Source organism: Rattus rattus, chromosome 9 (genome assembly GCF_011064425.1).
Source record: "Rattus rattus isolate New Zealand chromosome 9, Rrattus_CSIRO_v1, whole genome shotgun sequence".
Lineage (NCBI taxonomy): Eukaryota > Metazoa > Chordata > Mammalia > Rodentia > Muridae > Rattus > Rattus rattus.
The window spans coordinates 61,004,440-61,058,178 of record NC_046162.1 but is presented as its reverse complement, the minus strand read 5'-3'; the positions used below and the strand labels follow the sequence as shown (position 1 = coordinate 61,058,178).

At 45.9% G+C, this 53,739-nt stretch overlaps 1 protein-coding gene and 1 pseudogene across 1 annotated transcript; one reads left to right on the top strand and one right to left on the bottom strand.

The window, feature by feature from the left end:
• Positions 1 to 589: 589 nt before the first annotated feature.
• Positions 590 to 36,017, bottom strand: Dhx8 (DEAH-box helicase 8). Its single transcript, XM_032912360.1, has 23 exons — positions 35,870 to 36,017; positions 30,321 to 30,406; positions 29,480 to 29,552; positions 29,000 to 29,085; positions 27,107 to 27,216; positions 26,348 to 26,749; positions 25,305 to 25,449; positions 25,011 to 25,214; positions 24,336 to 24,423; positions 22,631 to 22,728; positions 20,778 to 20,925; positions 17,647 to 17,828; positions 16,300 to 16,494; positions 15,286 to 15,471; positions 14,987 to 15,197; positions 14,031 to 14,212; positions 12,515 to 12,655; positions 9,736 to 9,891; positions 5,943 to 6,080; positions 4,309 to 4,437; positions 3,957 to 4,153; positions 3,334 to 3,513; positions 590 to 2,030 (listed from the first exon to the last, which is right to left on the bottom strand). Exons 1-23 carry the CDS (start codon positions 36,015 to 36,017, stop codon positions 1,811 to 1,813), a joined length of 3,705 nt encoding a protein of 1,234 aa, XP_032768251.1. The 3' UTR covers positions 590 to 1,810.
• Positions 8,183 to 9,421, top strand: LOC116909056 (annotated as a pseudogene).
• Positions 36,018 to 53,739: the final 17,722 nt, after the last annotated feature.

The following is a 53,739-nucleotide window of genomic DNA, read 5'->3' as shown; positions in this document are numbered from 1 at the left end:
GCCTCTGCAGGTACCAGGCATGGCACATAAGTAGTACATAGACATGTATGCAGGCAAAATACATATAAAATTAAATAAGCATTTTTTTCTAAAGAGACAAAAGCAGCCTGGTGGTATACATTTGTACACCTGAGAGGCAGGAGGACCACCATGAATCCAAAGGTAGCCTTGGGCTATAGAGTGAGAACCAGCTTCAAACATACACACAGGGTGGGGATGGGGTACGAAGGGAAACCAGGGCCAAGGGCCCCATTCTCAGGCCAGTTGTCCCTCCAGATCTCAACAGGACACTTCTTCCCCTTAGAGTAGCCTGGGCTTGTAATTGGTGTGGCTATTCTGATGGGCGGTCACAGGTCAGATCCGGGGGTCATGGCAGAGAAGTGACTCTAGCTCTCAGGTAACAAACGGAAGGAATATCTATAGGTGCAACCATAGCCCAGCAATCCTGAGCTTTCCAGGACCGGAGCTCAGTATAGAGGACACGCATCCCTTCTCCACTGAAGAGGGAGAAGGGAGAGCAGGGGGCAGAAATGCACTGAAAGTGGAGTACAGAGTTAGCAAGGCCCCATGCAAGGATGACACACACTTGTCAACTGTCAAGTGCTCTACTACAGAGACCAGGAGCTGGATCCTGGGATCCTGCTTTGATCTTGTGTAAGTCCACAGGGTAACAGGAAGGAAACATCCTCTCTTTAGGCATTTGGCCTACTATTCAGCACTTAACTTACAGTTACAAGTTACTAATGTGAGGCTGAAGGAGAGATCCCATGGCCCAGGATGAGCCCAAGATCCCCAGGGCACCCAGCATCTCCAGTCTGGCTTGGCAGGATGATGGGTCTCTCATCAGCACAGAACCTCCATAGTTCTTAGAAGGGGGCACTAGGAAAACCACTAGCAGGAGTGAAGGTATGGGTCCCTCCCCAGACCACAAGTCAACTCGAAGCAGCTGAGAGCAGTGCTTGCTTTCTGCTGACAGTGAGGTAACACTGTCACAGTGTTCTTTGCTGTTTTAAAGGAATTAGGACACACTGCTCAACGACAGTGGCAGGAAGGAGACAAAGGATCAAGGTGCCAGACTGACGCACTCTGGCGCAGACTTGGTTAATCTGGAGCTGACAAGGCTGAGCTAGCCCAGCAGTGCTGAAAGACAGACTGGAGGTTTGGCCCATGCATCATGTCTGGACCTAGAGAGGCCTAGGCTGTGGGATCAGGAGGCTCTGCCACGTGCACCACACTGAACTCAGGCCGAGAGCCTAACCTTGCAGCTGCCCCTGCCCAACGAGATAAAGTCATAGTAAACCACTGTTTCCTTAAAAAAATAAATATTTCCAGGAGGTAGAAACCCAAGTACAGAGGCTGGGGAGTGGTAGGGAGTGGGGCCAACATGGTACATGAGAGTCGTGGTTCACTCCTTCAGCACGAGCTGGGGTATGAGGCCCTTGCTGGGCCCGTCAGGCATCACAGTCACGCGTGCCCCTCGCCCATCCCAGGATACACAACTTATCTAATTGTTCTTTTGTGTGTGTGCGATTTTTTTTTTCAAGACAGGGTTTCTCTTGGTAGCCCTGGCTATCCTGGAGCTTGCTCTGTAGACCAGGTTGGCCTCAAACTCAAGAGATCTTCCTGCCTCTGTGTCCCCAGTGCTGGGATTAAAGGCTCTGGCCGAAGTCCTGCTTAGATGTTTCTGTCTTACACTATGGAGAGAGTCAGGCTTGGAAAATGCTCAGTTTAAGATTAAGTCACTACAGGACTAGCTTATTATCAGCCAGAGGAAGCCATGATGCAGGAGAGGCGAGTGGTCAGCTGTCTTTCAGCGCCGCCGGAAAGCACGGGAGATTCTCCAGGCGTTCGGTTCCTCATACCGATTGTACAGAGGCTCCAGGCGCTGCTGCTTCTTCTGCTTGCTTAGCTTGGTTGGGTCAGAGACTTTGAAGAAAGCCGGAGCAAACTCCACAAGCCACCGGGGGTCGATGGTGGTGACCTCACGCATGTACTCCTTTGTGGTCAGCACCAGTTCGTGGTATACCACCCTGTGGGAGACAGACAGGACTCAAGCCTTAGAGTAGACCCCACTCCACAGCCAGTTCAGTCCACGGGGGACCACGGCTGAGCCGGCATTTTATTCTATCACTTCTCCTGCCTGATCCATCAGGAAACTGTCAAAGCCACACTCCAATACTGCAATACAATACAAGACGGCTCGCAGAGAAACAGCTCTAGTCCTGTCTCTGGCATGAACTAATTGAGTGACAGTGAAAATAGCCCTGTCCCTTCTCTAGATTTCAGTTTCCTACTCTGTGAAATAAACCAGTGATTTCTCAGATAGTTTCCATAGAATTCTAAGGCTCTTGAGAGGGACCACAGAGATATCACCAAAGGATGGTGAGGTCCAAGTGGGCAAGGCAGTGCAATAGAGCCAGGTATGGTGGCACACTGTGTGTGTGTGTGTGTGTGTGCGTGTGTGTGCGTGTGTGTGCGTGTGTGTGCGTGTGTGCGTTTTCTCTTCTTCCACCTTTTTGTGGGTTCTGGGGATCAAGCTCAGGCCAAGCACCTTGTACTTGCTGAGTCATCTCAGGTCTGTTTTTGTTCACTTGAGACCGGGTGTCCATGTGAATAATCCAGACTGGTCTCAAACTCAAGGCAATCCTGCTTTAGCCTCCTGAGAGCTGGGATTACAAGCATGAGCTATAAACTTTTTAAAGCAACGCTGGGTGTAGAGGCAGAGGCAGGCAGATCTCTGTGAGTTCCAGGCCACCCAGGTCTGCATAGTGAATTCCAGACCAACCAGAGATACACAGTAAGATCCTATCTTAAAACAAACAAAACAAAAACCCACAAAGCCTTTTTAAGACCATCTCATTAGATGATTTCTAAGCCCTTTCCCTGCTTTTACCCCTATAATTTTACTTCTCTTAAAAGGGCTGTTTATGGGCTGGAAAGACAACTCAGGAGGTAACATGCTTGCCTTTCGAGAGTAAGCTCAATCCTCAGCACCAACAGAGTGCTGGGCAGAGTGCTGGGCATGGAGATGCGCATTTGTGACCTCAATGCCGAGGAGGCAGAGACACGAGGACACCAACCAATCTAGTCTAATTGGTGCGCTCCAGGCAGTAAGATTATCTTAAAAGGAGAACGCCTCCTGAGGCTGTCCTCTGCCCTCCACAGACATGCACAAAGCTACACCTGAATACACACAAATACTATTAAAGAAAAAGGGGAGCTTGTTAGTGTATCTAATTTGGGCTTTTGCTACTCTAGAAATACAAAGTCAAAAGGAGACATGGAGGATGCTGGAGACTCAGAGGCTCTCTCTGTGCAGAGCCTGCCACCTACCATTCGGGCTGTCTGTTGAAGAGAGCACTGGAAGGATGGATATAGACCACCTGCTGGTCAATCAATGTCCGGTAGCCCTCCTGGGGGTCCTTCTTGGCAGCATTCCGGAAGAAGCCACTGCAGATGGCCTTCTGCACTCGCACTGTGGATTTACCACAGGAGACCACATCCAGCTTGTGCCTATCAGGGCAGTAAGAGCAAAGGAGACATGAGCCTGCTCTGTGCGCAGGATGCCAGCTGCTCGGCGTCCCACCTTAGGGTCCTCACAGTGGTCACCAGGGCCTTCCTCCCAGCTCACTACAGAGGTAGCACTGGATATGACAGGCAGAATGAAGGAACTAGAAGCCAGACGCTTGGCTCAGGCAAGAATTCAACTCCAGACTAATGATCCAGAGGCCTGTAAGCAAAGCACTCTTAACTAATTCAGGTATCTTCCTCTTAGGAAGTTTCTGAAGTGCCTCTTAGCCACACCCCTGCCTGGGGAGACAGCCTACAACATGAGATGGACACTGGAGGACAAATGTTCTGTATACAGGTACCTATAACTGCTACATTGGGAGGTGACATAAGACCCAGGGAGACAAGGCACCGAAAACACTAACATCACCACATTCCTGACTGACCTGTCCATTATGCCTAACATCTGCTTTCGAATGTCCTGGGCCCGGCGTAAGGAACGAGCCTGGATGAAGTTCTCATAGCACCATGGGTTGGAGAATTTGTTGTTCTTCCAGGAATTGTACACGGCCAGCAGGGTGAGATGGTCCCCTTCTGTCTGGTGGAATTTGGCCTTCTTCTGATCTGCAAGGGCCTGCTTGTCCTGTCGAGCAATGGGGCAGAGAGTTATTTCTCGCCTAACAGTTACCACGTGAGCAGCTAGCATGTGGAGCCCTGCAGGCCTTGTCCCCAACAAACTTCACAGCACAGGCCGATGTGACTACACCAGTGCTCAGAACCCGGGGCTGAGCACCTTACCTTGGGTCGGTAGAAGACGTTCTGTACAGACAGCATGGACACAATAGTTAGCATCTCTTCGCTGCAGCCCAGATGCACAGACATGATGAGCATTTTGCAGAGCATTGGCTCCAGAGGGAACTCTGCCATCTACAGGAAGAAGAAGAAACCACAGCTGCTTCCCCATAGACAGTGCACATGGACTTGGCTGGTCAATAAATAGAAAACAGATCAGGAATGTCCCCATGATAATCTGGGGCACCTGTCTCTACCACAAATTTTCTCTGCTAAATAACCTCTTGGTGCCTAAGAACATATCTACTGTTGATGTAAATGGGAATGTTGCAAATACTTTCGTTTGTTTTTGAGACTATATAGGGAGCTGGTTCCAGGCTAACCTCGGCTACACACAGAATAACTTGTTTTAAAATAGTAGCATCATAAATATAGTCAAGGTTAGATTCAGTAACATATCCGGAGTAAAATTAACTGCAAATAGTCTTTGCTACTAAAAAGAAAGTGATAATATAAAATTCAAGTTATAAACCCTAACCTGGTAAGATAGCTTACTTAGCAGGAAAGGGTGCTTGTCACATAAGCCTGGTGACCTGAGTTCAATCCCCAGAACCCACGAAAAGGAGGAAGGAGAGAACCAACTCCACGAGCGTGGTACACATGGCCACACCCACCATTCACACACAACAACAACAACAACAACAACAACAACAACAACAACAACTGGGGCTGGAAAGGTGGCTAAGTGGTTAAGAGCACTGGCTGCTCTTCCTGAAAACCTGGCTTCAATTCCCAGCACCCATGTGACAGCTCACAACTGTCTGTAACTCCTGTTGCAGGGGATCCAATTTCATACTTGCAGGCAAAACACCAATGACCATTAAAAAATAATAAATTAAATTAAAATTAAATAAATAAAAAAAGACATTTTACAAAAATAAATAAATAGCCAGGAGTGGTGGCACAAGCCTTAATCCCAGCACTGGAAGGCAGAGGTAGGCAGAGCTCTGAGTTCAAGGTCAGCCTGGTCTACAAAATGATTTCCAGGACAGCCAATGCTACACAGAAAAACCCTGTCTTGAAAAAAAAAAAAAAAGGGCTGGACAGGTGGCTCAGAGGTTAAGAGCACTGACTGCTCTTCCAGAGGTCCTGAGTTCAAATCCCAGCAACCACATGGTGGCTCACAACCATCTGTAATGAGATCTGGTGCCCTCTTCTGGCCTGCAGTCACATATGCAGGCAGAATGCTGTACATAAAATAAATAAATAAATCTTAAAAAAAAAACCCCAAAACATAAATAAATAAATAAATAAATAAATAAATAAATAAATAAGCAAGCCAGCCTTGAGTAGAAATAAACTCTACCCATTCCTTGAAAGAAAATAAAAGGAACACAGGGCCAGGTGTGGTAGTGCCTGCCTGCAATCTCAGCACTTGGGAGGCAGAGGCAGGAAGATCAGGAGTTCATCCTTGGCTACATAAACAGTTCAAGGCCAGCCTGGGCTCACACTCCCCATCCCCCCTCCACCACCTTTCTAAAGAGCATTCCTACTCGAAGCTTCTCCCTGGCCTCAACACAAGGTGGAAGACTGTCCAGGGAGTCCTTCCCAGAGCACCACAAGTTCTCTCGGCCCCTTACCCTGCGGCCAAGGCGAGTGAGCAGGCCCTCATCGTCCAGGGCCCCCAGCGTATACAGTTGCTCCATGGCTGTGATCAGAGTTTCCATCGGCGGCGCATCCATGAAGTCAAAGGACAGCAGGTCATTAATGCCCATGGCCTAGAAGATAAAGCAGCAGGAGGATAAGCCTCACGGTTAAGACGGGCAGGTTGCCCCTGTCACATTCTCTGCTGTTTCTTCAACGCAATCAGGAAGCTCGGTCAGAGCGGCAGTAACTTCCAGATTCTCAGCACACAAAGTTTATACTAACGACCATGTATTTTCTCAGGAAACTTTCTTCCTGTGCCCACTCCCGAGTGCTGGAATTACAGGTGTGCACCGCTTGCCTGGTTTATACAGTGCTAGAGATGGTACCCAAGGCTTCACAATGGTAAGCACGCATTTTGCCCACTGAGCTAAATCCCTACCCTCTTTAGGAGACTTAGGAAACATTCCCTCTGTGTTGGAGAACCGGCTCAGAGGTTAGAGCACTGACTGCTCTTCCAGAGGTCCTGAGTTCAATTTCCAGCAAACACATGGTGGCTCACAACCATCTGTAATGACATCTATTGCCCTCTTGTGGCCTGTAGGGCAATAAGATGTACATGCAGACAGCACACTGTGACAAAATAAATAAATTTTTTTTTTAAAAAAGTTCCTTCCACGGTGAAGAGACAGCTCAGAGGTAAGGAAGGGCACTCGCTGTTCTTCCAGAGTTCGCATCCCAAAACCATCATCTGGCAGCTAACAACCATCTGTAACTCTCACTGCAGCCCATCCAGTGCCCTGCCCTACCCGCACTCCTATGCAAAAACCTACTGTGAGGACACATGCTCTACATAGTTATAAATCGTTAAACAAAACAACAACATTCCCTCAAAATAAACAAACACACACACACAAAATAACAAAAGGACAAATTTTAGCTCAGTTATTAAAATGTACTGGGGCTGCATGTAGTGGTGAATGCCTTTTTCTTTTTTTTTTTTTTTTTTGGTTTTTTTTTTCGGAGCTGGGGACCGAACCCAGGGCCTTGCGCTTCCCTAGGTTCCTAGGTAAGCGCTCTACCACTGAGCTAAATCCCCAGCCCCCCTTTTTCTTTTTTTTTTAAGACATTTATTTATTATATATTAAATACACTGTTGCTGTCTTCAGACACACCAGAAGAGGGCATCAGATCTCATTACAGATGGCTGTGAGCCACCATGTGGTTGTTGGGAACTGAACTCAGGAACTCAGGAAGAGCAATCGGTGCTCTTAACTGCTGAGCCATCTCTCCAGCCCATGGCGAATGCCTTTAATCCCAACACTCAAGAGGGAGGTAGAGGTAGGTGGACCTCTGTGAGCTCAAAGACAGTCCTAGAGTATTCCAGGCCAGCCAGGACTATACAGTAAGACCTGGCCTCAAACCCTGCCTCCTCGAAAACGGGGAAAGGGGTTGGTAAAGTTGGTTCAAGTACAAAGCTGTGACTGGGCCTAATGTGGAGTTAACACTTAAAAGCTGACACTGGCCAAATACAATGTACACATCTATAATTCTGGCACTCTGGAAGTAGAAGCAGAAGGATCACAAGTTTGTGGCCAGCCTGAGCTACATGGTAAGACTCTGCATCAAAATAAAAACAAAAATGACGAAATAAGCCACAATGGCTGTGGTGCAGCTCAGTGGGGGAACGAGAGCTTAGTGTGCTTGGGGTTGAAGATTCAAAGCCCAACACCAGTCACGTGCGGCAGTCCACATCTATGATGCTGGTGCTCAAGGGAGAGGTAGCCAGATCTTTGTGAGATTCAGAGGCTAGCCTGGTCTACAAGGGAGTTTCAGGCCACCCAGGACTATGCACTGAAGTCCATTCCCAAAAAAACAACAAACAAGAAGGAAGGAAGAGAAAGAAGAAGGAAGAGGGGTTGGGGATTTAGAGGAAGAGAAGAAAAAAAAAAAAAAAAAAAAAAAAAAAAAAAGAAGAAGAAGGAAGAGGAGGAGGAAGAAGACAAAAAAAAAAAGTGATGGGTTTTACATCATGCATATTTTATAGTATTGAAGACTGTACAGCACCTCCGCCCTGTCTCCCACATATCTGAGGAGTGCTTCATACCACAGTAGGTGGCAGGGACAAAAAGACAGTGCAAGATGGTTCACAAACACGGTATGACATGTGTATGGCACAAAACAGGGTCTAACATAATACACTCCTCGGCTAATTTGGTGAAGAAATGTCTGAATGATGCTCTATTCAAGTGAGTATGAAGGGCTCGTGCTTCCTACTCCTCATAAAGCGTTTGTGACCATAAGCACAGCAGGTATCCAATCACTGCTTGTTGTGAGTAGTAACGGAAGAGTTATTGGAGCAATCACTACCAAGTGCCTTCTCCCGCATCGCTCCACCCATCACTCCAGCAACAACAGTTCCCTTTCTCTGACAAGATCACAGGACAGAGGGCACAGCTGAGAAACTTGCCCAAAGTCACGTGGCTAAAATCACAGGGCCTCGGAGGCCTCCCTGCCAGCCCTCCAGGGACCACAGTGGGCTCTTCTCTGAAACGCTGCTTTAGCCTCTCTCTCATGAAATGAATAATAAATGCCGAGAGCGCTCTGCACTGGTGAAGCGCCAGGGCTCCAGGGCAGCGTTGGCATCAGGGGAATTGCCATGAGTTGAGAAATGACTCATGTGGCTCCTCCTGCCAAGACACAATGAAGATCCTCGCTGGGGAGCTGAGGAGGAAGAGCAGGATTCTGACTGAAAAGCAGACCCTGCAGGACAGCTGGGACCCGGACAGACTTCTAGTCCCAACCCCCAGTCAGGTTCACAACCACCTGCAATTTTACCTCTGTCCAGCCTCTGAGGGCATCTGCACTCACAGTCACACATCCATATAAACACATGCGTGTGTCCACACATACACATAATTAAAAAATTTAAGTGTTAAAACAAAAGATTTAAAACCCAGAATTCATCTACCGTGGTGACTTTAATCCCAGCACTTAGAGGTAGTGGTAAGTGGATCTCTGAGTTCAAGGCCAACCTAGTTTATACACAAGTTGAACACCTAGTCTGTCTGTTGTTCCCTTGCAAGGGAAGAATAGACTTGGAGCTGAAAGCTAACATGTCTGGGGTTAAATGTATTGGTCTGCAGTTTGGCACTGATTTTATTTGTCTAATTTCTTCTTTGAAAATGCCTCAATGAGAAGCCGCCATAATCATCCCAGTGCACTGCCTCACCCGCAGGAAGATCATCGGTAACAAATGGGAAGCCTTCCTGCGTCTGCCGTGGCAGAGCACACTGAGGGGGATGCCCTGGACGCTCTGGGCCTGAAGCCCTTCTGCTGCCGCTGCCGCATGCTCCTAGCACACGTGGACCTGACTGAGAAACTGCTGAACTATGCACCCCTAGAGAAGTGACTGCTGGAGCCTGCCCTCCTCTGCTGGCCAAGGGCAGTCTGTCATGCTGTATTCAAACTGAGGTGTTGGGGATGTGGCTGTATGGCCTGGCTGTGGCTATGTCCTGCCACCCTGGAAGGAACTGTTTAGTAAAGACCTTTGCAGAACCACCAAACAAAACAAATAAACAAATCCTCATCCCTGAAACCTAGTACATCCAAAAATCCTGCTGGTTGTCACAGTAAGGAACAAATGTGTATTCACGGGAGACTGCACAGGGAGCTGTTACCACACACACCGCATCTCACTCAAAGGGACGATTCCATGAGGTGCTCCAAGTAAGAAGACTGTGGAGTAGATGGCTCCCCAGGCTATTCTCAGGTGACAGTGGTTCTTACCTTGAGGGACAGCACTGTGCTGGCCAGGTTGGTTCTCTGGATTTCCGGCACATTGGTGGTCAGCATTTCATCCCGGTAGGCACGCTCTGTGTACAGCCTGTAACACTTGCCTGGGCCGGTTCTCCCAGCTCTGCCAGCTCTCTGCTTTGCTTGAGCCTAGAGGATGAACATATAAAGTACCAGCTGTAAAACATCACTTGGCAGATCTCTCCAGGAAATCTGTTGGGGAGGGGACTGGCAAATGTTTTGTTTGCTTTTTATGAGGCAGAGCTAGGGCTTAACAAAGATATTTTAATCTAGACTTTAAGCATAAGGGTTAGGAAGAGAGAGGCTCAGAAAGAAAGATCCACCAGAGCTCAGGGCAAGCCTCTCAGAGCCGCCACTTCCTTTAGGCCCACTTCCAACACTACAGAGACTTACCAACTCTCAGTACTTCCAGGAAGTTTGTCTCGGGAGGCACATACAAGGCAGGTAGATGGAAGAGACACAGAGAGCAGCATAGACAATAAAACCGAAGCCCCACAGTTATGACCGAAATTACAAGTAAACTAAGTAAATTAGTATACCAGTGACTTTGCAGCCACTCTACAATCAGGTTTGCAGTGTTCAATGGCAACAGTGACAACTTTCCAGGTGAAAAGTACAAGTGACAGCCAGGCAACAGTGGCACACAGCTTTAGTTCCAGCACTCGGGAGGCAGAGGCCTGCAGATCTCTAAGTTCAAGGCCAGCCTGGTCTACAGAGAGAATTCCAGGACAGCCAGGACTACACAGAGAAACCCTCTCTCAAAAAGAACAACAAAAAATGAAGCATGAAGGACAATGGGCCACACCCACCGAGGCAGCACTCACGCTGTTGGGACTGCACTGCACCCACAGTTGCCGCTCCAAGTCAGCAGAGCCACAAGTAGCCAATGATCTGCTCATCACAAGAGACGCATGTCCTAAGGAGCTGTACAGAGCACACGTGCTGGACCAGGCTCTCTAGACCAAATCCTACCTCTGCCAAGTGTGTGATAGACAGGCAAGTCCTTTACTCCCTCTGTGCCTAACCTTCTGGCTGGAAATGAGGACTGGTGTGAGAGGCTCCGAGCCAGTGCACATGAACCAGCTAGGGCAGTGCCTGGTATTCGGTAAGTACCTTGTGAACGTTAGTCATTATCACTCAAGTATCAGAATGAACAGAGTTTTGTGGGGTTTGCAAACTATAAAAGTCAATGCATGCCTGCTATAAAAGACAAACACAATACTTAAAGGTGTCTAAGGAAAAAAAAAAGCCCATCACCCACATCATCCACAAACAGAGCAATCAATAACACAGCAGCACCCACGAAAAAGCCCTAACTAACTAACATCCTGCCTACAGGCTTCCAGTGCGGGCCGCAGCCATATGCTCACGCAGAAATGCACATCATGTATTTTTTAAACAAAAATTGGATTGTTTTATTTATCATATTTTGTAGCTCCCTTCCTTTAATATGCCAGCTACCCGTTTACAACATTAAATATAAATACACATCAGCAGTTAATTCCACACAATACTCTATGGCATGGTTATACCATACTGGATTAAACTGCTTTCCCTTCTGGCTGATCCAGGACCCATCCTCTCATGAACAGCCATTTTTGTTCCTTGAGCATGTACTCGATCATGTTTCTCTGATATGCCCCCACCCCCCCGCCCCGGAGCTGAGAACCAAACCCAGGACCTTGCGCTTACTAGGCAAGCGCTCTATCACTGAGCTTGCCCCAACCGCTCTCTGATATGTTCTTAGAAACAAACCAGTTAGGTTAACAAAATGAACATTAAAATTATATACATATACATATATGTATAATATTGTATGTGTGTGTGTGTGTGTATGTATGTATGTATGTATGTATGTATGTATGTATGTATGTATTCATGTTCTTGGGGCTGCTTTCCCAGAGGAGCAGAGTCCCACATTAGGCAGCTCATGACCTCCTGCAGCTCCAGCTCTAGAGGAGCTGATGAACGCTTCTGACCTCCACAGTACATGCACGCACAAATGATAAAAATACTCAACATGTGTGAGGCAATCTTAAAAAAAAACAAACTTTGGATTTATGGAGCAATTTTATTTTGAAATCCCACTCTAAAGATTACAAATACAGGGGCTTAGAGTTGGCTCAGGCGTTAAGAGCACTGACTGTTCTTCCTGAGGTCCTCAGTTCAATTCCCAGCAACCACATGGTGGCTCACAACCATCTGTAAAGAGATCCGATGCCCTCTTCTGGTGTGTCTGAAGACAGCGACAGTGTACTCATTTATAATAAGTAAATAAATCTAAATGAAAGAGTGTTTGTCTAACATACATCAGGCCTAAATTTAATCCTGAGAAACACATAAACAGAGTGGCTAGCATACATAGTATGAAGCTTCTCCTAATCCCACTAAGTTCACTTTTGAGGACAAAAGACTAAAAATATAGGACCAAGCACAGTGTGGTGCCATATGCCTATAATCTCATAATGAGACAGAGACAGAGGATTCCACATTTAAGAGCAGCTTAAGCTATACAGCAAGACTTGCCTTTTCCCTTTCCTAAAATGGTCTCTCCGTGAAGCCCTAGCCAATTGAAACTTGCTATGTAGACCAGGCTAAGTCTAGAACTTACAGAGATCCTGGCAAGGCCCTGTCTTGAAACAAACAGGAAAAGAAGAAAGGGAGGGAACGAAGGAGGGAGGGACCATAGCGAATCCCAGAGAGACCAGAATTCACCAGAATTTTGAGAAAAGCTTGATAGACACACCCATACCTGAGAAATAGGTGTCACCACGAGCTGGTCAATCCCTGTTTTAGAATTGTAAACTTTTTGCTTCACAAATCCAGGGTCGACCACATAGTAGATGCCGTCGATGGTCAGAGATGTTTCTGCAATGTTGGTGGCAATCACCACCTGCAGATGAGGAAGACAGTCAGAGTGAGCTGAGTTTAGAAAAGGTCTTACTCTTTCTCAAGGAAGCTGCTATCTCCCTCTAGACCCTTGACATTTAACCCCAGTCCAGGTCCCTGTAGTCAGGGGGAAGGTGCCCGCATCTGAAGGGTTCCTTTGGAAGTGGGTGGGGCCTCAGAGCAATAAAGCAGAAAAGAGCCAACACTGCTCAGAGCCAATCTCATTTGGTATAAATAGCTGTGTACCTCATTGTCTAGAGCAGATGATTACTATAATTTTAATTTTCTAGCTCCCTGGGAAAGCACAGATTTCCTGGCATCACATGTAGCACAGCAAAATGAGATTTTTCTTTTTCCCACAGAGACATCTGGACTACTAAATGGGCTGTTCATATATGTGGAACAAGAAGAGGATTGGATCTTTTCTCCTCATCATAAAATGAACCACGAGGGACAGGAATTTCACGGTTTGTGTGTGCAGCACTATATGTGATCTAGAAGATTATTACTCTCAGCTTGGCTCTGCCACTGGTTTTCACCCAGAGGTTCAGCTCATAAAACACAACTGCTTGGAAAAAAAAATCATTGCTAGGAGGCACTGAAACGTCTCGAATCACACCAGTATCTTACTGGCCCTGAAAGGCATTCACCTGCCTCACAGCCACAAGGGCCCTGCTTAGAAACAAGTCTAACAGACAGAACAGAGAACTCATCACCTATTCCTCCCAAGCTGCTCTTTCTCCCATGTTCAACTCTTAGAACCACGTGCCACCCAGCTATGCAAGTTAGAAGCCTGAGAGTTACGCCTGACTTTCCCTTACCCATCACCCCTCTACCTCCTGACACCCACTGAGTATTTTCCCATCTATCACCACAGTCAAAATATGAGAGAAACAAATGACTGAGAAAAAATGGTAGACAAATGTTCACAGCAGAAGTACTGGGGTATGTCCCAAAGTGGAAATAACCTAATGTCTATCAAGTAATGAACCATATATATTCAGAGTCTAGCAGGATGGCTCAGTGGGTAAACACGAGCCACCAAGCCTGATGACCTCGATGATGGTGGGAGGAAAGAACTGACTCCTGCAGGGGCCTCTGACCCACATACATGCACCATGGTGTGCACATGCCACCATGCCCAGCAGTAAAATAAAATTTTTAAATTTAAAAATGATAAACTGAGGCAGGGGGATAGCTCAATTGGTAAAGTACTTGTCTCAAGTCTGAAAACTGAGTTTAGTGTCCAGATCCCACATAAAAGGCATGGTGGTGTGCGTGTAATCCATCACTGGGGAGGCTGTGACAAGTGGACCCATGACTGCACACCCATTTGACTTTAGGGTATGTGGAACCACTTCATTTCAGCCCCATGTTACCTTTCTGCTGCCAGGAGGAGCTGGATCAAAGATTCGGGTCTGCATCTCACTCGGAAGAGCAGAGTACACTGGGAGGATGATCAACTCTGGGACGTCAGGTCCCAGTGACTTCATTCTTTCATACAGGATCTCACAAGCAGTATCGATCTCTTCCTGACCAGTCAAAAAAACCAAGATGTCACCTAGGAAGAGAGTGGAATGTCATTCACTGTCTGGCTCTCTTGTATCTTTTGTGGCAGGGGAGGTACACGAGTCTTGTGTTGTCTGCCCTGAGCCACATCCCCAGCTCTTCTCACGTTTTAAAAGCTGTGAGACAAGCTCTCACTGCACTGTCCATCTGAACTTGAGCTCTATCTGCCTCAGCACCCCTGCCCTCCAAGTAAATAGCCAGGATTACAGGCCTGCAGCCAGGCTTGGGTCTGTTTCATTTTGACAGAGAGTTCTATCATGTTGTCCAGGCTGGCCCTAAACTTCTAGCTCAAGCAATCGTCCTGCTTTAGCCTCTTGGTAGCTCAAACCACAGGTCCAAATCATGAAACTGTGTGTATGAAAGGAGACAGCAACACTAACAGCAACACACACACACACACACACACACACGTGCGCGCGCACACGCACACGCACGCACACACACACACACGCACGCACGCATGCACACGCACGCACACACACGCACACGCACACGCACACACACGCACACACACACACACACACACACGGGGAGGGGGGAAATACACACACTATGAACTCTAAAAAGCCAAGAGTGCCATAAAGAGACACCCTGTCTTGAAAATCCACAAAAATGAGTAAACCAAGAGGTTATGATCCCTCTACACTTAAATACGGGCATTTAAACATTTCCATTACTATTCTAAACACACATGCCTGAGGCTTACGAGACAACAAATTTAAAGTGTGTTTTCATAAGACTAGCAGAAGACAGACTCCGCCCTCACCTGGCGGCTCTGTCAGGTGGATCTGCATGACTGTGATCAGGCTGGCGTCCAAGTAGTCTGTTTCGGGCTCCTTTGTGTACAGAATCTCCACTGGATAGGTTCGACCAGGGATTGTGAAGATGGGTGCTTCATAGAAGTACTGAGAAAACTTCACTGCATCCAGGGTGGCTGAGGTGACAATCAACTTCATGTCTTGTCGTTTTTGAACTGTCTAAAGGGAAATGCAAGATGGCTTACTAAAAAAGACCAGCAAAACATCACAGCGCACTCAAATCCTATTCCCAGACATCAGTGTTTACCTTTTTCAACAACCCAAAGAGCACATCTGTGTGAATGGTCCTCTCATGTGCCTCGTCCAGCATGATGATGGCGTACTGAGTGAGATCGGGATCAATCAGGCACTCTCTGAGCAGCATGCCGTCTGTCATGTACTTGATGACTGTTTCTGGGCTGGTGCAATCCTCAAATCGAATGGTGTAGCCTACCTACAGCAGGGCAGAAGAAGACCTAAGACATGGGGTCTCTCTGTGACGTTATCAGACTGGCCTTTAGTGACAATTTTAGAACTCTGATTTCTTTAAAAAATTCAGAAATATTGTAAGAATATGTCCTCATTTTAATCCCAGGTGTGGGATATGGGGCTGCTTCAGATTGTCCACAAAAGCTGACAAAAATTTGCCTCGTGCTCTAGCAGGGCCATGATTTTGCCAACTGTAGATCGTTTCTGCAACTGTGTGACGTTTGAAATTCTCGGGACTTTTCAGAGGACATATAAAGGCTAGGGCCCCAGAATGGTGTTGGCTGTTGGTCACAGAGCAGCTTTGTTAAGCAGTCATGCCCAAAACACAAAATAACAAGAAAAAAATTAGATATCCTAACAGCAAAGATCAAACTTACCCCAAGGAACTGGAGGCCCCTAATCAGCAGGAAGTAGTCTAACAATAACATCGCCCCCTTACCAAACCTTGATTTTATTAAGGGATCTCTTTCCTTTCCTTTCTATCCATTTTTCTCTCTTATCTAGTGTTATGGGGTTTAAAGGGTAAAAGAAAGACAATCCCACAAAGAAGCAAAAGTAAGGTACACTGGCCTTCATACTCCTACTAGAGAGGGAATTACAGATCACAGCGGTTTCCTTTAGTAAACTTTGCCCTGCTCTGGACTTAAACCTGAATTATTTGATGACAATGAAAATCTCCCTCCTTTGGGAGGAATCTAAAAAGATGTAATAATATTCTCGTTTTATAGATAAAGTATTTGGGTCGGTCTATTTTTCTTCTGAAATTCACACAGCAACTTCTCCAACCACTTACCTCTTGACCAAGGCAACAACCAAACTCCTCTGATACTCTTTTGGCCACAGACATAGCTGCCACTCTTCTGGGCTGGGTGCACCCAATCTTGCCCCTGGAAGTATAGCCTGCCTCTGCCAGGTACTGGGTGATCTGTGTTGTCTTCCCAGATCCTGTCTCTCCGATTACAATTAGGATCTGATTGTCATGTACAGCCTGAAAGGGGCACAATATAAATGTATTTGTTAAAAATTGCCACAGGAGTTGGAGAGGTGGCTCAGCCAGTAAGAGCACTGGCTGCTCTCATAGTGGACCTGGGTTCAAATCCCAGCATCCACATTGCAGCTCAGTAGTCCAGGTGCCCTCTTCTGACTTCTGCAGGCAACGGGCATGCACATGCTGCAGACATACACACATGCACATGCTGCAGACATACACACAGGCAAACACCACGCAGGAAGGAGGATTTTTTTTTTTTTTTTTTTTAGTTTGAGGCCCTACCTAGGCTACACAGTAGATTTTATGTCAGCCTAGGACATATGAGACTGTCTCGGAAAACCAAAATGAAGGGCTTGGGAAACGTAGCTCAGTTGGCAGCACAGTTTGATTCCTAGCACTGCATGGGTGGTGCACACCCATCATAATCCTAAGCTGAGGCAGGAGCATTAGTAGTTCACGCTCATGAGGCCCATTTCAGAAGGAAGTGTTAAAGGTCGGGTGGTGCTCACACCTGCAGCCACAGTACTGGGAAGGCTGAGGTGAGAGGATGGAGCGCCATTCTCTGAGGCCAGCTGGGATACAGATGAGTTCCCCATCAGCCTACGCTAGCCAGAATGAAGCCATGCCTAAGAAAGATAAAGGAAGGAGCCAGAGAGATGGCTCAATGTCTAAGATGCCTCAGCCCAGGCCTGAGTTTGAACCCACATAAAGATGGGAGACATTCGGGCTGGAGAGATGGCTCAGTGGTTAAGAGCACCCGACTGCTCTTCCAGAGGTCATGAGTTCAATTCCCAGCAACCACATGGTGGCTCACAACCATCTGTAAAGAGTTCCGATGCCCTCTTCTGGTGTTTTTGAAAAAAGCTAAAGTTTACTTAAATAAAAAAAAAAAAAAAATTTTTAAAAAAAAAAAAAAAAAAAAAAGATGGGAGACATTCAACCCACAACACGTCCTCTGACCCCTCACGTGCCCTGGCCCCTAAACCACACACGTACATAGGTAAAAGTACACACAGAAAAATAGGGATAAGTCTGGGGATACAGCTTAGTAGAACAGTGCTTGATCAGATTTGAGTTCCAATACCCCAATACACATCCCAATTAGAAAACATTCTACACCCCATCCCTCACCCCAAAATGGCCTCCCACCTGCACCAGCTGTTCCTTCAGTTTGTAGATAGGCAGGCTCTCTCTCTGCTCAAGGATTGACATCTGGGTCTTCTTCCCGTAAGAAGCTTTGTTGCCCCCAAAGGCATGCTTCTTCCACTCAGGAATGTCGTTGGGCATCATCCCAATCCCCCTCATGTTGGCAGCGATCTGCCTGCCTTCCGCTACAAAGGAAAACAAACTGAGTTCTGTTTCAGGCTCCTGCCATGCGCCATCTTCTCAAGTGTTAGCTCAGTGCCTTCTAAAACCCTCCAAAGCTTCGCAGCCATCACCACCACCTGATTTTACAACGCCTTCATCCCTCCAAAAGAAACAATCTCCTTCCCAGACACCACTAGTCTGTTCTCGTTCTCTCTCTCTCTCTCTCTCTCTCTCTCTCTCTCTCTCGGGCTGGCACACGCTGGACACCTCATACAGTGTGTGGTGCTTTGGGCCTGGTTTCCTCCACCTGCTGTTTTCAACGTTAACCCTAAAATTTGCAGCCTGAATTAGGAGTAAAAGAATGAGCAAGATAAAGAGAATTTTGGTGGCTCTCTCAAACACAAAAATGTTACAAACCTGCTGACAATAACACCTGTAAAAACACACTTCAGTCTCAGGGGCGGGAGAGAGAGCTCAGCGTGCTCCTCTTCCGAAGGACCCCAGCACCCAAGATGTGTGGCTCACAACTGCCTGTAACTTCAGCACTGGGGATCCAGCACCTCTAACTGTGGGTAGATACCCATACACAAGCACTTAACTTAAATTTAACTTAAAACAGTAAAAATACATCTTTAAGTACATATTTATGTAAGTTTGAGTCAGGGCTACATAGTAAAACTGGGATCTCCCTCTCTCTCTGCGCCTCTGTCTCCCCCGCACACACACACATCTATCCTTCTTCCTGTCCTTTCTAGTGATAGGGGATAAAACAGGAGATAAAAGATGAGAAAAAGAAGAACCCACAAAGTAGCAAAGGCCAGCTCTAGCCCTCTTCTGAGCATTCCTGATACCTCAACTGAGATGTCCCCTGGCTACCTGAAACACAGGTCCAGCTCAGCAGTCACTTTCCCCACACACCTGCTCCTCATCTCACCCCAAGGCACCATCACTCTGGTGCTCACAGTAGACCTGGAAGCCATCTTTGGCCACTCCCACTTCTTCTATTCAATATTCCAATATTCAATACATTCAACATTCAACAATCTACACTTCTCAAATATTTCCTCTTCTCTGATGATGCCATACTCGTGCTTAGGACACTTTTACATTCCATGATGCACTCAGGATGAGCCCAGATACCTAAAACCATCTACAAAGCCCTGACCTGCCAATCCTGCCTCATCCCTCAACACTCAGCACAACACACAGGCTTTCAAAGGTCTTGTCTACTGAAAACTGGTTAACACAGGCCATTTCTTGCCTGCCATCACATACTCTCTAAACCCCTATGAAAGACTAGGTTCTAGACAGTCATGGCGGCTCTCACCTGCAATCCCAGCACATAGGAGGCCGAAGCAGGACTGTTCCAAGTTTAAGATCAGCCTAAGCTACCGTTAGTTTAGAGTCAGCCAGAACTACATAATGAAACCCTATCTTAAACAAACAAACATACATCAGGGGCTAGAGAGATAACCAGTGGTTACCAGAGGACCCAAACTGGATTCCTAGTATCTATATGGTGCACTCAATCACCTGTAACTCGGGATCCAATGCCCTTTTCTGACCTTCATGAGCACCAAGCACATACAAGGTACAGAGCTATAACACTCAGGCACAACACCTATCATCCACATTTCAAAAAACAAAAACAAGGTATGGAAGGAAGCTCAGCCACTAAGAACATCACTACTCGGGAGGAAGACACAGTTCAGTTCCCCGCACCCATATTAAGTGGCTCACCACAGCATGGAACTCTTAATCCAGGGTGTCTGATGCCCCCTCCTTGCCTCCAAGGGCATCCATATGCATATAGCATGCACACATACATTCAACCTTATACAAGTATACATAAAAGACTGTAGTTTTCACTCTTTGTTTTATTTGGGGTTTTGTTTTGTTCCTTAATGTGTGTGAGTACACTATCACTGTACTCAGACACCAGAATAGGACGTTGGATCCCATTACAGATGGTTGTGAGCCACTATGTGGTTGCTGGGAACTGAACTCAGGACCTCTGGAAGGAGTCAGTGTTTTTAACCACTGAGCCATTTCTCCAGGCCCCTTTGTTGTTTTTGAGACTGGGTCTAACACAGCCCAGGTTGTCCCAATGTAATTGAAGTTCATCTTGAACTTTTTCTCTTTTTCCCAAAACAGTTTCTCTGTGTACCCTTGAATGTCCTGTGACTTGCTCTGTAGACCAGGCTGGCCTCAAACCTAGAGATCCCCTGCACCTCTGCATCCCGAGTACTGGGACTGAAAATGTGCACCACTACCCTCCAGCACGGCCTCAAACTCTTAATTCTGCCTCTACCTCCAAAGTGCTGGGATTATAGGCTTGGGCAACCCCATCCGCCTCATAATTTACTCTTTTCTCCCCTTGTGCTGGGAATCGATCCTAGGGCTTCATGTATGCTGTGTACGCAATCTACCACTGAGATACCTCTCTAGCCCTTACACTAGACTATCTTTAAAATAAATCTTAAAAGTCATTTAGAAAAAAACTCAGCCACTGTAATGATTTGACCAAGGTTATTGATATACTTATTTTAAACAACTGTTTACAAGTGGCTCAATGATTAAGACCATTTTTCAAAGGGCCTGGTTGCTGCTCTTCCAGAAAACCGGAGTTCAGATCTAAGCATCCATGTCGGGCAACTTACAACTGCTTACAACTGCCTACAACAGGTCCAGGGGATCAACACCATACAGAGGCTGGCCTTAAACTCAAGAGATCCGCCTGCCCTCTCTGCATCTGAAGTGCTCAAATTAAAAGCATGCACCACCACCAAGCCCCAGCTAAAAATAATTTTTTAGAGGAGATAGTAAACTGTAAAAAGAAATGAAATATAAAAAAGCTACAATACAAAAAGAAAACCAAGGCTAAATTTTCACTTTGTGTCTACAGTATCAACTGTTACATATACATAAAGCCTTTTTTATTTTTAAAAAAGGTCCACACTCTGGAGCCTTACCATCAGGCAAGGGGTCCACCCAGTGTTTGTTGAGCCCCATGGGTATAGAATCCATCTCTGCTTCCCGCTGGGCCTGCTTCAGCTCCCGCCTTTCTTTGGCCAGGGCACTCTGCATCATGGCTGCTTGGGAGAGGGAGCCATCTGGGTTCTAAAACAGAGGAAAAACAGCAAACACTGAGTATCTAGGAAAAGGTGGACGGTTAGCCTGGGCACACACAGTGCTGTTTGCCTTTAATCCCAGCACTTGGGAGACAGAGGCAGGCAGATCTCTGTGAGTTTGAGGCCAGCCTGGTCTACAGAGCCAGTGTCAGACCGGCCAGGGCAGCATGATTGAGACTCTGTCTAAAAAATACAGACGAGGTAGAATGAGACTCTGTCTAAAAAATACAGACGAGGTAGAACTACTGTCATCTGAAGCACTAGAAGGATAAAGTTCACATCCATGTCTCAGGCTACAGAAAATCAATGGATCATCTGGAACACACAATAAAATTCTATCAGTGAAAGAACTTTTAGCTTGAACAATCATCCCTTAGAGCAAGGGATGATGCTACTTTTAGATGCATAAAGGACAGAACAAAAGACTGGAGCAAGATGTGTGCAGACCAAGATCCTAGAACTCAGGAGGCTGAGGAAGATTACTGGGCGTTTGAGGCCATTCTTGGCTACATAACAAGCAGCAAGACCCTGACTCAAAAAAAAAAAAAAAAAAAAAAAAAAACCAACAACACAAAAAGGAAATCCTGGGGAGACTTCTCAGTGAGTGAAGCTCATGCCATAGTGTGAGGACCTGAGTCCAGATCCCCAGAGTCCACACAAGGCAGACAACAGCATATATCTATGGAATCCCAGCATTTCTACAATGAAATGGGAAGCAGAGACAGAAATCCCCTGAAGCTCAAGGGCCAGCTGGCCTGGTGTACTCAATGGTGAACAAGAGACCCTGTCTCAAACAAGGTGGAAGGGGAGTGTCAGCTTGTCATCTAACGTCCATGTGTGAACTGCGGTGCGGTCACATGCCTGCACACACACATATATATGTGTACATGCATACACAGTTGGGAGGAGAAATGGAAAAGAATTGTTAATAACCCTAAGGACTAAAATTCAGGGTAATACGGGAGTTTCAGTTAGAATTAAAATCAGCTCCATCATGGGCATCCTTAAAGGTTAGTGAGTTGCCCATCCCTAACAACGCAAGCAGCTATGAGACCACGTGAGAACACTGAGAGAGTGGATTACAGCGGGATGTGTGCCTCACACCTGTAATCCCAGCACTCAGGAGGCAGAGGCAGGTAATCTCTGAGAGTTCCAGGCCAACCAGGGCTACATAGTAAGACCTCGCCTCAAGAAACAAACCAACCACCATTATGAGTATTATATAGGATAGCTGGACTTGCACACCCTTAAGATTACCTGTTCCACACCAAAATTTTTAAGGATTCTGCCTTGCACTCTGTGTTCTGTCCTCCAGGGCAGCAGAGACTCAAGCCCTAAGGACCTAAACACAGCAACAATGGTAGAACAAGCCCTCTGCTTATCTCTCTGCTTTTGCTCAAAACACAGTAACTATGCACAAAGATTAAACAGGCAGGGGTTGGGGATTTAGCTCAGTGGTAGAGCGCTTGCCTAGGAAGCGCAAGGCCCTGAGTTCGGTCCCCAGCTCCGATAAAAAGAACCAAAAAAAAAAAAAAAGATTAAACAGGCAAATGCATAGAGCTGAGCCATTCTCCATTTTCAAGATGTAGACCTGGTTTGCAATCAGGTGGCCTGACTCCTGCTTATGCTTTAAGCCATTGCTTTAAGGAAACAAGCTGGTGGATGTTTCCAGGTAAAAAGCCCCACCTTCTCACCTTAACGATTTTGATGGGGCTCATGTCCATGCTCTGCTTGGTGTGCCCTCTCAGGAACGGAGGCTCCTCTTCAACAAGTTCAATTTCAAGATCCTCATCTAAACGTTCACCAAATAAGGTAGTTAAAACAAGAGGACAGTCATTTTCATCAAAAAGTTTAATTTCAGGCTCGCAAGTACCTGAGTTCAATTCCTGGAGCCCACATGGAAGGAGTGAACACACACTGCAAGCCGTCCTTTGAAAGCTATGCATGCACACAGACAGGCACACAGGCACGCAAACCCAGAGGCACACTTTCATACATAGCATAGTTTCCCAAAACTGGCAATATGGCTAAGTGTAAAGTCACTTGATGTTCTGAGCTTGACCCTCAGGACCTACGTGGTAAAAGGACAAACCAACTATGGCAAGTTGTTCTGTTTTCCATATGGGACCACAGCACATGTGTTTCTCTCTCTCTCTCTCTCTTTCTCTCTCTCTCTCTCTCTCTCTCTCTCTCTCACACACACACACACACACACACACACACACACTAAACAAGCAAATGTATTTTTTTTAACTAAAGAAATAGCGTCCCAGGTCCAAAGACATCAGCAGAAGCAAAACTCTACCCGAGGTGACTTGCTCCTCTTTCCCCACACCCACTGCTAGGGCATTTCTGCTCCAGTCAAAGAACTGATTAAAACTGCTGTCAAAAGAAGCCAAGCCTGTGAAGAAAACTGTTCTGATATTCTAGATGGTGTTACTTGTAATGGTCCTGCCTCAGCCTTCAGAGCTGAGGTAACAACTGCGCCCCACCTCATCTAGCATTTCTACATGTTGAAAAATACAAGGTCTTCCACACAGGTGTAACAGGCAAACTTAGGAACCTCATAATACAAAAGGGGGCTGCAGCTCAGAGACAGTACCTGCTAATATATGCAGGGCCAAGTTCAATCCCTAGCACCGCAAAGGAAAAAGTATTTAAAGGTTAAGAGCCACGAGTGGCTCATGCATATAAACCTAGCACTTGGAAGTGGAAGCAGGAGGATCAAGATCATTGTTGCCACATAGTAAACTATAGGCTAGCCTGGGCTACATGATATGTACATCTCAAAAAAACAAATAATAACAATAGTAACACACACACACACGCACGCACGCACGCACGCACGCACGCACGCGCGCGCACGCACGCACGCGCACATGCACACACGTCTGGAAACTAAATACATATGCACCTAAAGTAGTAAAGTTGGGTAGACAGCACATGCATGTAATCCCAGCACCCTGGAGGCTGACAAAGGAAAATCAAGAGTCCAAGTCTAGGGCTGGAAAGATGGCTCAGCAGTTAAGAGCACTGGCTGCTCTTCCAGAGGTCCTGAGTTCAATTCCCAGCAACCACATGGTGGCTCGCAACCATCTGTAATGGGGTCGGGTGTGTCTGAAGACAGTTACAGTGTGCTTATATACATTAAGTAAATAAATAAATCTTTTAAAAAAATTAAGAGAGAGAGAGGGGGACCAAGTCTAGCCTCGACTACATAATGAACAAAAGGAACAGGTAACTGACTGTGTAAACACGTGCTTCTATCCAAAGATGAGGCGTGAGTCAGGGAACAAACGGCGAATACCCACGAGGGAAACCACAAACAGCCCGCTCTAGCAATGCAACTTGCAATCACCCTCCCAACCCCTCCTCCAGCTAACCCAAGTGGCAGACTACCTTCTTCATCATCCACCTTAGGGAGAATGCCGGTCTCTTCATCGAAGTCTGGAAACTCTTCTTTGGAAAGCACATTGGCAGCAATCATCTAGAGAGGGCAGGAGGAGGCAGCACTGTAACTAAGACCTGCAGCTACCATCAAAACTCCCTTCTTCTCAGTGTACATTCCAGAGATGTCACACGAGGAGTCTGCTCTTGGAGCCCAGCATGTAAGAGTCAGAGTGAGCCACATGTCCAATCCCCAGGGACCAGCACAACAGGGCGCTGAAGGCGTGGGCTCAGAGGCACTGTCCCCAGGAAGGGTTACTGGTGCCTTCCCTTACCACCACAGCTCCTGGCACTCTTTCATGTGGCATGCAGCCCTACAGTTACTTGTTTAGCCCTGTCTCTGCCCTGGGTGCTGAGTCCCTCAAGGGCACGAACCATAGAACCTGTCTCTGCAGCCCACTGCTACCCAGAGCTTGACACACCATCACTCTAATGCTCACTGAAGAACGAGGAAAATAACAACAATCACAGTCACCACAGGCTAGGTACTAAGGTTCAACTCTGCTCACTGTTAATCCCACGCCACCACCTCTGGCCCTGGTGGACAGATGCTGCCACAGGCTGCCATATCTAGGGCCCACTCTCCTAACTACCATGCTCCATGCTGAATGACTCTGAGCCCCCAACCTGTTTGATCTCCCACTTCTCTGGGTCAGAGATCCGGGTGAGCCGCTTGCGCTCCAGTGAGTCGTCCTCTACTTCAGGAGCACTGACGAGGGAGAGGTGGGTGGGTCGGTCTGGGTTCCGCATCGACGTCTCTTCGTTGGTCTCCCCAACCAGATTTCTGCGTCTGTTTGGGTTTAGATCTTCTCCTGTTTCTTGATCCACATCCTGAAGCACAGTAAGAAGGGAACTGCTCACTTGCTGTCTTCTGACACACCCTGGGCTATCGGCTGTGGAAAGACTAGAGATATCACCCACCTTCATGCTCAGGCTGGTCTTGGTCCCAGTGAAGGACAGAACTTTGACCTTTACCCTCTGGCCTTTGCTCACAACATCAGCCACATTGGCCACTCGACCTTCCCGTCGAAGCTCAGAAATGTGCACCAGGCCTTCCCACCGCTTCCTGAGAGAAAGTGAAGCACCTCTGAAATAAGCCTAACATAACTTTGTCCAACTGACTTCTACTCCTGCTGCACCTAAACAAAGCAGTCTTCATGGGCCTGAAATCTTTGCCTCAGGAGGCAGGGCAGGAAGAGCATGAATTCCAGTCCAGCCTGGGACACAGGAAGTCTGAGGTTACAGGCCCTGCCAACAATGGTGAGTCTTTGTCTCAAACAGGTAAGATGGCCCACTTGGTAAAGTGCCACACATGAACATGAGCATAATACACACAAATAAGGAAGGAGAGGAGGAGGAGGGAGAGGAAGAAGAGGAGGAAGAGGAAAGCTCACAAAAGAGCACCAAGACGTTAGTGTTAGCATCACCGCCCCCTAAAGAGAAAGATACAGACTGAGAAGGAAGCGAGAGATCAATTCCCAACTGTCACGATCGGCAAAGGACAGATCTACTGAGGGCAGAGGAAGGAATAAATGGCTCTGGGACATTTCAAAATCAAAAAAAAAAAAAAAAAAACCTAAGGCTAAGAATGTGGCAGGGATCTTGCCTACTACACTCAAAGCCCTTGAAAAAAATAAAAATCAACCAAAAGGCTAAACATTATAACACACACCTTTAATCTAAGCAAGTGGGAGGCAGACACAGGTGAGAGGCAAACTCTCAGAGTTTGGGGCCAGCCTGGTCTACACAGAGAATTCTAGAACAGCCAGGGAAAACAGACTGCATTTCAAAAATAAAAAATAATTAAAAGAAATCAACAAAAAGTCTAACTTCCTAATAAAATAACCCGGCATACGTGAACTGACTAAGTGTAGTTGTGGTAGCGTCTTAGACTATGAACACACACTCCCACTTCAGCAGTAAAAGCCGGTGTACACACTGATGTGAGAGAATACAACCATTACCTTAGGCCTTCCAGCTGCACGAAGCAGCCAAACTGCATGATGCTGGTCACTTTGCCATTGTAAATGTCTCCAATGGCAGGCTCTTCAGGAGGAGGGCGGTCCACATGCTTATCCCGCCATCTGTCCAGATTCCTCTCCCCATACTTTTCCCGGTCTTTCCGATCTTTGAAGGGACTCTGACTTCTGCTCCTAGACCTGTATCTAGATTTCCCCTTAGCCCTCTCCCGGGTCCTAGAATGTGACCGAGAGCGTGATCGGTGTCTCCGCTTATGGTCTCTATCTCTATCTCGATCTCTATCTCGTTCTCGGTCCTTGTCACGGTCTCTGTCCCGGTCTCGGTCCCTTTCCCGGTCTCGATCACGATCTCGGCTCCGACTCCTCTTCTTCTTCTTTGTCCTGTCCCTAATAAATCAACAAAGACCTGTTTGAAAAAAGAAATCAACCCAATTCACCTCTACATCCCCAAGCACCCAGGACAGTGTCCTCTGTATAAGCTAGAAAACCTAACCTCTGAACTGGACCACACCCCCACAGGCCAGTAATGACTTAGATGTAGTTGGTCTCCGTCAGCTCCAATCTCTAACTTCTGAGCACCGTAGCATTTCTGGTATAAACACCTTTAGCCTAGAGCAATGAAGCCCAACCTAATACACAGCCGGTTAAGAGCCTATACACTTTCTCCACAGTTTGCTTAACTGATCCACAAAATTCAACTGTCACAGTATACTACACGTGAATGAACAGGACGTAAGGACAAACCTGTGCTCAGTGTCTCTTTGTTTCTCTTGGCCTGCTGCACTGGGCATTAAAGCTTCCAGCTCTTTCAAAACATCCACAGCGACTTTCACGTCTTCTTCATCCAACATGGTCTAGAGGGTCAGAGGGCAGCAAAGTAATGAGAAGGAGAACAAAGGATCTGCCCTCCTTCGCATCACTAGCCTGTGGGTTCCCTCCTTCAATAAGATGTGAGTCCCGGGGACCAAACTCAGGTCGTCAGGCATGCTCACAAGCACCTCTACCCACTGAGCCATCACTCTGGTCCCAGATATAAAAACTTTAGAAAAAGCAGCACTCTTTCTGCATTCCCTTTCCTGTCAAATTACAGCCCAGTCTTTACTGTGTGCACCGTGACACAGATGTTGGCCCTCTGTAGTGACAAGGCCTATATCCTAGATTCAGACAACTGCATGTTCACAGGTTTCCTGGGACCTAAGCAGTAAGGCCTAGCAGCTACTTTCGCCGCGCTTACACCGTGCTGGGTAATGTAGAAATGATGTAAAGTGTGAAAGGGTGCATGTGTGCTACATGCAAACATTGTACTCATCTCGTCTGAAGAACTTGAGCATCTGTTCTTGGTACCTGGGGGTTCTGGAACCAACCCCCTATAAAGACCAGGGCATACTGGTGCCGATTGTTTACTACCCACCTCTCTCCTACTAGGCAGGCTACTGACATACTAATTCCCTACTCTCCATTCAAACATAGCATGTAATCTGCAAGAAGCAGAAAACCTTATCTGCTCTCTTTACTGTTGCTTGCCTGGTACACGGCGAGCATGATGAACCAGCCTGCCTCCATCTTGGGCTTGAAAGCCAGCTTACAATAAAGGCAAACTAGATTCACTCCTGGTTAGGATTAAATCTGTCCTCAAGGATTGGGCTATGTCCCACTGGCAACCTTAACTACAAATGGTTCTGCTCTGCCTGCTCCAGGAATGGCGATCATGTCTTTGTTTCAGAAAGTAGTTATGAGCACCTTGCAACCCTAATTTTGTTTCAAAAGGTTATTATAACCACCTGTTGTGACACCTTGTTACATTCTGCTTCTGTAACCCCACCTATTTGCCTGCCAAATCCCCCACTTGGAAATCCCCTACCCCTGAGCTATAAAAACTTTGTCTTCTCCATGCCCAATGCTGACTTCTTGAGCCCTACCTTAGGAAGAGGCAGCCTATGTCCATAAATAAAAAGGCTTGCTTTAATTAACTGCTTGCTTTAATTAATTTGATCATGATTTGGGTTGGTGGGCTTTCTCATCCAACCTTTGGAATTAACAGGTACTCAGTAAATTCTTTCTAAGTTTTTTTTCCTATGTAACCCTAGCTGTCCTAGAACTCAATATATAAATCAGGCTGGCCCTGGACTCACAGAGATCCTCTTGCCTCTGCTTCCCAAATGCTGGAATTAAACAAATTCACCAACACAGCTATCCTAAAATGAAATCTTTTAAAAATAAAAACATATAAAAAATTACACTTTTAAAAGTATAAATGAAGGGGTTGGGGATTTAGCTCAGTGGTAGAGCGCTTGCCTAGCAAGCGCAAGACCCTGGGTTCGGTCCCCAGCTCCGAAGGAAAAAAAAAAAGGAAAAGTATAAATGAGAAAAAATTCTAATTTTGTACACTGGGCATCTATGTCAGAATCTTAAGTCATTTCATGCCTGTCTGATATCCCTTCACCTCTGCTTCTGAGTGCCCAAGCTCATCCAAGCTCATGACCTTTGACTCTTATTCTCTGGACCCTTTTATACTCTTGCTCAGAAAAACATCACACAACAGACACAAAGTTAAAATCCAGATAGTCTCTAAGGAGGAGGAGGAAAGGGACAGAGGACACACACTTTGGGCAGACATTCCCCAAACAGCATCCGTACCCGAACTGAAGGGTTGTCTGGCTGGCAAAGGACAGGGAAGAGTTCCTTCAGCTTTTCTTTTTCAGTTTTGGGTTTAACAACGGGATCTGAAAGGGTTGAGGGAGAGAGAGAGAGAGAGAGAGAGAGAGACAGACAGACAGACAGACAGACAGACATATTTAATGTTATTATTGGTGAATAAAATAACTTCAACATTAGATTTGTGTCTAACGGAAAATAAACAGCATTTTACTACATGCATCACATAATTACTACCAACAGTTCAGCTTGACTGTCTAAATCATTGACTCTGAAAGCCTCAACAAGCTGTGTGCCCATGAAGGAGGGGAAGGGGCATATCAGTCGTCATTTGAGTGTCTCAGAATGTGACTAGAGCATTCATTCTCTTGCTTAGCAACAGCTGAGAGCAAAGTACAGTTTACAGGGATGTCACCACCCAGACCCTGCTGGAGGCTCGGCTCAGCTGGAAGCCCTACTCACCTTTACTAGTAGAAGGCTTTGCTGGAGGCCGCATAGTTTGTATGAGACGCAACAGGTTGCTAATAAGAGAATCCTTGGAAGAAAAGAAGCACAAGACAGAACATGTTAGCCTGTGGATCCGTTCAATATTACGACAGGAAAGGCAAAGGGTCTGCTGCAGGGAAGTGTGCTGAGGGAAGTGTGCTTATGCACATACACGTGCTGACAGGGGCAAGTGTGCTGAGGGAAGTGTGCTTATGCACACACATGTGCTGACAGGGGCAAGAAAGCACAGGAGGTCAGCCTGGAACAGCAAAAAGCTAACTTAGACCAACAGCTCTCAACCTGTGTGTCACAGCCCTTTTAGGAGTCACCTAAGACCATCAAAAAACACGGATATTTACATTATGAGTCATAACAGTAGCAAAATTACAGTTATGAGGTAGCAACAAAAAACAATTGTATGGTCAGGGGTCATCATAACATGAGGAACTGAATTAAAAGGTTGCAGCATTAGAAGGTTGGGAACCACTGGCTTGGATGATGCCCAGAGACCATTTTTCTTCCCATCTTTTAAAACTGCCTCCAAACTAGACTTCTATGGTTCCTGACATCCTGACTCTCAGAACACGAGTGTCAACGTCCTCAGAGACTTAATGATGGAAACCCTGTGGCATTCTCCTAGGAAAGTATGGAGGAAATCTGGCTCCCTAACCAGCAACACAACTTTGCACATTGGACGATTTAATTGGTATATACAAACTGCTCCTTCCTATTTAAAAATCATTGACTCCTATCAAAATTTAAATTCAGTAGCAACACCAAAACAAAAAGAAAACAAAGACTCTTCAGATATACATACTGTGAATTCTGCACCATTTTTGACCAGAGAAGCCTTAAAAGTATCAAAGGTAGTATTTTTCTCAGCAAGACTGATGACAAATTCAGCTGTTAAAAAAAAAAAAAAAAAGAAATTATAAATGGGGATTCCATCCAAAAATTGTTTTAAGATATTAAAAACTAATCAGGTTACTCAATTGTCTTTAAAAAACTACTAACTTTACTTACTTGAAGCAAAGAAAGAACTTTGAAAAAGTCTATTTTTTAAAGATTTTTTTAAAGATTTATTTATTTTATGTATATGAGTACACTGTAGCTGTCTTCAGATACACAAGAGGACATCAGATCTCATTACAGATGGTTGTGAGCCACCATGTGGTTGCTGGGAATTGAACTCAGAACCTCTGGAGGAGCGGTCAGTGCTCTTAACCGCTGAGCCATCTCTCTAGCCCTAAATATTTTATGTGCATGGGTGTTTTCCTGCAGCTATGCCTGTGTTCCACTTCATGCCTGGTGCCTGCAGAAGCCATAAGAAGGTAATACCCTCTGTAACTGGAGATACAGACAGCTGTGAGACACCACATGGACATGGGTGCCAGGAATCTTTTTTCTTTTTTACATGATTTATTTATTTTATGTATATGAGTACACTGTCACTGTCTTCAGTCACACCAGAAGAGGGCATTGGATCTCATTACAGATGGTTGTGAGCCACCATGTGGTTGCTGGGAATTGAACTCAGGACCTCTGGAAGAGCAGTTGGTACTCTTAACCACTGAGCCATCTTTCCAGCCCAGGTGCCAGGAATCTTAAGCCAGGTCCTTTGGAAGAGTAGTCCCTGTCTTAACTGCTGAGCTGTCCCTCTAGCCCCAAGAAAATCTATTTTTTTTTAGTTTTTTGGGAAGCTCAAAAGTTTTACTAGTGTTTGAAACCAAACAACAGGACAGACTAGCTCAAATTCCTGGCAGCTGTTGGGAGAGGGAGACAAAAGCCATGCCTTTTAATCTAGGTTTGGAGGGCAGAGAAAAAGAGTCCGGAGCACTAAGGAAAGCAGGCATTGACTCCTGACCAGTAGCTGAAAATGAGGTAAAAAGATGCAGGCAAGAAAAAAAGAGGAAGGCTTTTCTCCAGAAGAGAGGAGAGGAGATGACGGTCGTGATCACGGCCTGGAAGGTGTATCTAGCCAAGGCTGGACGGAGCTAAGTGTTCGGGTTAACTTAGAGGAACCAGTTGAGAGTCTGCCTGGTAAGACCTAAGCTTTGAAATATCAAAAGGTCTCTGTGTGTTTACTTGGGGGAAAGCTGGTTAAAGAATGATCGCCGTATCAATTTCCAGCATTAATTAATTAATATATATAAAATGCTAATAATAGGGCTGGAGAGATGGCTCAGCAGTTAAGAGCACCCAACTTCCAGAGGTCCTGAGTTCAATTCCCAGCAACCACATGGTGGCTCACAACCATCTGTAAAGAGATCCGATGCCTTCTTCTGGTGTATCTGAAGACAGCTACAATGTACTTATATATAATAAATTAATAAATCTTAAAAAAAATACTAATAATAATCTTTAAAAAAGAAGAAACAGGAAAAGCATGCCTTTTTAGTACCAGGCTACCCATGCCAGGTGTTTGTGTCCTAGAACCAAGGATTCCACCAGGGACACAGGCTAGACATCAAAATAAAGATAATAAATTAAAAGGAAAAACAGGGCTGGTGAGATAGCTCAGCAGTTAAGACACTGGCTGCTCTCCCAAAGAACCTGGGTTCAATCCCCAGCACCGAAATGGAGGTTCACAACTGTCTGTAACATAAGTTTCAAGGGATCCAACACTGTCTCCTGGCTTCTACAGGCACTGCACAAAAGTGGTACACAACATAGAAGCAGGGAAAACACACACACACACACACACACACACAGAGAGAGAGAGAGAGAGAGAGAGAGAGAGAGAGAGAGAGAGAGAGAGAGAGAGAGAGAAACAGAGCTAGGCATAATCCTACACACCTTTAATCTATTCCCAGCACTCGGGAAGGAGGCAGACTGAGCTTTGTGTCCTAGTCCAACCTGGTCTACTCAAGATAGTGAGTTCCAGGCAAGCCAGGGCTATATATATAGTGGGACCCTGCCTGTCGACGCCCCCAAAAAAAGAAGAAAAGAAAAAACATTCTTGGGAGCGGAAGTGGACTGATGGGCTGAAGAAAAAAGCCCTCAAAGGAAAAAAAATGTAAGTGGTTGAGAGATTGTTCATGGATGTTCTGGTGGACTTTACAAATGAAAAGAAGATATTACTCCAGAATGTTCAACCAAGCTCTAGATGCATTTACACTAGGAAGGCCGATTTGTCCGAGAGAGTACATACCCTCTAATCATAAAGCTAGCAGTTATGCACACTGCCAGTCTCTAGGAAGACAACATATGAAAGCACAAACACACGCATACACACAGAGACACCGCATGCACACACACACATACACACAAAGAGAAGAACACATTCTACAGTTTCTGGAAGGTCAGACCCAATCTATAAAAAGGAAATCAGCTAGCTATTACTAGACGATACAATCTTCAAGTGGAGTAAATGTGGTAGTTTGAATGAGAATGGCCCCAGAGGCTCATAGGTTTGAATGCCTGATTCCCAGTTAGTGGAACTGTTTGGGAAGGATTAGAAGGTGGAGAAAGTTTGTCAGTAGGGGTTGAAAAATTTCAAAAGTCCATGCCAAACTCTGTGTGTGTGTGTGTGTGTGTGTGTGTGTGTGTGTGTGTGTGTGTGTGTGTGCATGCCTGTGGATCAGGATGTGAGCTCTCAGCTACATCTCAGCACCATGTCTGCATACCTGCCACCACACTCTCTGCCATGATAATAGACTAAACCTCTGAAACTATAAGCAAACCCCCAACTCTTAACTCTTTGTTAAGAGTTACCTTGGTCATGGTGTCTCATAGCAGTGATAAAATGGTACCTCACTGGTAAAGATGCACACATGCATGCAGATACCCTTGGAGGCCAGAAGGCATTAAATTCCCTGAATCTGCAGCTATAAGTGGTTGTGAGCCTTCTGATGTGAATGCTGGGAACTGAACTCAGGTCTCCTGTGAAAGCATTGAGTGCTCTTTAACTGACGAGCCATATCTCCAGACAGTAAAACTTTAAAAACCAACATGGGGGCTGAAGAGATGGCTCAGTAATTAAGAGCACATCCTCTGCTTGCAGAAGACCTTATTTCACTTTCCAGGCTCACAACTACTTGTTACCTCCAGCTCCAGGGAGATCAACATGTGAGCAAAAACACTCATACAATTATGCATACATACACATATATAGTTAAAATAAATCTTTGAAAATTTGACTGGCATATTTTTATATGTATTGCACATATGAACAGGATGTCTTTATTGTAGTTAATTTTGTTGCTGTTTTTGAGATAGCATCATACCTGATTCACATACATGCCCAAGCTACCCTCAGATTATCTATGCATGACTTTGGAATTGCTAATCATTCAGCCTCCACATCCCAAGGCCTAAGATTATAGGTGCCTGCCTGGCTGCCATTAACTTTTGATGACTTTCAGAAAAAGCCAAATCCACCCAAGTACATGGACATAGCTTACAGATAATTACAAGTTAATAGCAATGCCTATAGTTAATACATTTTGAAGCTTACTTGCCTGCATTACTTACTTGCATTGTTATTTCCAAGTTTTTACAACAATCTAAGTAGGCAGTCACTATTGTCCTGATGTTTGAAATAGCACCCTAACCAGTAATTGATGAAGCCAGGGTTGGAGTCCAGGCAACCTGACTAATCTCAAATAGCTAATCTCAAAGCTAGCAGCAGCAGCACATTCACACTCACAGATTCATGTTGGTACCAGATCAAAGTGGTGCAAATTTCAGACTAGGGATGCTCAATCTGTAAAAATAGGCACACCTTGACTGGGAGAAAACGTGACCCGAAATGTATTATTAGCTGGGGGACATCCTAGGTGCCATCTGCTAACCCAGCAAAAAGAGATAACATTCTATGTCGTGGATAAGGAGACAGCTCCTTCTGTGGCATCTTTGAATTTCCTGTTGTCAGGGTGTGTTGTTGTTGTTTTTGTTATGGTGGTTTATTATTTATTTTGCTACCCCACGATCTCATGCAAGCACTGTACCAATTCCCAGCTCTCCCTGAGCTCTCTTGAAACAAACATCCCTTTCCCTGGAGTTCTCCACTTGATGACTTCACATGTTCATTTTAAAAAACAGTCTGCATGATTTGCTGGCCAGCACCTTAATTCCAGCACTTTGGAGGCAGACGCCAGAAGAGATCTGTGATTTCGAGGCCAGAGGATATTTATGAGTTTGAGGCCAGCTTGGTTCTAAGTTTTGAGTTCCAGACCAGCAAGAGATATACAGTGAGATAGATAGACAGACAGACAGACAGACAGACAGACAGAGACAGAGACAGACAGACCGGACATGGCTCAGCAATTTAAAAGACCTGGGCCTAATTCCCAGAACACACACAGCAACTCACAACAATTTGTAATTCCGGTTTCAAAGCATCCGAAACTTTCTGTGGGCACTAGGCATGCAGGTGATACACAGACATAAAAGCAAACCAAACGCTTGTGCACATAAAATAGAATGCTTGGGGCTGGAGAGATGGCTCAAAGCCTACACTGGCTGCTCTTCCAGAGAACTCAGGTTCTAGTCCCAGTACCCCCATGTCAGCTCACAACTGTCTGTAACTCCAGTCCCAGGGGATCTGAAACCCTTTTCTGGCCTCTGCAGGCTCCAGGCACCCACATGATGCATGGACACACATTCGAGAAAAACACCCTCTTATATAAAGGAAAAAGAAAGGAAAAAATACTCAATTAAAAACAAAAAACAGGTGACACTCTTTCAATCACCTTCCTCCATCTATAATCATTTTCTTCATTTAACAACAAATAAAGCAACCCTGTACCAATCGAACAGAACTGCTCTCGCATACAGGGCCTCTCGTTTTCATAAGGGATCCGGCTATGTATATATTATGATCTGGGTCCGAAGCCTTTCTTATTTTCTTTCTGGGTTCCCTAATCATGGTTTGCCCCAAAACAATGAGTGTGTGAGAGAGAAGAATATGTGACTAGTCAAGAACGCGGCAGAAAGCACAAGCTCAAAGTAGATGCTGTCTATTGCCTCACTGTAGCGAAGATCAAACAAGATAATGTGGATGAAGTGCTACCCAAATATTTCGTGAGCATCTAAAAATTATTAAAGCTATTAAACCACCTAGAACTGGAAAACAAATACCAAGCAGAGATGGCTGCCCCAGACTTCATTGGCAGCTCAGAGTAATGGTTTTTAACAGCTCGGTCTGGAGGGCTCTCAAGCAGAGGCCACCGCCACAGGTTCCCGAAGCCCAAGTCACAGTGACAAGCCCAAGTCACAGTGACACACGCAGACACACACACACGTTCCCGGTGCCCAAGTCACGATGGCAGAGACAGACAGACAGACAGACACACCACACACACCCACGGCCCAACAACCGCTTTTCTCCTGCCTCCCTCGAATAGGGACCTTTCTCCAGCTCACCCAGATCCTTGTCGTTGATGCCCAAATGATTGTCCAGCTCCGTGCAAACCTTTGACACCAAAGACAGGTACTCGAGTTTAGCGAGCTCTTCCGCGGGGCCAGGCTCCGAGCCCATTAGGACCCCGGCGGTGGCCACGGCCACAGCCATGGCTACAACTTCCCTTTGGTCTCCTTCCGGTCGGCCAGAACGCGAAGTTACAGCTTCCACTTCCGGGTCGGCTCACATCTCTTGTTTACAGTGACTTCAAGAAAGTTGTCTGTCTCCGTATGGATCAGAGAGATCTGGCAGGAAGTCCTCATAGACGGGCCAGACTCACTGAATTAAGTTGTACGTTGAGTGGCGGCCTCTATCGGTTGAGAGGACTCCCTTGCCTTTACGTTCCTTAACGTTTACACTCAGCGCGCTTCTGCACTACGTCAGCAGAGGGCGACCGTGACCTATGCAAGGGAACCCGAAAGACGTTCACCTGAACGGACTGCGCCTGCTCATTAGGATCTTCGTGAGGGAGACCAGACAGAACTGTGCCTGGGAAAAGCAAATTGACTTGTCCTTGATCAGTTTAGTTCGAGACTGTCAAGTGCTCTCAAGTGACCTTACACCAGCAAACGATAGATTCTGGTTGCTCGTCTGTAAACTCGGATAATACTATCTAAATGGCTTAGGTAAAGACTAAATGAAATAGCTACGCAAAGTGGCTGACCCAGAGTAGGCACACTACAAACGGTAGGTGCTATTATCCCCCAAACCGCGAGTGTTCCAGCAAAGCTTATCTCAAGCAGTTCCCTCAGTCCTCTTACAACCTGCTTCTCTAAATCTCAGCTGTGTTGTGAGCCCGAGGTCATAAATTCAGGTGTCCCGACTCTTTTCCCTTTAGCAAAGCTTTACTCACAATGGATGTGAAGGGTTTCCCATATCTTCATATTCTGCGTAAAAATATAAGAAAACATCTCCTCCAAAGTGAGCATCAATCAAAAGACAGAAAAAGTGCCCCCTCTGCTACTTTTCGCTGACTCAGTTGCACTGTTGTATCTTTGAACTCTTTGGAGCACTTCAGTGATAACCAATTGCAGGCAAGCTGGACCTTCTGGTGCTCTCCTTTAACTGAAGCACTTGAGGGGCAGAAGCAGGCCGATCTCTGTGTTTGAAGCCAGCCAAAGCTACCTAGTGAGAGTCTCTCTCAAAATTGCAGGCCAAGTGCAGTAGCTCCATGTTGCCAGGTTCCCAAGGATTTAGTACATTGCCATCTGAGTTCCTGATGCCCTTCCCTTCCTTATAACTTACTTAATTTTATTTTATATGCATGGTTTTGTCTGCATTCATGTCTGTGTAAGGATGTCATATCCCCTGGAACTGGAGTAACAGACAGTTGTGAGCTGTCATGTGGTTGCTAGGAATTGACCCTGGATGCTCTGGAAGAGCAGCCAATGCTCTTAACCACGGAGCCATCTCTCTAGGCCCCTTGCCTGCCTTCTTTTCCCCATATACAGAATGGGAAAGACCGCCCTCGATGCTGCTCGCTCACCTGCCAGGACAGAATTAGGTTTCAGGAGTTAATTCCACTTGACCCTTCTTCCTCTGCATTTCCTGCTACTAAAACTTCATGTTTCCATCCAGCTGCACTTTTAACCTTTTTTTTTTTTTTCATATTTATTTATTTATTTATTTATTTATTTATGTGGTTGCTGGGAACTGACCTCGGGACCTTTGGAAAAGCAACCAGTGCTCTTAACCACTGAGCCACCTCTCTAGCCCAACTTTTAACCTTTAACAGAAAGAGGGAAGACAAAGGAAACTGTTTGTTTGTTTGTTTGTTTGTTTTAAAGATTTATTTATTATATATAAGTACACTGTAGCTGTCTTCAGACACACCAGAAGAGGGAATCAGATCTCATTACAAATGGTTGTGAGCCACCATGTGGTTGCTGGGAATTGAACTCAGGACCTCTGAAGAGAAGTCAGTGCTCTTAACTACTGAGCCATCTCTCCAGCCCGAGAGCTGTTTTTAAAGCACTGTCAGAAAAGACTTTAAATCAGACGCGGCTGTACTCATTTTTAATCCCAGTACTTGGGAGCCAGAGATAGGCAGATCTCTGTGAGTCCTAGGCTGACCTGGTCTACAAAATGAGTTCTAGGACAGCTAAAGCTAAAAGAAAAGACTACAGCCCAGGTGTGGTACATGCCTGACAAATCCCAGGACTTCTCAGGAGACAGAGGTCAGCCTTAGCTACATGGTGAGTTTGAGGCTAGCCTGAACTTCATAGTAAGAAAGACCCTGTTAACAAACACACAAAAAGGCTATAGAATCTTAATATGCAGTCATGGTAAATACTGTAAGAACTTTCAGGACTATTTTGGAATTGTTGCGTGTATGTCTCAATAGTAAACACGAGCAGGACCGTGTGTTTTATTTTGAGGACTGGGGCTGTAGCTTGGTTGGTAGTGGTGCTTGGTTAGCACGCAGGACTCACTGGGTTTAGTCCCTGATGATGTGTAAAAGCTGATAAGAAGGAGCTGTAGAGATGGCTCAGGGATTTGTGCTGCTGACTGCTCTTCCAGAGGACCTGGGTTCAATTTCTAGCACCCCATATGGCAACTCACAACTATAACTCCAGTTCCAAGGATCTGACGCCCTTTGTGGACTCCATGGGCACTGCATTCTTATGCACGGACATCATGCAGACAAAAAACCCATATACCTAAAATCAAAAGAAATAAATCTTTTTAAAACAAAAATAGCCAGGAAGAGTCAGATGGATCTCTGAGTTCAAGGCCAGCCTGGTCTACAGAATGAGTTTTAGGACAGCCAGGGCTACACAGAGAAACCCTCTCTCAAGCCCCAATCTCTCTCCTCCTCAAAAAAAAAAAAAAAAAAAATCCAGGCCAATAAAATGGATCAGTGCATAAAAGTGGATAAAACGATCAGGCCAAGCCCCACATGGTAGTAAGAGAGAGCTGACTCCTATAGGCTGTTTTTCTGACCTTCATGCACCATGACACTTACACACCCATACCCATACCTGCAATATGTATACTATATTATAATAAATAGAGTAAACAGTTATTCCTGGGGCCAGAGAGATGGCTCAGTGGTTTAGAGCACTCACTGCTCTTGTAGGGGATGGGTTCGATTCCCAGCACCCACATCAGGTGGCTCACAAATGCCTGTAACTCCAGTTTTGAGGGATCTGAAAGGCCTTTGGCTTTTTCTACAGGCCTGAAACTGAGCCACTGAGAGAAGCACCCGTGTTCTAGAAGGCAAAATCAGAATTGCTTGCTCCCAAATGTGTCTTTGAGGCAGAAAGCTTCAAAAAAAAAAAAAAAAATGGTCTGATCCCACTAAAGACCAAGAATGGCCTGAGCCTTTTCATCTAGGTACTCATGAGGAGAGACTGACTCCAGAGGAGTGAGCCGTTTCTCCCTTAAATTCTTTTCCCAACTGGAACCAATGTATCAAATTTGTGTTGGACGCCTACTTTGTTTCTAGGCACTAGGGTGTGTTCTGGATAGGATCACGAGGGAACCTAAAGGACAGTGAAAACCATCCAAAGAGAAGGAGAATATTCCAAACGCCATACTTGGCCTAGGGAGCTTTCTGCAGAGCTGTGTTTATAACACAGGTCTGTCTGCTGCCTAAACAGGAAGGCAGGTGATTGGAAGACAGGAAAACACAAAACAGGTCTGTTCCCTGTCTTCTGACGGCAGCTGGGGCAAGAGAGGGAGCAGCAGACCCTAGCCAGAACCATTTATCCTGTCAAAATCCATTATCCGTCTGTCTTATCTTCCAATGGCCAGGCGCAGCCCTCGATTCTTCGCAGAACATTCCCGACCTAAAATTCTCTCTGTTCTTAGGCCATCAACCCGCCACCAATAATAACAGATGCTCTGGGCTCTAAATCTCTCCAGGCTTTGGAGTATTAGGCGAAGAAACATGCCTCCTCTGCAGGCCCTCTCTTTCATTGATCAGCCCCCACCCCCATCCTGGTTGTGTTTAAAATGCCAGGCAATAAATAAAACAAAAACAAAAAAACCCAGACACTAGGATGCGGACTTGAGAAACCGCGTGACTTTGCATGTTTTCTCTCACACGCGCATGCCTTTAATCCCAGCAATTCAGGCAGCAGGCTAAGGCCGCTGGATCTTTGTGAGTTCGAAGACAGCCTGGTCTACATAACGTGCCCCAAGCCAACCAGGGCTACTTAATGAGACTCTGTCTTTGGAATAGAAACAAACAATACAGTTCATATGCTTATGTGGGACATTAAAGTAAAAAAAAAAGGACAGTGAGAGGGAAGGAAGGGGTTTGAAGCCCTCCTGAGAAATCATGGCATGACAGACCCCGTATAAAGCTTTATTTGGGGGAAGGAGAGGAAGAGAAAGGTTAGAGGCAGACAGACAGGAGCAGAGCCATGAAGGCAGAGAAGAGGGTAAGGGAAAGAGGGAAAGGGAAAAAGAAAGACCGACTGGGAACACATGGAAATAGAGAAAAAGGGAACCGGGGCGGCCAGCGCGGTCCTTTAGCACGCCTCAGATAATGGCGGCAAGTGATGGCGTAAGTTGTTGCTAGGTCCCTGGGAGGAGCTCAGCGAAATTGCCAGTAAACTAATGGCTACAGTGAAAACCTCTTGCATGCTAACTAAACATGTAAGAGAAGGCTGGTGGGTAAAGTCTCACACGCATCACTAAAAACAACAACAACAACAAAAATATTTTTAGGAAAAGGAAGAGTATGAGGTTTAAAAGAGACAGAGAAAAATTAAAATTATATTTAGCTGGCATGGGGTCAAAGACCTGTAGGTCCAGCATTTGGGAGGTAGAAGCAGAAGGATCAGAAGTTCAAGGTCATCCTCAGCTACAGAGAAAGATTTCTTTGTCTTTGTCTTTGTTTTTGTTTTTGAGACAGGCCTCATGTAACCCAGGCTGGCCTCTGACTTCCTTTGTGTTTGAGAATGACCTTAAATGTCTGATCCTCGCCCGGACAGTGGTGGCCCAGGCCTCTAGTCCCAGAATTTGGGAGGCTGTGAGTTTTAGGACAGCCAAGACTACACAGTGAGACCTCTCCTGAAAAAAAAAATACATATATATATTCCTCCTGCCTCTACTTCCAGAATGCTGAGATAACAAATGGAGAGCCAGCCATAAACTGGGTGATGTATACAGTCCTGGGAATTAAACCTAGGGCTTCCTGCGTGCTCCAGGTCAACAGAGCAAGTCTGAGGCCACCTGGGCTCTGTGAAATCCTGCCTCAGACAAAGAAAACAAGAGCGGTCACAGAGAAAGTGTAGTTCTTTGCCTTCTGTCTCTTCACCTTCTGTGGGAATGCTAAGTCACTATTTACAAAATCTTATATTTTTATCTCATTATAGATTTGTTCATCTGTTTATTGTAGTGCTAAGATCGATTGATCCCAGGGTTTCCAGCGGCTGGGCAAGCGTGTTGTGTGTGTGTGTGTGTGTGTGTGTGTGTGTGTGTGTGTGTGTGTGTGTGTGTGTAGGTAGGTAGAAGACAAAGTAACCACTTACATTAGCCTTCCTGTCTGCCCCAAAGTGAAATTGAGCCTCCCCGGCTAACTGGCTATTCTTTGCAGCCTCTGGTTGAGGTCATTTCCCTCAGGAGAGAGACAAAATCCAAGCCACACCAAAAAGAGAGTTCCTTGGAAGGAGAAAAGGCTGATAGTTGTGCTGACATTCTGTTTGTGTGGCAAGTACATAAGCAGCTTCCGGGCAGCCTGGAGGCAAGGGCTGTTTGCTTATTTATTTCGTTGCTGGGGACCAAGCTCAGGACCTTGGACATTGCAAGTATGACATCTGCCACTGAGCTCCATTTACCCAAAGGTCTGTGATAAGCCACAGGCTTCTGCCATTCACCCAAAGAAGCTCTGCTTTCTCTGTTGTTCTTTCCCTGGCGATGGGAAGTAACTGCCCTACATGCCCTCTATACTAAATCCCAGAGCATCTCCCCAAAGCTAGCCCCATGCCTTGTGGACCCCAGGTAGGCCGGCTTTCATGGAGCTGCTGCCCTTGCTCCAGAATAGCTGTCTCTCCATTTGGGGACCGCAGTAATTATGGTGATTTATGCCACCACAGTGAAAATTAGCAATCTGGTGAGGTAACTAAGAATGAATTCATCTCTTCCCAGAGTCCCCTCCGCCCAGATGAGCCACCAAATAAAACCAGCATATGGGGCAATTAGGAGGGAGACAGAGTTTAGGGGCCTGGGTCTCCCACCCCTATCCCCAACCCCCAGGTCCCCACAATGACCCTAGGTCCCAAGCGAGCATCCAGTTGTCACACATTAGCGTGAATCTGAGCCAGTCATAAACACCAACTTGTGGTTTAGCCTTTCAAAGTCATTCTCGTTCCAGGATAGGACCATCTTGTTTTATTTCATTTTTTTTTTAAATTGCAAATTGGCTGAAGAAGGGGGAAAAAAAGAAAGAAGGGGAGGTAACCCTCTATTATGTGGGTATGTCTGGAGCAAAGATGATTTTTTTTTTTTGCCATATATTGGTTTTTTTGTGACCCGGAGAGACACTTATCTTTCCTAACTCACAGCCAACTCTCCAATTTTAATGTCGGTTGAATTTGTATTGGGAGGGAGAGGGAGCCGATGGCTCAGTTGGTAAAGCCACACCAAGCATGAAGACTTGAATTCAATCCCCAGCACCTACTTTAAAAATTAAGAAACAAGCCAGGCGGTGGTGATGCACACCTTTAATCTCAGTGTTCCAGACACAGAGGCAGTCAGATCTCAGTGAGTTTGAGGCCGTCCTGGTTTACAGAATGAGTTCCAGGATAGCCAGGACTATGAAACTCTGTCTCAACAAACAAGCAAGCAAGCAAACAAACAAACAAACAAACAAACAAAAACAAGAATCGAAACCCAGGGGTTGGAGAGATGACTCAGCAGTTAAAAAAATTGAGTGATTTTTCCAGAGGTCCTGAGTTCGAATCCCAGCAACTACACGGTAACTCACAACCATCTGTAATGGGATCTGATGCCCTCTTCTGGTGTGTCTGAGGACAGTTACAGTGTACTCACACACATAAAATAAATAATATTTAAAAAAAAAAGGTTGGGGATTTAGTTCAGTGGTAGGGCGCTTGCCTAGCAAGTGCAAGGCCCTGGGTTCGGTCCCCAGCTCCGAAAAAAAGAAAAGGAAAAAAAAAAAAAAGGCAGGAGCGAACAGGGGTAGGATTGTGTTCAGGGAGGCTTCCACCTGGGATCTCAGTCCTATGAAAACAGACAAGAGGAGTCTGGAGTTCAGCAGTCAGGCAATAGACAACTGACATAGACCTCTGACCTCTGCATGTGTGTGCATACACAGATACATACATACTTACCACACATTTTTTTTCTCAGCTGCTCCCCAGACTAAGACATCTGGGAAACACTCTACCTTCTTCAACACCTTCATCAACAGTGAAGGAGCCAGTGCTGGTGGTTTCTCCCGATAGATTCCAGCTAGGATTGATTTATATATTTACATATTGATGTGTTTCTTTACTCTGGATTCAAACCCAGAACCTCACACATTCCTCCATTGGGCCCTCTTCATGTCCCTTGAGTTAACAGTTTCCAAGCGGGGGTTGGGGATTTAGCTCAGTGGTAGACTGCTTGCTTAGCAAGCGCAAGGTCCTGGGTTCGGTCCCCAGCTCTGAAAAAAACAGTTTCCAAGCGCCTTAGCCTCCTGCACTCTCATCCTGTAGGCTTTAATCACTTTATACATCTTGCTAGTCCCACTCCTGAATATGTCCCAGTAGACTCTGGACTACTGAAAGTCCCTACCCATCATGCCCTTCTCTAAAGGTTTCCGTGAGTCATCTCCCAGAAGTTCATCCCAAAGCCTCGCTTGCCACAAACCTACAAATGCTTTCCAAATTGAAAATGCCATGGCTTTGCCCACAGCCACGTGGCTAGTCACAAACACTCCGTCACATGGTAGAAGACACATTCAGAGGCCAGACTCCATGCTTCTTCCTTTTTTATTGTGCTGACGGTGTCCTAAGGACACAGGCTTGGGAGGAAAAGGTAGTGATTTGGGAATGCTGAAACTACAATTTAGAATCCATTCCACTATTTTGAGTCTTTGGCATAGCATACGCTATAATTACCGTCTGTGTGCCTGTATCAGGCAATGTAAACAATACAAGCATTTTATATATATAGTGATTATATATATATATATATGTGTGTGTGTGTGTGTGTGTACACACACACACACACACACACACACACACACACACACAGTCATGAACTAGAAGCCTGCCTGGTTCTTCACAAGCCGGGAACATTTAAAAGATCTACACAGATCTTAAACTAAAAAAATCAGAGTACACGACAGCCAGTATCTGAGCGACATGAATAGCATTTACAGTAGAATGCTTGCAGTCAGCCTTTTTTGTGTGCTCATGATAATTTTAGTACTAGTTCTGCCGGGCCGATGTCAAGCTGGCCTAGAACTCACTTGAATCCAGGTTCAAATGATTCCCCCTGCCTCAGCCTCCCAAGAAATTATGACTATAGACACACACTGTCCTACCCTACCCCCATCCCCCACCCCCACCCGCTACGCAGAGAGTTTTAAGCCACCAGAAAATAAACCATTGAATCGCTGTTTATAACGTACTTATTTAGGCTCATGTCTGGGTACTTTGAGATACAGGAAGGTGGGAAAACAGGGAACAGGGACATTAGGCCAGACCACAAATGACGGAGTGTACCTTGGCTGCTTTTCAGAAGTAAATTTATGCAGAGTTGGTCTAAACCCTAACTGTACCCTAACTCCTAACTGCCATATTGTCCCAATTAAGAGGGTCTGAAGCTAGTCGTCCAAAGCTACCTGGAAATGCAGTCTCTCTGTGTGTTGTGGTTTGAATATGCTTGACCCAGGGAGTGGCACGATTAGAAGGTGTGGCCTTGTTGGAGGAAGTGTGTCACTGTGGGGTTGGGGCATAGTTCCTCCTAACTATATGGAAACTAGTCTTCTAGTGGCCTTCAGATGAAGACTTTAAGGTGTTTTTTCCATGTATTTTGTGTGTGTGATATGTATGAATGATGTGTACACATGTATGTGTCTGTTCATACGTGTGAGTGCAGGTGTGAACATGTAGAATGGAGGACAAACCAGTGTTGTCACCTTCCTGTTTGAGATAGTGTTTCTTGATGTATGCTGCTGTGTGCACCAGGCCATGACTCAGGAGCTTCTGGGCATTCTCCTGTCTCTGCCTCCCGTCTTGCTGTAGCAGCTCTGTGATGACAGACAACCCTACCTCACCACTTCTATGTGGGTTCTAAGGACTCAAACCCAGGTCCTTACCCTTATGTGGCAAGTCATTTACCCTCGGAGCCCTCCCCTTTGCCCCTTATTTGTTCTTTGAGACAGGGTCTCACTCTGTAGGCCCAACCTGGCTTACAACTTGCCATGAAAACCGTGGTAGTCTTGAATTTGAGGGGGATGCTCCTGCCTCTGCCCTCGCATCCCCCAAGAGCTGGGATTATTGGCAAACACCACCAAGCCTGGCTTAAATCTTTTATTATAGAATCTTTTAGCCAGATGTGGTAGAACACACTTTTAATCTCAACACTTGGGAGGCAGAAGCAGGAGGATCTTTGTGAATCCAAGGCCAACCTGGTCTACAGAGTGAAACAGAAGTATGTATAGAGACCCTTTTCAAAAAAAGAAGGAAGAAAGGAAGGAAGGGAAGGAGGAAGAAAGAAAAAAAGGAAAGAGAAAGAATCTCTTTCATTTTCTACATTTTCCCTTCCCCTTTATGAGTTTGAAACCTGGGTTATGTAAATCAGAATTTCATATCCAGTCATGTTTTGCTAATGTCCCTTTTAATCAGTTCTGTTAGTAACTCATAGGTAAGCTTACACTTTTTTAATAATAAAGAGGAGGTAGAGGAAGGTGCAGGGTGTAGCTTAATGGCAGAGTCCTTGCCCAGCAGGCACAAAGCCCTTGCTTCAAGTCCTACCCAGCAAAACAGAACAAAGTCCAGATTGTTCTGTGTCCGTTAGTCAGCTACCCCTGCCTCTAGGAACCCCAAGTTGCTTGTACTCCCTGTCTACGATGGAACAAACCATCTTGACCCACCAGGCAACAGCAGAGGAAGAAGGTCTGGCTGGGAGGGAGGGTGGGACGTCTGAGTCCACCCTCTATTTCCTTCAGGAGACCAAGATCACAGGCGCACCTCTCCGCCTCGGACAAGGTAGATATGAGCAGGGCGAAGCTGCTAAACCCAGCCCCTTCAACTTCATGTGAGTACACACAGTTCAGCCTTCATCTGCAGCCCCGGGGAAGCTGGTGTCCTAGTGATGTTGGATATTTCAAAATGACTCATGTGCCTTGGGGCATGAGTTCAGAAGGAAGCACTACATTCCCAGAGTATAACAGTCAGCACTGGACTGAAGACCAACCGAAGACGCACCCAGGCAGACTCCTGCAGACTCGGAAGGATGAGAGGGCAAGGCAGGATGGAGAAAACCGACCTCAACACGATTATATCCTCTTGTTGCAAAGCACTTTCCCGGCCGCGGGCTTGTCTTGACCCTACGGCAAGCTGGAGGGACATAAAGCAGGTACAGCCCTGATTGCATTTCACAGAAGAGTTCAAAGGGCTCTTAGCACAGAGCCAGGGGCGTAACAGAAGCACAGGACATTTGCACGTTCATCCCATGTGATCCCAAAACTCAGAGACCACTTGGTGAAACGAGAAAATGCGGCTTCATGACATGAAGTGACTCATCTACTGTGACAGCTAAGATGGAGTACTTGCCCAGCAAGCCCAAGACTGGGTTCAAACCCCCCAGCACAGACAAACAAACAAACCCAAACCAAGTAAGTAAAGGCCAGGTATGGTGTTACACTCCTATAAGCCCAGATCATGGGAGGTAGAGACAGGAGGATCAGAAGTTCAAAGCCAGCCTTGACTATATGGAGGGTTCGATACTAATCCACCAGTTCTGTCTACGTGAGATTCTGTTCTAACGAACACTAAAACAGCAAGTAAGGAAGCCTGAGACTGGGTCTGAAGCAATGAATACTCTCTCTCTCTCTCTCTCTCTCTCTCTCTCTCTCTCTCTCTCTCTCTCTCTCTCTCTCTGTGTGTGTCTGTCTGTCTGTCTGTTTCTTTCTCTGTGTGTGTATGTGTGGTCTGTCTGTCTGTCTGTCTTTCCTGTTTTTCTTTCTCTGGTATGTAAGAGAGATATACATCTCTCTCTTTGTCTCCTCTCTGCCTCTTTCTGACTCTGTCTCTGTCTCTATGTGTGTCTGTGTGTGTATGTGTTTGTCTGTCTGTATGTGTGTATGTATCTGTGTGTGTGTATCTGCGTGTGTGCATGTCTGTGTGTCTATGTGTGTGTGTCTGTGCATGTCTGTGTGTCTGTGCGTGTCTGTGTGTCTGTGTGTATTTCTGTGTGTGTGTCTGTGTGCATCTGTGTGTGTGTTTGTGTGTGTGAGTGTATGTCTGTGTGTGTGTTTCTCTGTGTGTGTGTGTGTGTGTGTGTGTGTTCATGTAGAGTGTAGAGGTGGGTCAGGTTTTATTCCCCAGGTCTCATCGATTTTATTGTTCTGTTTTTGAGACAGGGTCTCTTACTAGGGGGAAACTTGCCAAGTGAGGGCTGACTGCCCAGTGATTCCAGGGGTTTATTTCATTTTGTTTGTTTGCAGTGTTAGGGATTGAACCCTGGGCCTCAGGCATATGAGACAAGTACTCTACTCTGAGCTGCAGCTCCAACACTCTCCTCTCCTCTCCTCTCCTCTCCTCCTCCCTCTCCTCCTCTCCTCCTCCTCTCCCCTCCTCTCCCTCTCTCCTCTCCTCTCCCCTTCTCTCCTTTCCTCTTCTCTCCTCTCCTCCTCTCTCTCTCTTCCTCTCCTCTCTTCTTCCTCTCCCCCTCTTCTCTTCTCCTCTCCTCCTCTTCTCTCCTCTCCTCTCTCTCTTCTCTTCTCTCCTCCTCTCCTCCTCTCCTCTTCTCTCTTATTTTCTTTTTAAACTGTAAGCATTTCTAACTTAGTCAGGAATTCATGTACAAGTCCGAAGACCTGAATTCCCCAGCATATGAGAGACGCACCTCTCCTGCTTGCCAGTACTGCCGAATACTCCACAGATAAATGCTTTCTGGCCTCACAAACTAGATCTAACACTGCAAGGTCTCCCTTCTCAAGCAGATTCTATCAGGATCCTAGGCTCCAAGCACAGGAACGGTCAAGGGCTGGGAGGATTAGAGCAAGAGCTATAATTGGGCCCAGAGCCCAGATCACCCTTTGCTGCTCTCTAGGGTACATGACATTAATTGAAGAAGACAGCAGGGCATTCCATCTTCTTAAACCCATGGAGGTTAAAAAAAAAAAATACTGCCCTTTTACTAGCAGGCAATCCCAGGAACAGACCTTGCGAAGCCCCTGCTCTGTAAATGAACATGATTCAGGCCTGTCATTGCTTGTGTCCCTTGCCACCAGAAGAATATCTGCTCTGAAATCGTACGCAGAAATTAGATCAAGATATAAATATGGGCAGAGGCAGAGCTGTCACTTGGGGGAGCTGCCTTCCTGCATCCCCTGAGAGGCATCTGTCACTCACGTTCCTGGCACCTGGCACGCTTCCGATCTCTGGTGTTTAAAGAACCCCAGTTAAATTGGGGTTCTGACAACAGCAGCCAGCCACCATGCCATAGCAGAGAACAAAGAGGAATGGGTTTAGGTGTTTGCAGTACGTCCTTTTACTGTCTCCTCCTACCAGGAGGGTAACTTAATGCTCAGCCATCTTTCCCACAGTGAGGGGGACCTTTACACAGGAAACTGGTTTCTCCTGGCAGACTCTTCAGTGTCACTTAGCTGACCCATGTCCCACTTATACCTAGGCGACTATTAGTCTACTGGTCTCTGCCCCTGGCATTCTTGGGGGAAATCCAGCCAGGGTACCTGCTATCTCCTCAGACAGAAGGCACACATGTAGCACACAAGAAAGGAGGGGCAGAGATTTTGACTTACAAGTCTCAGGCAAGGAAGGACAGAGTCGGGGGCAGTTCTCCATCCCAGGTCTTTGAAAGGAAGAAGGAAGAGCTAAGTAGAAGAGAAGCAGCACCGTACACGAAGTAGGATTTGGGTCGCTAAGCACCAAGGTCAATGCCTGGGGTCCATTTCCAGGAAGTATTGGGAGAGGCAGGCAAATCGGTGAGCCACTCAGGAGAAAGGCATCTAAGTTCTCTCTGGCCACAGGTGTGACCTTTGCATCTGCTAGTCTACCTCTTTTTTTTTTTTTAAAAGATTTATTTATTATATGTAAGTACACTGTAGCTGTCTTCAGACACAGGAGAAGAGAGCATCAGATCCCTTTACAGATGGTTGTGAGCCACCATGTGGTTGCTGGGATTTGAACTCAGGACCTCTGGAAGAGCAGTCAGTGCTCTTAACCACTGAGCCATCTCTCCAGCCCTGCTATTCTACTTCTAAAACAATTTTGATCACTTTTTTTTTCTTTTTTTGGAGCTGAGGACCAAACCCAGGGCCTTGCTCTTGCTAGGCAAGCGCTCTACCGCTGAGCTAAATTCCCAACCCCTTGATCACTTTTTTTTAAGGAGGGGAGGCACATACATATCGAGGTGGAAAAGTAGAGTTCAGAAGGCAACCAAATGGAGTCTGTTTTCCCCTTCTACCCTGTGAGTCCTGGGGACTGAACTCAGACTACCAGATTTGGCAGCAAGCACCTTTGCCCGCTGAATGATCTCATCAGCCCTACTCTACTTTTTTGCTTGTTTGTTTTATTTTTGAGGGAGGGGAATCTCACAGAGCCAAGGCTAGCCTTGAACTTTTAATCCTCACCCCTCCAGTTGCAGAGTGATAGGATTGCAGGGTACGCAGTGCTGGGCATGGACTCTGCGTGTGAGGCAAGCACTCTACCAATTAAGCTGCAACCTAGTCGCCGACGTCCTGCTCTTTTCTTAAGTTTATTGACTTTGTTTTACGTGTCTGAGCGTTCTGCCTGCATGCAGCGTGTGCACCATGGGCATGCCCGGTGCCCTCAGAAGTCAGAATGCATCAGATCTCTTGAAACTGGAGTCATGAACAATTATGAATCACCATGTGGGCGCTGAGAGCCAAACCCCAGGCTTCAGCAAGAACGACCTGTGCTGTGCTCTTACCACTGAGTTCTCTCTCCAGCCCCACCAATGTTCTGCTTTCGGTCACTGGGCAGCAGCCATGACTTGTTCCAGCAGCAGATGAACGAACTGGGTATGAACCTCAAATTCAAAACCCTGCTAACCACTGAACCATTCCTATAGCCCTTTGGTTACATAATGAGATCAAATCTATCCTGGGCTACACAAGACCCTGCCTCAAAAGGCAGAGAGAGAGAGAGAGAGAGAGAGAGAGAGAGAGAGAGAGAGAGAGAGAGAGATGAGAACTGAGTATACACTATTGTGGACCATTTGAGAGCAACTTAAAAGCTCCCTGTGCTGGGGTGAGCCTCAGTTGTTCCGCTTGTAATCCTAACACTTATGATGCTGGGGCAGGAGGATCTCAAATATGAGACCAGCCTGGGCTACATAAAAAGACTCTATCTCGGGGTTGGGGATTTAGCTCAGTGGTAGCGCTTGCTAGGCAAAGCGCAAGGCCCTGTTGGTCCCCAGCTCCAAAAAAAAAAAAAACCAAAAAAAAAAAAAAAAAAAAAACTCTACCTCAAGAAGAGGAGGGCAAGGAGGAGGGAGAGAAGGAGGAGGAGGACCACCTTCCACTGGTGTTTAGGGTGCTTATCTAGCATGTGCAAGGAAGGCTCTAGGTTCCATCTCAGCACTGAACTCCTTCTCTGACCCACCCTCCTCCCAAAACCAACTCTATCTATTTTTTTTAAAGATATATTTATTTATTTTATGTATATGAGTACACTGTATCTTCAGAGATACCAGAAGAGGGCACCAAATCTCATTACAGATGGTTGTGAGCCACCATGTGGTTGCTGGGATTTGAACTCAGGACCTCTGGAAGAGCAGTCAGTGCTCTAACCACTGAGCCATCTCTCCTGCCCCCAACTCTATCATCTTATCAAAATGGTGTCAGCCTAGCATCCATCTGTCCCACCTAACTGTCGTCTGGCCCATTTATTATCCAGTGACCTTGCTGTTAAACTTGATAAGCATCAGAGAACTATGACGCTTCTTTTCCTGCCCAAATTCGTACAGGAGCATTTAATTTCCACTTATGTAGATGCTATGTAATATATATACACGGCTACATAATTTCTTCCCAGAAACAGTGAAGGACAGAGACCGAAACCACTCAAGGGAGACAATGGCATATTTTTAATGCTCTTTAGGGATATCCTAAAATAAACTTTTCTTTTTAAGAAGGAGGAGAAGGTGAGGAGTTATGGTTTAACGATTTCAGAGTTTCAGTTTCGCGACAGAAGAGTTCTGTGGATTGAGGGTGGTAGTGGTTGTTTGCACAGTGGCGTGAATGTGCCCGGTGCCATTGAACTTTATTCCAGGTAAGATGTACTTTGTCAAAACTATTAAATCATACCCCACACGTCCATTAAGTCAGGGTTTATATTTTGAAAAGAGAATCTTGGGGTATATAGCTCATGGAAGTACATGTGTGTATACACATCAGGTCCTTAGAATAATCCTTACAGAAACCAAATAGATGAAGCAAGACTTTTTTTTTTTTTTTTTTTTTTTGAGACAGCGTTTCTCTGTATAACCCTGGCTGTCTTGGTGTGTGTATGTGTGTGTATAGTATATGTATGGTATGTGTGTATATTGTGTATGTGTGGTGTGCATATGTGTGTGTGTACAGTATGTGAATGTTATGTATATGGTGTATTGTATGTGGTATGGATATGATGTGTATGTATATGATATGTATGTGTTGGTTTTCTTTTCTTTTTTTTTCTTTTTTTTTTTTGGAGCTAGGGGACCAACCCAGGGCCTTGCGCTTGCTAGGCAAGCGCTCTACCGCTGAGCTAAATCTAACCCTTCTTTTTAATGATTTATTTTATTTATCTTTTTTTTGTAAAGATTTATTCATGGGGTTGGGGATTTAGCTCAGGGTAGAGCGCTTGCCTAGCAAGCTTAAGGCCCCAAGGTCATCCCCAGCTCTGAAAAAAAAAAAAAAAAAAAAAAAAAAAAAAATGGCATAAAGATTTATTCATTTCATGAATATGAGAACACTGTAGCTGTCTTCAGACATACCAGAAGAGGGCAATGGATCCCATTACAGATGGTTGTGAGCCACCATGTGGTTGCTGGGAATTGAACTCAGGGCCTCTGGAAGAGCAGTCAGTGCTCTTAACCTCTGAGCTATCTCTCCAGCCCTTATCTTTATTTTTAATGGACATTGGTGTTTTGCCTGCATGCATGTCTGAATGAGGGTGTCTGATCCCCTAGAACTAGAGTCACAGACAGTTGTGAGCTGCCAAATGGGTGGTGGGAATTGAACTTGGGTCCTCTTGAAGAGCAGCCAGTGCTCTTAAACTCTGAGCTATCTTTTAAAAGCAGAGCTGTGACAAATCCAAGGGTAGCCATTGGAATTATGGAAAATCCAGCCTACTGGAGCAAAAGTCCTTTGTGTGTTTAGCAGCTCTAAAGAGATCTTTTCCACTTCTGACTGGTACTGGTTTTAAAGGAGAGACTCTTTTTTATGATTATATGTGCTCATACACAATTTAATTGCATACGCATGAGTGCGGGTGCCCTCAGAAAAGGGGTGTTGGATCTCCTGGAGCTGGATTTACATGGGCTGAAATCCACCTGACATGGGTGTTGGGAGTGGAACTCAAGTCCCCTGCAAAAGCAGGTTGTGCTCCTAACCGCTGAGCCATCATCACTCCAGCCCCAAAGGAAAGTCTTACGGAAGAGTAGGAAGGGAGCGGTTTGTAAGCCCCTTGTAAAGAGAGACTGGGACAAATGGAGATTAATTGCAAACCTTGCAGGGTGATAGATGAGTAATACATGAAATTAGCTGTTCCAGAGGGATGGAGTTCACGCCTGAAGCAACAGGACAAATCTCGGGACACCCGTTTCCTTGTGTTCTCCTCCGTCATTCATTAACAACAGGATATCCAGCCAAGTCAGTCACCCAGGACGTGACCGGCTCTTGCCAATTCACAACCGTGGGTCTTGCAGCAGGCTCTGAACAAAAGAAGGCTACTAATACAGGAACGTAATGTCTTTTGTGATTGAAAAGACTAAACTGGGGGTTGGGGATTTAGCTCAGTGGTAGAGCGCTTGCCTAGCAAGGGCAAGGCCCTGGGTTCAGTCCCCAGCTCCAAAAAAAAAGAAAAGAAAAAAAAAAAAAAGACTAAACTGATCCTTGTCCTGATGTCAAAAAAGGATTTTTTTTTTTTTTTTTTTTTCTTTTTTCGGAGCTGGGGACCGAACCCAGGACCTTGCGCTTCCTAGGCAAGCGCTCTACCACTGAGCTAAATCCCCAACCCCCTGATGTCTATTTCAAATGTGGGAAAAGTGCTTCTGTCTGGAAGCACTCTTCTGTTGGAGGGGTGTCTCGGGAAAACCTTACGTAGAAAACATTTGCAAGCAACTATTTAAGTCAAGCCTAAGTCCAGTTCTAGATTCTTCTTTCTGGGGCCTTCTCATTCTCGGGTGGGCGATTTCCACTGTTGCCAAGCTTAACTTTTGACTTAACTTCTCTGAGCTCCAGCCTGGTCTTTGTAGAGTCGAGTCTCTGTAATGTGTCGCTGAGGCTGCCTGAGAGAAATTGCCAAGACAGACTCTGGCCTGTGACACAGAGCTGTCTCTAGCATCGCCTTCATTCTCCCAGGCTTCTGTCAGCTGTCCTCACGTCATCCCATGCCCTTTCTCTCCCCTTATTACCACTCATTTGGAGTTGTTTTCCTTGGCTCCTGTTTTCGTC

Bases quoted from the DNA above. Each gene is read 5' to 3' on its own strand.
- Dhx8 (XM_032912360.1), bottom strand. From the start codon at position 36,017: ATGGCTGTGGCCGTGGCCACCGCCGGGGTCCTAATGGGCTCGGAGCCT. The intron at 15,198-15,285 runs GTAAACACTGAT...ATTTCCCTTTAG, and splicing joins TCTTTGGGTTGTTGAAAAAG to ACAGTTCAAAAACGACAAGA. The intron at 4,438-5,942 runs GTAAGGGGCCGA...TTCTTCCTGTAG, and splicing joins TCACTCGCCTTGGCCGCAGG to ATGGCAGAGTTCCCTCTGGA.